Source organism: Ranitomeya imitator, chromosome 2, assembly GCF_032444005.1.
Source record: "Ranitomeya imitator isolate aRanImi1 chromosome 2, aRanImi1.pri, whole genome shotgun sequence".
Taxonomy (NCBI): Eukaryota; Metazoa; Chordata; class Amphibia; order Anura; family Dendrobatidae; genus Ranitomeya; species Ranitomeya imitator.
The window spans coordinates 22271635-22343723 of NC_091283.1; the positions used below are offsets into that span (position 1 = coordinate 22271635).

Sequence of the window (72089 nt, forward strand, 5' to 3'; positions counted from 1 at the left end):
CATACATTACATTACTGATCCTGAGTTACCTCCTGTATTATACCCCAGAGCTGCACTCACTATTCTGCTGGTGCAGTCACTGTGTATATTACATTACTGATCCTGAGTTACCTCCTGTATTATACTCCAGAGCTGCACTCACTATTCTGCTGGTGCAGTCACTGTGTACATACATTACTGATCCTGAGTTACATCCTGTATTATACTCCAGAGCTGCACTCACTATTCTGCTGTTGCAGTCACTGTGTACATACATTACATTACTGATCGTGAGTTACATCCTGTATTATACCCCAGAGCTGCACTCACTATTCTGCTGGTGCAGTCACTGTGTACATACATTACATTACTGATCCTGAGTTATATCCTGTATTATACCCCAGAGCTGCACTCACTATTCTGCTGGTGCAGTCACTGTGTACATTACATTAATGATCCTGAGTTACATTCTGTATTATACTCCAGAGCTGCACTCACTATTCTGCTGGTGCAGTCACTGTGTACATACATTACATTACTGATCCCGAGTTACATCCTGTATTATACCCCAGAGCTGCACTCACTATTCTGCTGGTGCAGTTACTGTGTACATACATTACATTACTGATCCTGAGTTACATCCTGTATTATACCCCAGAGCTGCACTCACTATTCTGCTGGTGCAGTCACTGTGTACATATATTACATTACTGATCCTGAGTTACATCCTGTATTATACTCCAGAGCTGCACTCACTATTCTGCTGGTGCAGTCACTGTGTACATACATTACATTACTGATCCTGAGTTACCTCCTGTATTATACCCCAGAGCTGCACTCACTATTCTGCTGGTGCAGTCACTGTGTACATACATTACATTACTGATCCTGAGTTACCTCCTGTATTATACCCCAGAGCTGCACTCACTATTCTGCTGGTGCAGTCACTGTGTACATACATTACATTACTGATCCTGAGTTACCTCCTGTATTATACCGCAGAGCTGCACTCACTATTCTGCTGGTGCAGTCATTGTGTACATACCTTACTGATCCTGAGTTACATCCTGTATTATACCCCAGAGCTGCACTCACTATTCTGCTGGTGCAGTCACTGTGTACATACATTACTGATCCTGAGTTACCTCCTGTATTATACTCCAGAGCTGCACTCACTATTCTGCTGGTGCAGTCATTGTGTACATACATTACATTACTGATCCTGAGTTACATCCTGTATTATACTCCAGAGCTGCACTCACTATTCTGCTGGTGCAGTCACTGTGTACATACATTACATTACTGATCCTGAGTTACATCCTGTATTATACCCCAGAGCTGCACTCACTATTCTGCTGGTGCAGTCACTGTGTACATACATTACATTACTGATCCTGAGTTACCCTCTGTATTATACTCCAGAGCTGCACTCACTATTCTGCTGGTGCAGTCATTGTGTACATACATTACATTACTGATCCTGAGTTATATCCTGTATTATACCCCAGAGCTGCACTCACTATTCTGCTGGTGCAGTCATTGTGTACATACATTACTGATCCTGAGTTACCCTCTGTATTATACTCCAGAGCTGCGCTCGTCCCGTACCGTTACTTTCCGCATTCTGCGCTGACGTCAGACTCATTAGTTAAGAGGAACTTTTTCACGTTGACAGTTCACCATAATAGCGTTTAATTGTGAGAAGAGACGGGAACAATGGCGGCTGAATGTCACGCGCTCCGTTCACACTGGGAATCAGGGACATGTGCTAACAAAGGTTTTGAAAGTTCTTTTGAAATGTGGCGGCTGCTGAGCGCAGATAAGGCGAAAGGTTTGGGGATTCGCTATCAGGAATTTCAAGGTTTTTTCCTCCATCTGCTTTTTCACATTAACTGGTAATTATCCAGAAAGGCGGATAATAGCGGCGCGGTGACAGACGCTGACAAAGGTTTCCCTAAGATATGGAAATTGTCAGTGATCGGAAGGTGCAGCCGAGCCCTTTCTACAGCACAATTATCTGTGTCACTTTCATTCTCTTTCTTCGTGGTGGCGGTGCCGTCCCTCACACGCCACCGTCTTATCGGAGGCGCTGCACATTCGCTCCAGGACCACGGACTAAAAGAGTGTGAAAATCGCCACGTTTAGGTAGTGATTGCTGACTGCTGCTCGCCGGACGCCAGTTTTTCAGAAACTTGGCAAAAATAAAACAGTAATGCTCCTTATATACAGAGACGCTCTAAAGACGCACCCCATATACAAGATCGCTGCAGATTGGGTGGTGACTGGAGCAACTTCGGGTCACATAAAATAAAGTTTATGACTTTAGCCTGATGATTCAGGGGCGCGCAGACTGTACTTGCAGCTATGTAGGGCATATTGGCAAAGGGCCAATCTATAGCAGCACTTCAGCTGTGACACTACAACTCCCAACATGCCCCGGCAGCTGAATAATGCTGACCCCTATCAGGAGATGAAGGCTGCAGTCAGTGCTCCTGCCAGGTGCCATTACACTACAGTCATGCATGGTTAATGTCCCAGAGGACCCTCGCACAGCTGCGGAGAGCTGCAAATATCCAGGGGACACCCCAATGTACCTGTCATGGGCGCATCTGGTGAGGTGGATTCTTTAAGCCATAGGTCGGAGTCAGCAGCACGGCCCAGATGGGAAGATGCAGCAGAAATGGACCGCAAGAGGATCAGCAAGGACCACAAGAGGATGGTGTGCAGGACAGGAGGCGAGCAAGCGAAGATGGGAGCAGGAGATGCTGCTATAAAGCAATCACACTCAGGAACAGCAGAGATGGATGTGCAATCAGTTTTCTTGCAGCAGAGACATAGTTAACCACAGGAATAACAGACACATATAAATAGTGCAAGAAAACAGATTGCGTACATACAACCCCTGGCAAAAATTATGGAATCGCCGGCCTTGGAGGATGTTCATTCAGTTGTTCAATTTTGTAGAAAAAAAAAGCCGATCACAGACATGGCACAAAACTAAAGTCATTTCAAATGGAAACGTTCTGGCTTTAAGAAACGCTAAAAGAAATCAAGAGCAAAAAATGTGGTAGTCAGTAATGGTTACTTTTTTGTAACCAAGTATAGGGGAAAAATTATGGAATCATGAAAAACAAACAAAAAACAAACCCCTCCAGCACATCACTAGTATTTTGTTGCACCACCTCTGGCTTTTATTACAGCTTGCAGTCTCTGAGGCCTGGACTTACTGAGGGTCACACAGGACTCTTCATCAATCTGCCTCCATCTTTCTCTGATTGCTGTTGCTGATCAGCTTTGCAGGTTGGATTCTTGTCATCGACCATTTTCTGCAACTTCCACCAAAGATTATCAATTGGATTGAGATCCGGACTATTTGCAGCCATGACATTGACCTTGTGTCTTTTTTCAAGAAATGTTTGCACAGTTTTTGCTCTATGGCAGGATGCATTATCATCTTGAAGAATAATTTCATCATCCCCAAACATCCTTTCAATTGATGGGATAAGAAAAGTGTCCAAAATATCCACATAAACTTCTGCATTTATTGAAGATGTAATGACAGCCGTCTCCCCGGTGCCTTTACCTGACATGCGGCCCCATATCACCAATGACTGTGGAGATTTGCATGTTCTCTTCAGGCAGTCATCTTTATAAATCTCATTGGAACAGCACCAAACAAAAGTTCCAGCATCATCACCTTGCCCAATGCAGATTCGCGATTCATCACTGAATATGACTTTCATCCAGTCATCCACAGTTCACGATTGCTTTTCCTTAGCCCATTGTAACCTTGTTTTTTTCTGTTTAGGTGTTAATGATGGCTTTCATTTAGCTTTTCTGTATGTAAATCCCATTTCCTTTAGGCAGTTTCTTATAGTTCGGTCCCAGACGTTGACTCCAGTTTCCTCTAATTCGTTCCTCATTTGTTTTGTTGGGCATTTCCTGTTTAGGAGACATTGCTTTAAGTTTCCAGTCTTGATGCTTTGATGTCTTCCTTGGTCTACAAGTATGTTTGCCTTTAACAACCTCCCCATGTTGTTTGTATTTGGTCCAGATTTTAGACACAGCTGACTGTGAACAACCAACATCTTTTGCAACATTGCGTGATGATTTACCCTCTTTTAAGAGTTTAATAATCCTCAGTTTCAAGTGACATCTCTCGTGTTGGAGCCATGATTCATGTCAGTCCACTTGGTGCAGCAGCTCTCCAAGGTGTGATCACAGAATAACGAGCAGATCTAATTTGACGCAGGTGTTAGTTTTGGACATGAAAATTTAGAGGGTGATTGCATAATTTTTTCCTCAGAATTGAGTGATTCCATTATTTTTACTGACTACCACATTTTTTGTTCTTGATTTATTTTAGTGTTTCTTAAAGCCAGAAAGTTGCCATCTGAAATCACTTTAGTTTTGTGCCATGTCTGTGATCTGCTTTTTTCTACTAAATTAAACAACTGAATGAATGAACATCCTCCAAGGCCGGTGATTCAGAGCTGAGAAAACTATAGCAACAGGATTAACTGTACTAAGCTAGGAAGTCCTAGCTGGATGCTCACAATCAGGTAAGAGTTGCAGAGAAGAAAATTAACTACCCGGCTGGAGAAAAGTCTAAAGTAAAATGAGGCTAACACTTGCAAAACCACGGTGAAGTAAGGTGCTGCACTGTCCTGAATACTCAGGCACACATAGATACCGGAGACGGCCTTAAAAGTCATTGGGCAATCACATCAAAGATTCTTTCTGGTTACAACAGTAACCAGTGTGGACTAGTGCAGACATTGTCATAGGAAAGGGGAGCAAGGCTCGGGGCAGGAACTGAGACAGGAGAATAGTACAAGCCCCTCTCCCTTCTGCCCACCCTGCACAGTGCTGCTCATGTCAGACTGTGAGATGTATTTTAAAGGGTCGCTAATTCCTGAATTGCAAACTTTGTTGGAGACTGAAGTTCCTGGTATTAGTGCCAGAGGAATCCGAAAACTAAGATGGACAAAATGAGACCCACAATTATAGAGTGATCTGTGATGATGACCTTGGAAGATGATGACGCTGGAAAAGGATGAGAGTGACAACTTAGGAGGAGGTTGATGGAGTGACACAGCTATAGGGGTGCGGACATCGTGCCCGGTGGCACCTGGGTCCTGACACCTGGATCTCCTGAAGTCCCTTGGCCACCAGAAGTCCCCATGTACACGGTGGTATGGACAGTAATGACAGAAGGAACAATGGTGATATTATCGGTAATAGACACAGTATTGATGGGTGACAGGAGTGACGTTACTGATGGTGGATACAAAGGTGACAATGGTGACCATAGTCGTGACCATAGTGGAGGCAGTGGTGTCCATAGTGGTGAATATAGTGGTGACAGTGGTGACCATAGTCATGACAATGGTGACAGTGGTGACCATAGTTGTGATAGTGGTGACAGTGGTGACCATAGTCATGACAGTGGTGACCATAGTTGTGATAGTGGTGACAGTGGTGACCATAGTCGTGATAGTGGTGACCATAGTGGTGACAGTGGTGACCATAGTCGTGACAGTGGTGACAGTGGTTACCATAGTCGTGATAGTGGTGAATATAGTGGTGACAGTGGTGACCTGACCATAGTGGTGAATATAGTGGTGACAGTGGTGACCATAGTCATGACAATGGTGACAGTGGTGACCATAGTCATGATAGTGGTGACCATCGTGGAGGCAGTGGTTTCCATAGTGGTGAATATAGTGGTGACAGTGGTGACCATAGTCATGACAATGGTGACAGTGGTGACCATAGTTGTGATAGTGGTGACAGTGGTGACCATAGTCGTGACAGTGGTGACCATAGTCATGATAGTGGTGACAGGGGTGACCATAGTTGTGATAGTGGTGACCATAGTCGTGATAGTGGTGACCATAGTGGTGACAGTGGTGACCATAGTCGTGACAGTGGTGACAGTGGTTACCATAGTCGTGATAGTGGTGAATATAGTGGTGACAGTGGTGACCTGACCATAGTGGTGAATATAGTGGTGACCATAGTCGTGACAGTGGTGACCATAGTCATGATAGTGGTGACCATAGTAGTGATAGTGGTGACAGTGGTGACCATAGTCATGATAGTGATGACCATAGTGGTGAATATAGTGGTGACAGTGGTGACCATAGTTGTGAAAGTGGTGACCATAGTCGTGATAGTGATGACAGTGGTGACCATAGTCGTGATAGTGGTGACCATAGTCATGACAGTGGATTTCTCGGAAATACAGCCATCCTCCTCTGACCTAACCTGGAGGAGGGTGAGGGGTGTGGATGAGACCCTTTAATATCTCATACAGAAAAACTCATTGCTAAATCCAAGAGCTTGTAGATCTGTCACTTTCTGCGCCGAGTCCTGTGTAAACAGTCGCTCACAGTCTTAATCTGTACGAGATTTCTTTTTTATCCCTTTTTGATTCATGCTGTTTTTTCCTTTTATGAGTTTTTGCCTTTCATCTTCGTGTAGATTTTAAGCTCTGTACCTTTTTTCATATATTAAGTCTAAAATTGTAGAAGTTTGTTTCTTGTGGCTCTAAATGTACCAACAACCTGGAAGAGGGAAACTACAGCCTGGCAGTAAGGCTGCCGTCACACTATCAGTATTTGGTCAGTATTTTACATCAGTATTTGTAGCCAAAACCAGGAGTGGGTGATAAATACAGAAGTGGTGCACATGTTTCTATTATACTTTTCCTCTATTTGTTCCACTCCTGGTTTTGGCTACAAATACTGATGTAAAATACTGACCAAATACTGATGTAAAATACTGACCAAATACTGCTAGTGTGACGGCAGCCTTAACCTGCGTATGCGAGAGTACAAGAAAAGTACCTGTCTGGTGATTGGAAAAGCTGGGTGGCGGGTTTGCTGGTGTGTGACCCAGGGCAGGCGTCTCGCTGTCATATTAAATATGCAAATGGTGGCAGCAACAAGTGCGGAGTGGATGTGTGAACGGCCTGTGGGGGGCGCTGCGCTCATCGTCAGCCTATTGGGAGGTGTGAATGGTCAAATGAGTGTGAGAAGCCGAACCCTACAGCAGCAACCGAGGCAGCAGTGGTGGGCAAGACCTATCAGACATGGCGGGATTGGATACACTGCTCAGCAGCCAGTATCACACAGGAGAGGATTAGATACACAGCTCAGCAGCCAGTATCACACAAGAGAGGATTAGATACACAGCTCAGCAGCCAGTATCACACAGGACAGGATTAGATACACAGCTCAGCAGCCAGTATCACACAGGAGAGGATTAGATACACAGCTCAGCAGCCAGTATCACACAGGAGAGGATTAGATACACAGCTCAGCAGACAGTATCACACAGGAGAGGATTAGATACACGGCTCAGCAGACAGTATCACACAGGACAGGATTAGATACACAGCTCAGCAGCCAGTATCACACAGGAGAGGATTAGATACACGGCTCAGCAGACAGTATCACACAGGAGAGGATTAGATACACAGCTCAGCAGTCAGTATCACACAGGAGAGGATTAGATACACAGCTCAGCAGTCAGTATCACACAGGAGAGGATTAGATACGCAGCTCAGCAGTCAGTATCACACAGGAGAGGATTAGATACACAGCTCAGCAGACAGTATCACACACTACAGGATTAGATACACAGCTCAGCAGTCAGTATCACACAGGACAGGATTAGATACACAGCTCAGCAGACAGTATCACACAGAATAGGATTAGATACACAGCTCAGCAGCCAGTATCACACAGGACAGGATTAGATACACAGCTCAGCAGTCAGTATCACACAGAATAGGATTAGATACACAGCTCAGCAGACAGTATCACACAGGACAGGATTAGATACACAGCTCAGCAGACAGTATCACACAGAATAGGATTAGATACACAGCTCAGCAGCCAGTATCACACAGGACAGGATTAGATACACAGCTCAGCAGTCAGTATCACACAGAATAGGATTAGATACACAGCTCAGCAGACAGTATCACACAGGACAGGATTAGATACACAGCTCAGCAGACAGTATCACACAGGATAGGATTCGATACATGGCTTAGCAGACAGTATCACACAGGAGTGGATTAGATACACGGCTCATCAGTCTGTATCACACACTACAGGATTAGATACACGGCTCAGCAGACAGTATCACACAGGAGAGGATTAGATACACAGCTCAGCAGACAGTATCACACAGGACAGGATTAGATACACAGCTCAGCAGCCAGTATCACACAGGACAGGATTAGATACACAGCTCAGCAGTCAGTATCACACAGGAGAGGATTAGATACACGGCTCAGCAGTCAGTATCACACAGGAGAGGATTAGATACGCAGCTCAGCAGTCAGTATCACACAGGAGAGGATTAGATACACAGCTCAGCAGACAGTATCACACACTACAGGATTAGATACACGGCTCAGCAGACAGTATCACACAGGAGAGGATTAGATACACGGCTCAGCAGTCAGTATCACACAGGAGAGGATTAGATACACAGCTCAGCAGTCAGTATCACACAGGAGAGGATTAGATACATAGCTCAGCAGTCAGTATCACACAGGAGAGGATTAGATACACAGCTCAGCAATCAGTATCACACAGGAGAGGATTAGATACACAGCTCAGCAGACAGTATCACACAGGAGAGGATTAGATACACAGCTCAGCAGTCAGTATCACACAGGAGAGGATTAGATACATAGCTCAGCAGTCAGTATCACACAGGAGAGGATTAGATACACGGCTCAGCAGTCAGTATCACACAGGAGAGGATTAGATACACAGCTCAGCAGACAGTATCACACAGGAGAGGATTAGATACACGACTCAGCAGACGGTATCACACAGGAGAGGATTAGATACACGGCTCAGCAGACAGTATCACACAGGATAGGATTAGATACACGGCTCAGCAGCCAGTATCACACCTGACTTAGATACATGGCTCAGCAGTCAGTATCACACAGGATGGGATTAGATACACAGCTCAGCAGTCAGTATCACACAGGAGAGGATTAGATACACGGCTCAGCAGACAGTATCACACAGGAGAGGATTAGATACACAGCTCAGCAGTCAGTATCACACAGGAGAGGATTAGATACACGGCTCAGCAGGCAGTATCACACAGGAGAGGATTAGATACACGGCTCAGCAGTCAGTATCACACAGGAGAGGATTAGATACAGCTTAGATACATGACATGTTGTCAGTGGTGCAGCCTCCGGCTCTGGGCCTACGGTCAGATCAGTGCCATGAGCCCCTTGAGTTCAGGGCAGGAGACCCTGTTCCTTCCCGCCTCGTGATGTATTTCTGGAGATCTCGTCAGTCACAATATTTCTCAGCAGATGATCGGCGGCTGCTCGCGGTGACACGGATCATTATAGCCGCGTCTGATCGCTGAATTATTGGCTTTAATTAGCAATTACCGGGTGATAGATCTGATCTGCGATGTGACATCGAGGGGAAGTTCGTCTTCTTTAGTGACAATCGCTCCGTTTGTGCAGAATCCGTCCCTGTAATAACAATGTGCGGGAAAATGAGGCAGCAGATTTAACCCCACAGATCCCTCTCCCCGAGGCCTCATCAGTAGTGATGAGCGAATATACTCGTTACTCGAGATTTCCAGAGCACGCTCGGGGGTCCGCCGAGTATTTGTTAGTGCTTGGAGATTTAGGTTTCATCATCGAGTCAGCTGAATGATTTACAGCTACTAGCCAGGCTGAGTACATGTGGGGGTTGCCTGGTTCCTAGGGAATCCCCACATGTAATCAAGCTGTCTATTAGCTGTAAATCATCCAGCTGCCGCAAAGAAAACTAAATGTCCGAGCGCTAAAAAATACTCGGAGGACCCCCGAGCGTGCTCGAGAAATCTCGAGTAACGAGTATATTCGCTCATCACTACTCATCAGTAATGGCCGCCATAGGTGAGAACGTACAGCTCTGTTCATCCTGAGCCACCTGATTCAGGAATAGAATTCCACGACCACAGTGGGGACTGACACAACCTACAGGGCCATGAGTCATTAGTGCATTTGAACCTATTTTTTTTGTCCCATTTTTCCTGCTTTGAGGCCGTTTTTTTATTTTGTGCCAAATTCTTCTTTTAAGTTCTGCTGGTTCTGAACTTTTTTTTCTACTTGTTCGGTTTTTTTTTTCCGATTATTTGCAACTTTTTAAAAAGTCGCAAAACCAGACATTTTTGCACTAATGCGAGCCACATTTTAACGGACCGTGCGACTATTTTGTTGCACACAGGTAAAAGACAAAATTTAAAAAAAAAATAATTTCTGATTTTTGTACAAAATTCATGAACCTGCTCGCCGTAAGAAGAATCTGACGTTAAAATGTCAACGAATAATACAAGGCAAAAAAGAAAAGAACGAAAAGTGACATAGAAGAAACCGCAGACGAGGAATCAGGGCTGTAACCTACATATCATTTGTGGGTTCTTTAGCCCCTGGTTCTTGTCTGGCGGTATTCGTGGTATTCGTGGCGCACGTGGTTTGAGTCATTTTGCACAGTCAGTAATCTTTTTTTCTTTTACCATGTTTTTTGCGCCTTTTTAATAGCAAAAATTACATGAACCTTTAAAAAGTTGCAAGTTCCATTGCAATAGTATCTAAGTTACCCACCTAGGGCCGCGCAGCGCACACTCAAGGCCCGGTTCATCATTTGCAATTTTATGTCGCTTTTCTTACTCCTTGACTTTTTTGCACCACGTTCTTCCAAAATGGCTCGGACGGGTCAAGAATTTTGTTCAAAATCAGAAATTCTTTTAACTTTTTTTTTTGCAACTTTTTAGCACAAAAGCGCTAAAACGTCAAAACATTTGTGCAAAAATCTCTGCTGTGCATATCATTCCTTCATCACTCCAGGGACGGAACGGGAGCACATTTACACCCAAAAAATGTGCAACTTTTTAAAAAGTTGCAATTGTTAATATTTGCCTGAAAGATCCGGAAACCCCCAAATGGTGCCCCCACAATGGTGACCTTAAAAACAAACACAGGTGGTCACATATCAAACAGACTTTAAAAAAGGAATAAGGCACAAATGCCATAAGGAATTGCGCCCCATGTTCCATTTTTTGCTCTGGATCCCTCTTCCTTCATGCGAGGACCCCCGCTAACTATCATGGCACCCGATGTACTTTTTATCGTTCTCAGGTCAGATCTGATTATTACAACTTTTTATTGGAAACATTTTCAGGAAAGTCGAGCAGCAGATGTCACACGCAGGAATATATCACAATGGAGCATGTGCGCCCCCAGCGGGGGAGGAGGGTCCCTTATTATTGCATGCAGCGAAGACCACAAGATGAGGGTCTGCGGCTATATGTCCATCTCTATAGATTCTCCATTCAATTTACTTCTCCTCTACATGGAGACTGCGGCTGATACAATGGAACAGGATCCCGGAGAGGAGCACCAGGGGGGCCCCGGCCACAACGAACATGAAGGACCACCCATAGTAGACGTGAAGGTGGGCGTCCGGCGGGCAGCTCTGGCTTCTCTCCAATAAGATGTATTTCTCCAGGTCAGCAGCAAACTCCTTCCACAGGGCGAAGAGGGCGATGAGGAGGACGAGCAGCACCCCTGAAAGGAGAAGACAGGAGTGTCAATGACCCCAATACAGATCTGTGCAGTTATCATCCTTGTAGTGCACCGCAGGAGTTGTAGTGATCAGAGAGTAGTCATCATCTGCCCAGACACTTTATATACTGTATAATAATCACTTGTACTGCTGCTTGGTGTCACGTCTCATACTCCATTCACCTCCAGAGCTGCACTTTTGATTCTTACATTGTTACAACACCCTCCCGAAGAAGCAGTGCGAAACGCGCGTCGGGGCAGAGGGACGCCGGGGCATACACCCATGTGGCTGACTTTAAGGTAATTTCACTACCCTAGTCCAAGATCTAATGCTTGATATAGACAATCATGTGCCATATTAGAGGATGAGTGTAGTCTACCTCTGAATAGTATAGACACTATGAGCACACTCTGAATAGATGATTTTCTTATCACATGTTATTATGTACATATGGTATACTTCTCATTGGTGTATTTATTATGCCGGTATGTTATGTCGGCTGTTGTGAATTCTGTGGCCAAGCTCCCTCCTGTGGTCGTGAGTGGTACTGGGGCTGGTTCTGTCTATAAGCTTCCTTTGGTGGATGAGAGTGGTACTGCGGCTTCTGAGTTTCCTTCCTCAGGTGATGAGGTTAAGTCGTTAGGTGCTGCTCTATTTAACTCCACCTGGTGCTTTGATCCTGGCCTCCAGTCAATGTTCTAGTATTGGTCTTGCTTCCTCCTGGATCGTTCCTGTGGCCTCTCTATCCTGCATAAGCTAAGTTCTGCTTGTGTTATTTTTGTTTGCTATATTTTCTGTCCAGCTTGCTATATTGGTTTTTCTTGCTTGCTGGAAGCTCTGAGACGCAGAGGGAGCACCTCCGTACCGTTAGTCGGTGCGGAGGGTCTTTTTGCCCCTCTGCGTGGTTTGTAGGTTTTTGTGTTGACCGCAAAGCTATCTTTCCTATCCTCGGTCTATTCAGTAAGTCGGGCCTCACTTTGCTAAATCTATTTAATCTCTGTGTTTGTATTTCATCTTTACTCACAGTCATTATATGTGGGGGGCTGCCTTTTCCTTTGGGGAATTTCTCTGAGGCAAGGTAGGCTTATTTTTCTTTCTTCAGGGCTAGTTAGTTTCTCAGGCTGTGCCGAGTTGCATAGGAAGCGTTAGGCGCAATCCACGGCTACCTCTAGTGTGGTGTGTTAGGATTAGGCATTGCGGTCAGCAGAGTTTCCACGTCTCAGAGCTCGTCCTATGTTTTTGGTAAATGTCAGGTCACCTTGTGTGCTCTGAACTTCAAGGTCCATTGTGGTTCTTAATTACCTGTTACTAACAGTCGGCCCACTATTTGGGTGTAGCCTATGGTTTTTTTTGTCCCTCGCTTACAAGGTCTAGCACCTTCCTCCTTTAGTATTTATACTCTGTTTTTATATTACATAGTAACATAGTAACATAGTTAGTAAGGCCGAAAAAAGACATTTGTCCATCCAGTTCAGCCTATATTCCATCATAATAAATACCCAGATCTACGTCCTTCTACAGAACCTAATAATTGTATGATACAATATTGTTCTGCTCCAGGAAGACATCCAGGCCTCTCTTGAACCCCTCGACTGAGTTCGCCATCACCACCTCCTCAGGCAAGCAATTCCAGATTCTCACTGCCCTAACAGTAAAGAATCCTCTTCTATGTTGGTGGAAAAACCTTCTCTCCTCCAGACGCAAAGAATGCCCCCTTGTGCCCGTCACCTTCCTTGGTATAAACAGATCCTCAGCGAGATATTTGTATTGTCCCCTTATATACTTATACATGGTTATTAGATCGCCCCTCAGTCGTCTTTTTTCTAGACTAAATAATCCTAATTTCGCTAATCTATCTGGGTATTGTAGTTCTCCCATCCCCTTTATTAATTTTGTTGCCCTCCTTTGTACTCTCTCTAGTTCCATTATATCCTTCCTGAGCACCGGTGCCCAAAACTGGACACAGTACTCCATGTGCGGTCTAACTAGGGATTTGTACAGAGGCAGTATAATGCTCTCATCATGTGTATCCAGACCTCTTTTAATGCACCCCATGATCCTGTTTGCCTTGGCAGCTGCTGCCTGGCACTGGCTGCTCCAGGTAAGTTTATCATTAACTAGGATCCCCAAGTCCTTCTCCCTGTCAGATTTACCCAGTGGTTTCCCGTTCAGTGTGTAATGGTGATATTGATTCCCTCTTCCCATGTGTATAACCTTACATTTATCATTGTTAAACCTCATCTGCCACCTTTCAGCCCAAGTTTCCAAGTTATCCAGATCCATCTGTAGCAGAATACTATCTTCTCTTGTATTAACTGCTTTACATAGTTTTGTATCATCTGCAAATATCGATATTTTACTGTGTAAACCTTCTACCAGATCATTAATGAATATGTTGAAGAGAACAGGTCCCAATACTGACCCCTGCGGTACCCCACTGGTCACAGCTACCCAGTTAGAGACTATACCATTTATAACCACCCTCTGCTTTCTATCACTAAGCCAGTTACTAACCCATTTACACACATTTTCCCCCAGACCAAGCATTCTCATTTTGTGTACCAACCTCTTGTGCGGCACGGTATCAAACGCTTTGGAAAAATCGAGATATACCACGTCCAATGACTCACCGTCGTCCAGCCTATAGCTTACCTCTTCATAAAAACTGATTAGATTGGTTTGACAGGAGCGATTTCTCATAAACCCATGCTGATATGGAGTTAAACAGTTATTCTCATTGAGATAATCCAGAATAACATCCCTCAGAAACCCTTCAAATATTTTACCAACAATAGAGGTTAGACTTACTGGCCTATAATTTCCAGGTTCACTTTTATTAGTACTCTTTAATAAATTGTCAGTTTTTGCCAGTACCATGGTCTAGGTCACCTTATTTTCATACCATGTGATCAAGCCTTATGTGATATAGCTACTGTTGTGGTACTAAGTCCCCCAGTTGGGGAGGACATTGATAATATTGAGCAAATCATTGTGAATATATATTGTTACAACACCTCAAGCTTACCCCTTCCCAAACTGAACTGTTGCATCCAGAGAAGGGTATAACCCATGAAGGTCTGCTGTTCCCTCAGTTGTATTCTTTAGTCATATTCAGACACATTATGTCTTATACTCCATTCACCTTCAGAGCTTCATTCATAATTGTGCATTTCACTAATTGAGAGTGAATGGAATATATTATAGTTACATAGTTATTAAGGTTGAAGGAAGACTATAAGTCCATCTAGTTCAACCCATAGCCTAACCTAACAGGCCCTAACATGTTGATCCAGAGGAAGGCAAAAAAAACCCATACTTTACCAACAGTGTAGTTCAGTCTTGGGCTTTAAAGGTCCTTACAGAGGACAGAAATGTTTCCTTGGTCTAAATGTCACAGTTCTCCTGAATCCGGCATTGTTTTTCTTTTGATTCTGTGTCTCTCTGTTCTGGAGATATGGCCTCTTCCTCCCTATATATAAAAGTGGTCTTTGAAGCCAAGGGGGTGTGGTCATTAAGAAGATGCCAATAGAAAAGCGTTTAGGACCACACACCCCTGACTGCAAAGACTAAACTTACTTAGAGGGAAGTAGGGTCAATATGGTGGAGTGGAGCAGGAATAAATGAAACAAACAAAAAATGGAACACAACCTGTCATAGAAAAATTAAAATCCGTAAGGCTAGGTTCATATTGCGTTAATGGGTTAACGCTAACGGACTGCATTGCACGGCGAAAATGTCGCAATTAACGCCGTGCAGCGGATCCGTTAGCGCACCCATTGACAGCAATGTGATTTTTAGCTGAATAATAATAATAATAATCTTTATTTATATAGCGCCAACATATTCCGCAGCGCTTTACAGTTTAACAGTTTCAAACACAAAAGTCATAAGTAACAACGTTAACAATACAATAATTAAAGCAAAATAAGACGACCCAGCTCGTGAGAGCTTACAATCTACAATGAGGTGGGGGAGATACAAAGTACAGGTGTGTATTTACAATGATGTATTTACAATCATGGTCCAGCCATCTTCAGGGGTTGGGGAATAGATGGGGATAGTGAATGGGCTACACACACACAAACATAACATAACTTTGATTAGTGAACGTGATAGGCCGCTCTGAACAAATGTGTTTTGAGCGAGCGCCTAAAACTATGCAAATTATGGATGGTCCTAATATCTTGGGGTAGAGCATTCCAGAGGATTGGCGCAGCACGGGAGAAGTCTTGGAGTCGGGAGTGGGAGGTACGGATTAGTGCAGAGGTTAGCCGAAAGTCATTTGCAGAGCGCAGTGGTCTGTTAGGCTGATAGACAGAAATGAGGGAGGAGATGTAAGGGGGTGCCGCACTGTGGAGAGCTTTGTGGGTGAGAACAAGTACTTTGAATTATATCCTGTAATGAATGGGTAGCCAGTGTAACGACTGGCGAAGAGCGGACGCGTCCGAGTAACGATTAGCCAGATGGACGACCCTGGCTGCTGCATTAAGGATGGACTGGAGAGGGGAAAGTCGAGTGAGGGGGAGGCCAATTAATAGAGCGTTACAGTAGTCCAGGCGGGAGTGGATCAGGGCGACCGTGAGGGTTTTAGCTGTCTCCATGGTGAGAAAAGGGCGGATTCTAGAGATGTTTTTTAGGTGTAAGCGGCACGAGCGGGCAAGAGATTGTATATGGGAGGTGAAGGAAAGATCGGAGTCAAACATAACACCCAGACAGCGCGCCTGCTGCCGGGGTGTTATTATGGTGCCACCCACGGAGAGGGAAATGTCAGATTTAGGGAGGTTAGTAGATGGTGGGAGCAGAAGAAGTTCAGTTTTGGAGAGGTTGAGTTTCAGATAGAGAGCGGACATGATGTTGGAGACTGCGGACAGACAGTCAGTGGCATTCTGTAGTACAGCGGGGGTAAGGTCAGGGGATGACGTATATAGTTGTGTGTCGTCGGCATAAAGATGGTACTGAAAGCCAAATCTGCTGATGGTCTGTCCAATTGGGGCCGTGAAGCGTGAAGCGCATTGCTAGAGCATGCCATTTTCGGCACGCGCTAGCGATGTGCCGTTCTTTTGTGACGGAGCAAGCAGCGTCCGAGGTGCGTCCGAGGCCCGTTCCTCGCTAGTGCAGATCGTGGATCTGCGCTAGCGGAGAGGGAGACCGCCGACCCTATAGAAACATTGCGTTAGCGCAATCCGCTAGCGCTATGCGCTTAACGGATTGCCCTAACGCAATGTGAACCTAGCCTAAGACATCTCCTGAAGGGAGAAAGAGCTAATACTTCAAACTCTATTTGAAGTAAGACCTGAAATTGAACAAATGAGGAAGAGAGGAAACTAGTCATAGCTAGGGAGAGAAAAACAAATTGAAACAACCTTTGAAGCAGCGACCCCTATGCAGCTGCGCCCTTTCTTTCGAAAAAGGGTAATTAAGGAAAATCCTAATGGCTAGCAGATGTGAGGACGATCTTAGCTTGACACACAAAAATGCAGAGAAGGGAAAATTTACGAACGACCAGTAGAGATAAGAACCCCAGCTAAAAATAAAACATAAAATCCTTTGTCCACCTTATAGAAATTATGAAGTGAGGTTTTATGAACTGCATTGATATAATAGATTGGAAAGTCATATTTTCAGAAACTTGATGAAATAGTGAACGCAATGCATGGTTTCGCGTTTCTGGGCAATGGCCGGGGTTCCGCCAAATGAATATCAGCCAGATAGATAACAATGTCTATGTCATGTGTCATATCTATGATATCTCCCGCCAGGGACCTTTAGAGGTGAAGATATTGTAAAAGTTGGGAATATCAAAATTTTTTAAGACTAAGACACATCCTATAGTTCTTTGAAGACCAGCCCTGTTTTGATTTACCAGGGGGGAGGCATGTGGGTGTAACCCGTGGTAATAAAAAGCCAAAGCCAATTATGATCCTTGTTCAATGCCTGGAAGATACATTGCTGTGTAGGACTGATCCACGGTTCACTGGACTTCTTCCCTCCATAAATCTGAGCCATTTCAGCGACCAGGTTTAGTCATTTTCTTTTGTTATTCCTTTTTATTTAATATTGTTTATATCGTATTTTGTTCCAATTTTTTATCATCTTCCATATTTTTTACAAAAACTGCCTATATTTCTGGATTAAAAATGCAGAAGGTCTGTTCCTCTTGCTCTGTATACCGCAACCCTGAAGCCATACAATCGACCTGTGTAAACGATTGGTGGTGGTAGCTAGTAGTTTTCCTTGGGTTATTCTGGAGTTGGCAGTGAGGGTATGTGCACACGTATTTTTGAGGGCTGCTGATTTTTCCGCAGCGGATTTCATAAATCCGCAGGTAAAAGGCACTGCGTTTTACCTGCGGATTTACCGCTTTTTTATGTGGAATTTGTGCGGATTCCACCTGCGGTTTTACACCTGTGGATTCCTATTATAGAGCAGGTGTAAACCGCTGCGGAATCTGCACAAAGAATTGACATGCTGCGGAATGTAAACCGCAGCTTTTCCGTGCGTTTTTTTTTTTTTTTCAGCAGCATGGGCACTGCGGATTGCGTTTTCCATAGGTATTGTACATTGTATTGTAAATGCATGAAAAGCTGCTGCGGACCCGCAGCGGCGGATCCACAGTAAAATCCGCAACGTGTGCACATAGCCTGACTGTACAGGGGCATATATATATATATATATATATATATATATATATATATTTCATGTGCTGGAATCAGAGGTGTATTTACTATACGGTCACTGAGTTTCCTAATAACTGACTTGGTAGCGAAAGCAGCTGTCGCATCGTCCATCAATTGTTGGCCAATTTCATATTGTCCTGATGATTGGACGCAGCGGAGTTGCATTTCCCCAACACAACCCCAGATTCAGGAGAAGAGCGACGTCCCCATAAGGAACAATATTTTACATTTCTGGTAAGTGACCGGTGAACGCAGCTCTGGATGTAACTGGAGGATACGACAAGACCTGAAGAAACAGAAGAATTGTGAATACAGCTCATGAGTATAATAAAGCTAGATGTAACCCCGGATCAGTAATGCCTTGGTTAATGATTTACATTGTTGTCAGGTCAGCAGAGAGGCCCCATAAAGTTTGTGCCCCCTACGTCTCGGCTACGGTACACTCAGAGCTTGTAGCCAGAATTCGTCCTCTGTAAACGTTTTATCTACAGAGCGGAAAATCAGTAAAGTGATGTCGTCTGGCCTCCGTCCAGCGGGACGCTGCCAAATTAAACCGTCCCCTCCTGCGATAAGGGAGCGCTAATTCATTAGGACGCTGCTCATCTGATGGTTTTCCAATACCCGGAGATTGTTCATCACTTCGGACAAGGACTAATAGAAGCTTCTCATTTCCCTCTGGGCTCATTCTATTAAAGGGACGTCTGCTCCGGGGGATGTACAGAGGACAACGTATTCCGTTCACTGGGGGGTTTACTGTATATTGGGGTGTTCACTGCTATTCGGTAACGTTCCAACCTGAAGTCACATAATGACATCTGATATATCATCCAGTCACTAGATGGGCATGTCCTGAAGGAAATGCATGGTGCTTGGACAGCGCTGCCAGCCTTACAGCAGTGATCAGCACACGTAAGAAAAGAGGTGCAGAATTTATGGCACAAAATCCACATCTCCCAGCAGAATCCGCAGCCAAGGATTTGCCGCGGTTTTTATGCAGAATTGCTGCGGATTTTGTGCGCATTTTGCCACTGCGGATTTTTAACATGGAGGGGTGCAGATCCGCACAAAAGAAGTGACATGCCCTTCTTTGAAATCCGCAGCAATTCCGCACTGATTTTTCCGCACCGTCTGCACATCTTTTTTTTTTTTTTTCCCCATTAACTAACATTCATCACAGTGCGGATCTGCAGCGTTTCTGTGCGGTAAAATCTGCTGCGGATCCGCAGCAAATCTGCATGGTGTGCACATAGCCTAAGAAGGTAAAGTTAGAATATGAATGTTGTGTATAGCGATGGCACAACCTGGGATGGGTTGTATATGCAGCCAATGAGAGTGATGTAGTGACGTCAGCATCATATAATATTGGGTGCAGGCTAAAGGACCTGTGTGATGTCACCACCATTTGCTTCAAGGGGACGCTGGGACCCACAATGATGAAATGAACGGGGTCCGGACACTTGTGAAGAACAGGCAGACTGTCCTAGGCAGAGTCTGTATGTAAGAAATTGTAGTCTATGTGTCCACTGTGTCACTGATTTTTGCAGTCATGTAGAGACCCCGTTCAGGCGGCGTTTCGAAGCCCTCGGTGGGGACAGGTGTGCTATGTATTTTTGGAGTTGATCCGATTTGTAGTTGTTTTTTTTTTAAATCGCATTTTAAACAAAAATGTTCCCATAGGAATTATTGCCGACCTTTCCATGACCCCCAACTGACATGGATTGAAGCCACAGCGCAGGTGCTTCTTGGTAGCCACTTTAGCACATTCGGCACCTCGGTAGCCGCTTCGGCCACTTGATAGCCACTTTGGCACATTCGACACCTCGGTAGCCACTTGGTAGCCACTTTGGCACATTCAGTACCTCGGTAGCCACTTTTGCCACTTGATAGCCACTTTGGCACATTCGGTACCTCGGTAGCCGCTTCGGCCACTTGATAGCCACTTTGGCACATTCAGTACCTCGGTAGCCACTTTGGCCACTTGGTAGCCACTTTGGCCACTTTAGCACATTCGGCACCTCGGTAGCCACTTTTGCCACTTGATAGCCACTTTGGCACATTCGGCACCTCGGTAGCCACTTTGGCCACTCGGTAGCCACATTGGCCACTTGGTAGCCACTTTGGCCACTCGGTAGCCACATTGGCCACTTGGTAGCCACTTTGGCACATTTGGCAGCTCTGTAGCCACATTGGCACATTCGCCCCCTCGGTAGTCACGAGTCAGAGTCACGAGTCAGAATCACGAGTCAGAGTCACATTATTCTGATGTTTGACTTTGATAAATGATCATGTCCTAAAATGGACACCGTACATTTGCATAGCTGTCATCTTTGTAAGGTCAGTGCACCTGCGCTGTGGCTTCAATCCATGTCAGTTGGGGGTCATGTAAAGGTCGCCATTAATTTCTATGGGAAAATGTTTGCTAAAAATGCAATTTTTTTTTTTTTTTTTAAAAACTACAAATCGGATCGACTCCAAAAATACAATGCACACCTGTCCCCACCGAGGGCTTCGAAACGCCTGTGGAATGTGTGATTGGGCATATCGCCAGGATCATGGGACATCACGAGGTGTCAGCATTGGACCTGGGGAGGGGACAACAGGTGTTATTAGATGACGTGAGCAGCTACTACTACAAGTTTAGTCTAATCTCTATCTAAATGACGCGTATGTAAAATACTTTGTATTTTAATTCTTTAACCCTTTCCAACATTGGGTGTAATAGTACGCTGATGCCGGACTCCCACTGTTTGGCGCAGGCTCCGGCACTTAGCCCGCACCTTTCAGAGCACGATAGCTGATCTATACAGCTGACATACGCCCGCAACACATCACAATCCACTCGCGGCTGTTACTAGTTAAATGCCACGCTCAATCTCTGACAGCGGCGTTTAACTTGCGCTTACCGGAAACGCGTCGCTAATCCCGCCCATCAGTAACCCCGTCACATGACGCGGGTCACCGATGGGTCGTCATGACAACCAGAGGTTTCCAGCAGACCTTTATGATTGTCATTGCCAGATTACTATGAGCGCCGACCTCCGGGTGAGCATTTCTGCTACACACAGGCGATCTGATCATCGCCTCCATGTAGCAGAGCCGATCGGACAACTGCAGCTTCTAGCCTCCCATGGACACTATTGAAGCATGCCAAAAGTAAAAAAAAAAAAAGTTATTAAAAATATTTTAAAAAAGAAACAAAATATAACAGTTCAAATCGCCCCCCTTTCGCACCATTCAAAATAAAACAATAAAAAAAAAATCAAACTAGACCTTATAGCAGCGGCAGAAACCTCTGCTACAATGTATCAGTCTGGGCAGGACAGAGCACAACACTGATACATTGTGTCCGCTTCTCAGCCAGGACAGCTATGGGCAGGATTACTGCCTCTGAAGGGAGCAAGAGTCTTCATTCACTGACAGCAAGGTGAGATCTTGAAAATGGGGAGGAATAGAAACAAAAATTCTAGTAGAAGTTGTAGAACTTTTCATTTCTGAATCTAATTGAACCTGATATTTCAGGGCCGGGTTGTGTGTGCAGTGCGGGGGTCTGACTATTGCCGAGCTGTGGCGGTCTCTGCTAGGTGCCGGATTAGCAGACTGCTGGGATTAGATGGATTCCTGTAGCTCAATGCCACTCTGAACATGAAGGTCCTTTACTCTCCTGCGCACATGGCGGCAGGGACAGTGCGGCGGCGGCTGGTTTGGGGCATTTCTTCCTGTGCTGATTTCTCGGTTTTGCTCTTGGATTGTTCTTTCCCGTCAGACATGAGGTTTGGCAATCGTGGAATCATCGCCTCTAATTACCTGACTTGGCATCTTACCTGCAGTGATGAGGAATCCGCCTCCCACCCTATAGAGCCCAGCCGCAGCAAAGGGAACTGCACAGACCAGCAGAAGCCCCCCAACCACACTGGCGGCCACTGCGAGGATGATGAACGCCGTCCAGAAGCCTCTGTACACTGCAAGGAAAACCGCACAGATTAATCCCTGGTCTACCTGTGAGCGTCAACTACACATAATACACATTATACAGACTACACACAATAAATATGGTGCAAACTATACATAGTGCACACACTACACATAATACACACATTACACTCATAGTATACACATTATACACACTACACGCAATATATATGGTGCAAACTATACATAGTGCACACACTACACTCATAGCATACACATTACACTCATAGTATACACATTATACACACTACACACAATATATATGGTGCAAACTATACATAGTGCACACACTACACATAATACACACATTTCACTCACTGTATACGCATTATACACACTACACACAATATATATGGTGCAAACTATACATAGTGCACACACTACACATAATACACATACTACACACAATATATATGGTGCAAACTATACATAGTGCACACACTACACATAATACACACATTACACTCACTGTATATGCATTATACACACTACACACAATATATATGGTGCAAACTATACATAGTGCACACACTACACATAATACACACATTACACTCACAGTATACACATTATACACACTACACACAATATATATGGTGCAAACTATACATAGTGCACACACTACACATACACACATTACACTCACAGTATACACATTATACACACTACACACAATATATATGGTGAAAACTATACATAGTGCACACACTACACATAATACACACATTACACTCACAGTATACGCATTATACACACTACACACAATATATATGGTGCAAACTATACATAGTGCACACACTACACATAATACACACATTACACTCACTGTATATGCATTATACACACTACACACAATATATATGGTGCAAACTATACATAGTGCACACACTACACATAATACACACATTACACTCATAGTATACACATAATACACACTACACACAATATACAGTGGGGCAAAAAAGTATTTAGTCAGTCAGCAATAGTGCAAGTTCCACGACTTAAAAAGATGAGCGGCGTCTGTAATTTACATCATAGGTAGACCTCAACTATGGGAGACAAACTGAGAAAAAAAAATCCAGAAAATCACATTGTCTGTTTTTTTATCATTTTTTTTTGCATATTATGGTGGAAAATAAGTATTTGGTCAGAAACAAAATTTCATCTCAATACTTTGTAATATATCCTTTGTTGGCAATGACAGAGGTCAAACGTTTTCTGTAAGTCTTCACAAGGTTGCCACACACTGTTGTTGGTATGTTGGCCCATTCCTCCATGCAGATCTCCTCTAGAGCAGTGATGTTTTTGGCTTTTCGCTTGGCAACACGGACTTTCAACTCCCTCCAAAGGTTTTCTATAGGGTTGAGATCTGGAGACTGGCTAGGCCACTCCAGGACCTTGAAATGCTTCTTACGAAGCCACTCCTTCGTTGCCCTGGCGGTGTGCTTTGGATCATTGTCATGTTGAAAGACCCAGCCACGTTTCATCTTCAATGCCCTTGCTGATGGAAGGAGGTTTGCACTCAAAATCTCGCGATACATGGCCCCATTCATTCTTTCATGTACCCGGATCAGTCGTCCTGGCCCCTTTGCAGAGAAACAGCCCGAAAGCATGATATTTCCACCACCATGCTTTACAGTAGGTATGGTGTTTGATGGATGCAACTCAGTATTCTTTTTCCTCCAAACACGACAAGTTGTGTTTCTACCAAACAGTTCCAGTTTGGTTTCATCAGACCATAGGACATTCTCCCAAAACTCCTCTGGATCATCCAAATGCTCTCTAGCAAACTTCAGACGGGCCCGGGCATGTACTGGCTTAAGCAGTGGGACACGTCTGGCACTGCAGGATCTGAGTCCATGGTGGCGTAGTGTGTTACTTATGGTGGACCTTGTTACATTGGTCCCAGCTCTCTGCAGTTCATTCACTAGGTCCCCCCGCGTGGTTCTGGGATTTTTGCTCACCGTTCTTGTGATCATTCTGACCCCACGGGGTGGGATTTTGCGTGGAGCCCCAGATCGAGGGAGATTATCAGTGGTCTTGTATGTCTTCCATTTTCTAATTATTGCTCCCACTGTTGATTTCTTCACTCCAAGCTGGTTGGCTATTGCAGATTCAGTCTTCCCAGCCTGGTGCAGGGCTACAATTTTGTTTCTGGTGTCCTTTGACAGCTCTTTGGTCTTCACCATAGTGGAGTTTGGAGTCAGACTGTTTGAGGGTGTGCACAGGTGTCTTTTTATACTGATAACAAGTTTAAACAGGTGCCATTACTACAGGTAATGAGTGGAGGAAAGAGGAGACTCTTAAAGAAGAAGTTACAGGTCTGTGAGAGCCAGAAATCTTGATTGTTTGTTTCTGACCAAATACTTATTTTCCACCATAATATGCAAATAAAATGTTAAAAAAACAGACAATGTGATTTTCTGGATTTTTTTTTCTCAGTTTGTCTCCCATAGTTGAGGTCTACCTATGATGTAAATTACAGACGCCTCTCATCTTTTTAAGTGGTGGAACTTGCACTATTGCTGACTGACTAAATACTTTTTTGCCCCACTGTATATGGTGCAAACTATACATAGTGCACACACTACACTCATAGTATACACATACTACACACAATATATATGGTGCAAACTATACATAGTGCACACACTACGCATAATACACACATTACACTCACAGTATACGCATTATACACACTACACACAATATACAAGGTGCAAACTATACATTGTGCACACACTACACATAATACACACATTACACTCATAGTGTACACATTATACACACTACACAAATTACACACATAATAAATATAGCACACACTACACATAGTGCACACATATCACACAACTAGTATATACAGTACCTGTCACACATTGTGCAGCATGTGTATAGTGTGTGCTCTGTGTGTAGATTGTACTATTTATAATATGTATAGTTTGTGTACTGTTTGTGCACTATGGATATAGTGTACTGTATATACTATGTGCAGTATGTGTGCAGTTTGTGCACTTAGTATATATAGTACACACTACACATGGTATAAATAGAATAAGCTACACATTGTGCACACAGTACACAAACACTAAACATAGTACACACTAGTACACAATGGTATACACATATTACACAAACTATACACATAGTATACACACTACACATAATCCACACTAAACATTTATACACTAGACATAGTATAGAAGCTACACATAGTATATACTACGATTACTACACACTCTGCGCGTACAATACACACTATAAATACCATACGCAGTGCACACACTCCATACACTGCACACAGCACACATATCACACACTGCAGATTCTGCACACATTACACATACTACACATACTACCCACACTGCACGCAATACACATTTTACACGCACTCCACATCACACACTGCAGATTCTGCACACATTACACATACTCCACACTGTGGACTATAACCACTACACATCCTGCACATATTACGCAGGTGATTGAGTGTTCTGCTGACAACTATCTGCTGTGTATGGCCAAGGGTGTAACTATAGTGGGTGCAGCCCGGGCCCTGGAGCGTAGGGGCCCATAAGGTCTCTTTGGTTCATATGAAGAACCAATACTATTAGAGATTCATGATAGTTGGGGGCTTTGTTGGTGATTTTACATTGGGGTCCACAAGCTTCCGGTTACTCTGCTGTCGATTTTGCTAGAGCCATCCTCTGCCGAGCCTGGAAAAGCTGATAACAGAGAGCAATGCATCGTACTGACTTGTCCTACAGCCATCCTCTGCCGAGCCTGGAAAAGCTGATAACAGAGAGCAATGCATCGTACTGACTTGTCCTACAGCCATCCTCTGCCCAGCCTGGAAAAGCTGATAACAGAGAGCAATGCATCGTACTGACTTGCCCTACAGCCATCCTCTGCCCAGCCTGGAAAAGCTGATAACAGAGAGCAATGCATCGTACTGACTTGTCCTACAGCCATCCTCTGCCGAGCCTGGAAAAGCTGATAACAGAGAGCAATGCATCGCACTGACTTGTCCTACAGCCATCCTCTGCCGAGCCTGGAAAAGCTGATAACAGAGAGCAATGCACCGTACTGACTTGTCCTACAGCCATCCTCTGCCGAGCCTGGAAAAGCTGATAACAGAGAGCAATGCATCGTACTGACTTGTCCTACAGCCATCCTCTGCCGAGCCTGGAAAAGCTGATAACAGAGAGCAATGCATCGTACTGACTTGTCCTACAGCCATCCTCTGCCGAGCCTGGAAAAGCTGATAACAGAGAGCAATGCATCGTACTGACTTGTCCTACAGCCATCCTCTGCCGAGCCTGGAAAAGCTGATAACAGAGAGCAATGCATCGCACTGACTTGTCCTACAGCCATCCTCTGCTTAGTGTGATGTGGCTGATAACAGGGGACAATAGATTGCATCCACCTGTCCTGCTGTCAGCCCCTTCTCTTTGTGATTTAATGTATTGGGTGTCAGGTAGCGGGTCTCCCAAATTGCTTCATGTGACCCAGAGTTTTGTGGGCGCCTGCACTGGGTGTAACTCTGACCCTCAGGCACTGCATTGTACCGGGATTGGTCCTGGAAATATTGCCTTTTGAGGAAAAAAAATTTTTTATGTTTCTCAGTATTTTCTGAGATGTTGAGCGCCCCCTGCTGGAAACAAATGAAAGAAATTGATAGCTGATTCAACCAATCAGGACGCAGCCGACAGAGCACCCTGCCCCCAGCGGTAATGACCGGAGCAGCACGACCCCAGCAATTACAGGGGGATCTCCAACACCAGCGCTAAAATAATTACCGCCATATTCTGCACATAATTGTCTCATTAGGAGATGAAGAAAAGTCATTTATTTGCTGGGAGAAGATGAGGGGTCAGCAGGAGTCAGTAATGCAGCAGATATAGGGAGGTGGGCGCTGCTGGGAAGACATTCAGGGGGGCAGGAAATTAGGATGAAGGAAAACCGTGCGATTAAAGAGGATTTCCCCCCGGAGAGAAGCCCACGGGCGATCACCTATGTGTGAGAATGAGTGACTATGAAGACCTAAGCCGGAAAGTGAAGGAGCTGGGAGCGCAGGTCGTCTTCTCATCCATCCTCCCAGTGGACGGACACGGACCAAAGAGACTGAACAGGATTCTACAGGTGAACAACTGGCTACGTCGATGGTGCCGAGAGCAACGTTTTGGGTTTCTTGACCATGGAGTGAATTACCTGAATGATGGACTCCTTGCTAGAGATGGGTTGATCTTACGATAACAAGAAAACACATATTTGGTAGACACCTCGCTACACTCATCAGCAGAGCTTTACACTAGAGCAATATGGGATGGGAAAAATACAGCCGGGAAGAAATATGTGGCTCCTGAATTCTCTTGAGAACCTGATATTAGAAGTGGAAATTGAAAAAAAAACCAAGAAACTCTGAATGAAAGTAGAGGAGCCGACCACAAACTAAATGTGTCTATACAAATGCATGGAGCAACAGTGTAGCTACAAGAGGGGCCCCGCTCTCTTAGGGTCCCACCCGGAGTTACGCTACTGTAACACTCTGTTGCAGAGCAGGGAAGCTGTCACCTGGCCACTATGGGGCCCATGAGTGAGGGGAGGCCGATGCTAGCACCTGGCCCCCCACCTGTCATCGCAAGTTCAACTGGATGCCGATACAGTTGAAAGCAATGATGAGAGAGAGAGCGACAAGAAGAACAGAAAGGACACTATTGTAGATGTTAACTATAGGCCACCTGGACAAACTGAAGATATGGATGAACTCATTTTACATCATATGGCTTTGTTCCAAAAAGTGATCATGTCACACACAGTGAAGGGAGACTAAGTGCAACATGAAGGGATAAGGGAGAGTGGGGAGGAGTAGTAACCCCTAAACAGATCTAACATCACCCTGTCTGCCCTATCGTCCCTATATAGGTTCCGCACCTATCGCCGAGCAGGATGCCTAATTCTTCCTGACTCTGGCGATAAGCCCTGCATCAAGGGGACACTTAGCTTGAGTAGACTCAGAGAGAAACACAGATGTCCTCCAAACACCAGAGAGGAAGATAGCTGACTGCTATAGCTGCAAGCCGCAACACGACACTGGAAATACAACCAGTGGCAAAAAATTATGTAATCACCGGCCTTGGAGGATGTTCATTCAGTTGTTTATTTTTTTTTTTTATAGAAAAAGCAGATCACAGACATGGCACAAAACTACAGTCATTTCAAATGACAACTTTCTAATAAACACTAAAAGAAATCAAGAACAAAAAATGATGTAGTCAGTAATGGTTACTTTGGTTACTTTTTTAGAACAAGCAGAGGGGAAAAATTATGGACTCACTCAATTATGTGGGAAAAAAATATGTAATCGTGAAAAACAAACAAAAAAACACTCCAACACATCACTAGTACTTTGTTGCACCACCTCTGGCTTTTATTACAGCTTGCAGTCTCTGAGGCCTGGACTTAATGAGTGTCACACAGAACTCTTCATCAACCTGGCTCCAACTTTCTCCGATTATTGTCCCCAGATCTGCTTTGCAGGTTGGATTCTTGTCATGGACCATTTTCTTCAACTTCCACCAAAAGATTTTCTATTGGATTGAGATCCGGACTATTTGCAGCCATGACATTGACTTTCTGTCTTTTTTCAAGGAATGTTTGCACAGTTTTTGCTCTATGGCAGGAGGCATTATCATCTTGAGAAATGATTTCATCATCCCCAAACATCCTTTCAACTGATGGGATAAGAAAAGTGTCCAAAATATCAACATAAACTTGTGCATTTATTGATGATGTAATAACAGCCGTCTCCCCAGTGCCTTTACCTGACATGTAGCCTCATATCATCAATGACTGTGGAAATTTGCATGTTCTCTTCAGGCAGTCATCTTTATAAATCTCATTGGAACGGCACCAAACAAAAGTTCCAGCATCATCACCTTGCCCAATGCAGATTCGTGATTCATCACTGAATATTACTTTCATCCAGTCATCCACAGTCCACGATTGATTTTCCTTAGCCCATTGTAACCTTGTTTTTTCTGTTTAGGTGTTAATGATGGCTTTCATTTAGCTTTTTTGTCTGTAAATCCCATTTCCTTTAGGCGGTTTCTTACAGATCGGTCACAGACGTTGATTCCAGTTTCCTCCCATTCGTTCCTCATTTGTTTTGTTGTGCATTTCCTGTTTTGGAGACATATTGCTTTAAGTTTCTGGTCTTGACGCTTTGAAGTCTTCCTCGGTCTACCAGTATGTTTGCCTTTAACAATCTTCCCATGTTTGTATTTGGTCCAGATTTTAGACACAGCTGATTGTGACCAACCAACATTTTTTGCATCGTTGCGTGATGATTTACCCTCTTTTAACAGTTTGATAATCCTCTCCTTTGTTTCAATTGACATCTCTCGTGTTGGAGCCATGATTCATGTCAGTCCACTCGGTGCAGCAGCTCTCCAAGGTGTGATCACTCCTATTTAGATGCAGACTAACGAGCAGATCTAATTTGATGCAGGTGTTTATTTCGGGAATTGAAATTTAGCATAATAAAAACACAGCAAAAACTTAAGTTCACACAGGGCGTTTTTGCTGCCTTTTTATGCTAATTTTCAGCTGCTTTTTACAATACCAGCAAATCCTATGAGATTTCAGAAATCTCATGCACACACATTGGTTTTTTGTTTGATCAGTATTTTGTGCTTTGCTGCGTTTTTTGAACATAGAGCATGTCACTTCTTTCAGCGTTTTTCCTGCGTTTTTTCACCCATTTACTTGAATGGGGGTTGAAAAAAACGCAGCAAAAACGCATGTATTATTATTTGCTGCGTTTTTGCTGATGAAATTCAAGGACAAATTGCAGAACCGCTAGCCAAAATCTTTGAAAAATTCAAGAGAACAGGAGAAGTCCCAGAAGATTGGAGAAGGGCAAATGTTGTCCCTTTCTTCAAAAAAGAAAAGAAGACGAAGCCAGGAAATTACAGGCCAGTGAGTCTTACCTCTATACTAGGAAAGATCTGTGAACAAATTATTAAACAGCATGTATGTAAGTACTTAGATAAGACTTCAGTAATTAACCAGAGCCAGCATGGGTTTGTAGCAAACAAGTCATGCCAGACTAATCTAATGTCCTTTTACGATGGAATCACTGACTGGGTGGATCAGAGAAATGCGGTAGATATAGTATATCTCGACTTCAGCAAAGCATTTGATAAAGTATTTCATACTATCCTTATTGAAAAAAATGACTAAGTATGGGATTGACAAATCTATGGTTAGGTGGATTCATAACTGGCTCAATGATCATACTCAAAAAGTGGTGATAAATGGTTGCATATCCAATTGAAAGAGTGTTTCAGGTGGGTACCACAAGGCTCTGTCCTGGCCCCAGTGTTGTTCAACGTTTTTATAAACGATCTAGATAAAGGAACTGAAGGTAAACTAATCAAAATGGCAGACGATGCAAAGCTAGGAGGGATAACGAACACTAGAGAAGAAAGAGAAAGGATTCAGAAGGATCTAGAGAAGCATGAACAATGGGTAGCGAGTCTAGCGACTAATAGAATGATATTTAACAGGGAGAAATGCAAGATTCTACATCTGGGCAAGAAAAATGAAAATTACACCTGCAGAATGGGAGGAATAGAACTAAGCAACAGCTCGTGTGAAAAAGAGTTGGGTATACTAACAGATAATAGATCACAGACTGCACATGAGTCAACAGTGTGATGCAGCAGCAAAAAAAGGCAAACACAGTTCTAGGATGTATTAAGAGAAGTATAGAGTCTAGATCACATGAAGTAATGGTCCCCTCTACTCCTCCTTGGTCAGACCTCATCTGGAATACTGGGTCCAGTTCTGGGCACATTTTTAAAAAGACATTGAAAAACTGGAGCAAGTTCAGGGAAGAGCCACCAGAATGGTGAGCGGACTGCAAAGTATGTCCTACGAGGAACAGTTAAATGGTCTGGGAATGTTTAGCTTGCAAAAAAGAACGCTAAGAGGACTTAATAGCTGTCTACAAATATCTGAAGGGCTGTCACAGTGTAGCGGGATCATCATTACTCTCATTTGCAAATGGAGACATGAGAAGCAATGGAATAAAACTGAAAGGGAGAAGATACAGATCAGATATTAATAAAAACTTTTTGACAGTGAGGGTGATCAATGAGTGGAACAGGCGGCCACGGTGGTGAGTTCTGCTTCAATGAAAGTCTTCAAACAGAGGCTGGACAGACATCTGGCTGAGATTTTTTAGTGACTCCTGCATTGAGCAGAGGGTTGGACACGATGACCATGGAGGTCCCTTCCAACTCTAGGATTCTATGATCGCAGAGATCAATTTTACAATAAGATTGTACAATAAATTCATATATGAGGGTCTTATAGCGGGACAATCACTTTTTTTGGTGGGTGATGTTCTGGGCTTGTCTGCTACTTACCTGCTGTGGGGTCATAAGATGGATGAGGGACGGGTCCAGGTGCTATCGGCATGGGGAACAGGTACCCCTGGATGCAGTGTTTGGGGTGCGCTTGACTGGCTGGAGAGACAGTTTAGAACATTTTGCATTAGGGGGGACAATGGGTGCCCTGGGAAACCAGAGAAGACTCACACCCCCCTCCCCAGGCCTGGTGGCGCACGCCGTGTTACCCACATTACTGCAAATAATTGCAATCTTTTTTGGAATTTTTTAAAATCTTGTGATTTCCATCTAACCAACAAATCACAATATGGCACAAACAGCTCTAAGTTCAGGCTCAGTTGGTTAATAAATCTGACCCATAGCAGACAGGATGTTATTGTGGAGTAAAGGTGTAAAAAGATGTATAAATGTGGGCAAGCTCTGCTATTAGTATAGTCACCGGGCCACCAGGGGTTAATAATAAGGCCCCGTCCCAACCAAATACAAACCAGGCAGCACCCTCAAGCCTCTGTATATGGTGACCCACCCCTCCAGCCTCTGTATATGGTGACCCACCTCTCCGGCCTCTGTATATAGTGACCCACCTCTCCGGCCTCTGTATATGGTGACCCACCCCTCCAGCCTCTGTATATAGTGACCCACCTCTCCGGCCTCTGTATATAGTGACCCACCTCTCCGGCCTCTGTATATGGTGACCCACCTCTCCGGCCTCTGTATATAGTGACCCACCTCTCCAGCCTCTGTATATGTGACCCACCTCTCCAGCCTCTGTATATGTGACCCACCTCTCCGGCCTCTGTATATGGTGACCCACCCCTCCAGCCTCTGTATATGGTGACCCACCTCTCCGGCCTCTGTATATAGTGACCCACCCCTCCAGCCTCTGTATATAGTGACCCACCTCTCCAGCCTCTGTATATGTGACCCACCCCTCCAGCCTCTGTATATAGTCACCCACCCCTCCAGCCTCTGTATATAGTGACCCACCCCTCCAGCCTCTGTATATGTAACCCACCCCTCATCCTCTGTATATAGTGACCCACCCCTCCAGCCTCTGTATATGTAACCCACCCCTCATCCTCTGTATATAGTGACCCACCCCTCCAGCCTCTGTATATGTGACCCACTCCTCCAGCCTCTGTATATGTGACCCACTCCTCCGGCCTCTGTATATGTGACCCACCCCTCCAGCCTCTGTATATGTGACCCACCCCTCCAGCCTCTGTATATGTAACCCACCCCTCATCCTCTGTATATAGTGACCCACCCCTCCAGCCTCTGTATATAGTGACCCACCTCTCCAGCCTCTGTATATGTAACCCACCCCTCATCCTCTGTATATAGTGACCCACCCCTCCAGCCTCTGTATATGTGACCCACTCCTCCAGCCTCTGTATATGTGACCCACTCCTCCGGCCTCTGTATATGTGACCCACCCCTCCAGCCTCTGTATATGTGACCCACCCCTCCAGCCTCTGTATATGTAACCCACCCCTCATCCTCTGTATATAGTGACCCACCCCTCCAGCCTCTGTATATGTGACCCACTCCTCCGGCCTCTGTATATGTGACCCACCCCTCCAGCCTCTGTATATAGTGACCCACCCCTCCACCCTCTGTATATGTGACCCACCCCTCCGGCCTCTGTATATGTGACCCACCACTCCACCCTCTGTATATAGTGACCCACCACTCCAGCCTCTGTATATAGTGACCCACCCCTCCAGCCTCTGTATATAGTGACCCACCCCTCCAGCCTCTGTATATAGTCATCCACCCCTCCAGCCTCTGTATATAGTCACCCACCCCTCCAGCCTCTGTATATAGTGACTCACCCCTCCAGCCTCTGTATATAGTGACCCACCCCTCCAGCCTCTGTATATAGTGACCCACCCCTCCAGCCTCTGTATATAGTCACCCACCCCTCCAGCCTCTGTATATAGTGACCCACCCCTCCAGCCTCTGTATATAGTCATCCACCCCTCCAGCCTCTGTATATAGTCACCCACCCCTCCAGCCTCTGTATATAGTGACCCACCCCTCCAGCCTCTGTATATAGTCATCCACCCCTCCAGCCTCTGTATATAGTGACCCACCACTCCACCCTCTGTATATAGTGACCCACCCCTCCGGACTCTGTATATAGTGACCCACCCCTCCAGCCTCTGTATATAGTGACCCACCCCTCCAGCCTCTGTATATAGTGACCCACCCCTCCGGACTCTGTATATAGTGACCCACCCCTCCGGACTCTGTATATAGTGACCCACCCCTCCAGCCTCTGTATATAGTGACCCACCCCTCCAGCCTCTGTATATAGTCACCCACCCCTCCAGCCTCTGTATATAGTGACCCACCCCTCCAGCCTCTGTATATAGTCATCCACCCCTCCAGCCTCTGTATATAGTGACCCACCCCTCCAGCCTCTGTATATAGTCACCCACCCCTCCAGCCTCTGTATATAGTCATCCACCCCTCCAGCCTCTGTATATAGTGACCCACCCCTCCAGCCTCTGTATATAGTCACCCACCCCTCCAGCCTCTGTATATAGTGACCCACCCCTCCAGCCTCTGTATATAGTCACCCACCCCTCCAGCCTCTGTATATAGTGACTCACCCCTCCAGCTTCTGTATATAGTGACCCACCCCTCCAGCTTCTGTATATAGTGACCCACCCCTCCAGCCTCTGTATATAGTGACCCACCCCTCCAGCCTCTGTATATAGTGACCCACCCCTCCAGCCTCTGTATATAGTGACTCACCCCTCCGGCCTCTGTATATAGTGACTCACCCCTCCAGCCTCTGTATATAGTGACTCACCCCTCCAGCCTCTGTATATAGTGACCCACCCCTCCGGCCTCTGTATATAGTGACTCACCCCTCCAGCTTCTGTATATAGTGACCCACCCCTCCAGCCTCTGTATATAGTGACCCACCCCTCCGGCCTCTGTATATAGTGACTCACCCCTCCAGCTTCTGTATATAGTGACCCACCCCTCCGGCCTCTGTATATAGTGACTCACCCCTCCAGCTTCTGTATATAGTGACCCACCCCTCCGGCCTCTGTATATAGTGACTCACCCCTCCAGCTTCTGTATATAGTGACCCACCCCTCCAGCCTCTGTATATAGTGACCCACCCCTCCGGCCTCTGTATATAGTGACTCACCCCTCCAGCTTCTGTATATAGTGACCCACCCCTCCAGCTTCTGTATATAGTGACCCACCCCTCCAGCCTCTGTATATAGTGACCCACCCCTCCAGCCTCTGTATATAGTGACCCACCCCTCCAGCTTCTGTATATAGTGACCCACCCCTCCAGCTTCTGTATATAGTGACCCACCCCTCCAGCCTCTGTATATAGTGACCCACCCCTCCAGCTTCTGTATATAGTGACCCACCCCTCCAGCCTCTGTATATAGTGACTCACCCCTCCAGCTTCTGTATATAGTGACCCACCCCTCCAGCTTCTGTATATAGTGACTCACCCCTCCAGCCTCTGTATATAGTGACCCACCCCTCCAGCTTCTGTATATAGTGACCCACCCCTCCAGCCTCTGTATATAGTGACCCACCCCTCCGGCCTCTGTATATAGTGACTCACCCCTCCAGCTTCTGTATATAGTGACCCACCCCTCCAGCTTCTGTATATAGTGACTCACCCCTCCAGCTTCTGTATATAGTGACCCACCCCTCCAGCTTCTGTATATAGTGACCCACCCCTCCGGCCTCTGTATATAGTGACTCACCCCTCCAGCTTCTGTATATAGTGACTCACCCCTCCAGCTTCTGTATATAGTGACCCACCCCTCCAGCCTCTGTATATAGTGACCCACCCCTCCAGCCTCTGTATATAGTGACCCACCCCTCCGGCCTCTGTATATAGTGACTCACCCCTCCAGCTTCTGTATATAGTGACTCACCCCTCCAGCTTCTGTATATAGTGACCCACCCCTCCAGCTTCTGTATATAGTGACCCACCCCTCCAGCCTCTGTATATAGTGACCCACCCCTCCAGCCTCTGTATATAGTGACCCACCCCTCCAGCCTCTGTATATAGTGACCCACCCCTCCAGCCTCTGTATATAGTGACTCACCCCTCCAGCCTCTGTATATAGTGACTCACCCCTCCGTCCTCGGTATATGTGATCGTCCCCTCCTGCCTCTGTATAAGATGTCGACCCCTCCAGCTTCTATAAAGGCCAGAGCAGGGATATTCCATGTTACCAGGTGCCAGGAGGGGTCGCTGATGACAATGAGAAGAGCTTTTGTGAATGGACTGGATTACAGATGACACAACTTTACTCACTGAACCAGAAGTTCCAGATTGTCTCCTGGAAATCTTCCCCATTGAACCAACATCTCCAAAAGAAACCCTCATGGTGAAAGTACAGGGGTGCGGCCGGGGTGGGGGGCACATCTGTGCTGTTCTGCAATCAGAGATAGAGAGAGAGTCAGCTGCCATCATCCACCACTGTTCCTCATCTGTCCTGGCTCCAGCGCCGGTCCATCTATCTGCTACTATGTGATTCCTGGAGCTAACCACTTGACCAACCCAGCTCTGCTATTACTGGGCTCTGCAGCAGCTATATCACGCATGCCTCATGACAAAACCCCCTCTGCCGCTCTACAGTGCTGTCTGCACACTCGGCTCTGCTATTCGGCTCTGCTATTCCAGCTCTGCTCATCCACGTACCATCCGGCACCTCCACCTGATGCATCACCGTCTCCGCTCTGCTCACCTTGACCTATGACTTACCCGATCCACATCGTCAAGTGCGACCATAACACCATCATCATCACCATCAGTTATGGGCTCGTGCATTTGTCATAGAAGCTCTGCTTTGTTATAAAGTGTGGAGACATCAGATGCCAATGATTGAACAGACACCGACACCAGCTGCATAACAGAATGGCAACATCTGCAGCATTGGGGTGATACATACAGTGGATACGGAAAGTATTAGACCCCTTTAAATGTTTCACTCTTTGTTTCATTGCAGCCATTTGGTAAATTCAGAAAAGTACATTTTTTTCTCATTAATGTGCACTCTGCACCCCATTTTAACTGAACAAAAACAGAAATGTAGAAATTTTTGCAAATTTACTAAAAAAGAAAAACTGAACTATCACATGGTCATAAGTCTTCAGCCCCTTTGCTCAGTATTGAGTAGAAGCCCCTTTTGAGCTCGTACAGCCAGGAGTCTTCTTGTGAATGATGCAACAAGTTTTTCACCCCTGGATTTGGGGATCCTCGGCCATTCTTCCTTGCAGATCCTCTCCACTTCCGTCAGGTTGGATGGTGAACGCTGGTGGACGCCATTTTCAGGTCTCTCCAGAGATGCTCCATTGGGTTTAGGTCAGGGCTCTGGCTGGGCCGGTCAGGAATGGTCACAGAGTTGTTCTGAAGCCACTCCTTTGTTATTTTAGCTGTGGGCTTAGGGTCATTGTGTTGGAAGGTGAACCTTCAGCCAAGTCTAAGGTCCAGAGCACTCTGGAAGAGGTTTTCATCCAGGATATCTCTGTACTTGGCCGCATTCATGTTTCCTTCAATGAAAACCAGTCGTCCTGTCCCTGCAGCTGAAAACACCCCCATAGTATGATGCTGCCACCACCATGCTTCACTGTAGGGATTGTATTGGGCAGGTGATGAGCAGTGACTGGTTTTCTCCACACATACCGCTTAGAATTATCACCAAAAAGTTCTATCTTCATCTCATCAGACCAGAGAATCTTATTTCTCATACTCTGGGAGTCCTTCATGTGTTTTATAGCAAACTCTATGCGGCTTTCATATGTCTTGCACTGAGGAGAGGCTTCCGTCGGACCACTCTGCCATAAAGGCCCGACTGGTGGAGGGCTGCAGGGATAGGTGACTTTGTGGAACTTTCTCCCATCTCCTTGCTGCATCTCTGGAGCTCAGCCACAGTGATCTTCGGGTTCTTCTTTATCTCTCACCGAGGCTCTTCTCCCATGATTGCTCAGTTTGGCTGGACGGCCAGGTCTAGGAAGACTTCTGGTGGTCCCAAACTTCCATTTAAGGATTATGGAGACCACTGTGTTCTTAGGAACCTTGAGTCCTGCAGAAATTCTGTTGTAACCTTGGCCAGATCTGTGCCTTGCCACAATTCTGTCTCTGAGCTCCTTGGCCAGTTCCTTTGGCCTCATGATTCTCATTTGGTCTGACATGCACTGTGAGCTGTGAGGTCTTATACAGACAGGTGTGCGCCGCTCCAAATCAAGTCCTATCAGATTAATTACACACAACCGGACTCCAATGAAGGAGTAGAACCATCTCAAGGAGGATCACAAGGAAATGGACAACATGTGACTTACATATGAGTGTCTGAGCAAAGGGTCTGAATACTTATGACCATGTGATATTTCAGTTTTACTTTTCTAAAAGATTTGCAAAAATTTCTATATTTCTGTTTATTCAGTCAAGATGGGGTGCACAGTGTATATTAATGAGAAAACAAAATCAACTTTTTTGAATTAACCAAATGGCTGCAATGTAACAAAGAGTGAAAAATTTAAAGGGGTCTGAATACTTTCTGCACCCACTGTAACTGAGAACAGAGAAGCCCCCGGAGGTGGATGTGGGGGGCACATACTTTCTACACATATTAATGTCTATGGATGTAGATGAGGACAGAGAAGCCCCTGGAGGTGGATGTGGGGGGCACATACTTTCTCCATATTAATGTCTATGGATGTAGATGAGGACAGAGAAGCCCCCGGAGGAGGATGTGGGGGGCTCATATTGTCTCCATATTAATGTCTATAGATGAGGACAGAGAAGCCCCCGGAGGAGGATGTGGGGGGGCACATACTTTCTCCATATTAATGTCTATGGATGTAGATGAGGACAGAGAAGCCCCCGGAGGTGGATGTGGGGGGCACATACTTTCTCCATATTAATGTCTATGGATGTAGATGAGGACAGAGAAGCCCCCGGAGGTGGATGTGGGGGGCACATACTTTCTCCATATTAATGTCTATGGATGTAGATGAGGACAGAGAAGCCCCTGGAGGAGGATGTGGGGGGCACATACTTTCCTCCATATTAATGTCTATGGATGTAGATGAGGACAGAGAAGCCCCTGGAGGAGGATGTAGGGGGCACATACTTTCTCCATATTAATGTCTATGGATGTAGATGAGGACACAGAAGCCACCGGAGGTGGATGTGGGGGGCACATACTTTCTCCATATTAATGTCTATGGATGTAGATGAGGACAGAGAAGCCCCCGGAGGAGGATGTGGGGGGCACATACTTTCTCCATATTAATGTCTATGGATGTAGATGAGGACAGAGAAGCCCCCGGAGGAGGATGTGGGGGGCACATACTTTCTCCATATTAATGTCTATGGATGTAGATGAGGACAGAGAAGCCCCCGGAGGTGGATATGAGGGGCACATACTGTCTCCATATTAATGTCTATGGATGTAGATGAAGACAGAGAAGCCCCCGGAGGTGGATGTGGGGGGCACATACTGTCTCCATATTAATGTCTATGGATGTAGATGAGGACAGAGAAGCCCCCGGAGGAGGATGTGGGGGGCACATACTTTCTCCATATTAATGTCTATGGATGTAGATGAGGACAGAGAAGCCCCCGGAGGAGGAAGTGGGGGGCACATACTGTCTCCATATTAATGTCTATGGATGTAGATGAGGACAGAGAAGCCCCCGGAGGAGGATGTGGGGGGCACATACTTTCCTCCATATTAATGTCTATGGATGTAGATGAGGACACAGAAGCCCCCGGAGGTGGATGTGGGGGGCACATACTTTCTCCATGTTAATGTCTATGGATGTAGATGAGGACAGAGAAGCCCCCGGAGGAGGATGTGGGGGGCACATACTTTCTCCATATTAATGTCTATGGATGTAGATGAGGACAGAGAAGCCCCCGGAGGTGGATATGAGGGGCACATACTGTCTCCATATTAATGTCTATGGATGTAGATGAAGACAGAGAAGCCCCCGGAGGTGGATGTGGGGGGCACATACTGTCTCCATATTAATGTCTATGGATGTAGATGAGGACAGAGAAGCCCCCGGAGGAGGATGTGGGGGCACATACTTTCTCCATATTAATGTCTATGGATGTAGATGAGGACAGAGAAGCCCCCGGAGGAGGATGTGGGGGGCACATACTGTCTCCATATTAATGTCTATGGATGTAGATGAGGACAGAGAAGCCCCCAGATGAGGATGTGGGGGGCACATACTTTCTCCATATTAATGTCTATGGATGTAGATGAGGACAGAGAAGCCCCCGGAGGAGGATGTGGGGGGCACATACTTTCTCCATATTAATGTCTATGGATGTAGATGAGGACAGAGAAGCCCCCGGAGGTGGATGTGGGGGGCACATACTTTCTCCATATTAATGTCTATGGATGTAGATGAGGACAGAGAAGCCCCCGGAGGAGGATGTGGGGGGCACATATTTTCTCCATATTAATGTCTATGGATGTAGATGAGGACAAAGAAGCCCCCGGTGGTGGATGTGGGGGGCACATACTTTCTCCATATTAATGTCTATGGATGTAGATGAGGACAGAGAAGCCCCCAGATGAGGATGTGGGGGACACATACTTTCTCCATATTAATGTCTATGGATGTAGATGAGGACAGAGAAGCCCCCGGAGGAGGATGTGGGGGGCACATACTTTCTCCATATTAATGTCTATGGATGTAGATGAGGACAGAGAAGCCCCCGGAGGTGGATGTGGGGGGCACATACTGTCTCCATATTAATGTATATGGATGTAGATGAGGACAGAGAAGCCCCCGGAGGAGGATGTGGGGGGGCACATACTTTCTCCATATTAGTGTATATAGATGTAGATGAGGACAGAGAAGCCCCCGGAGGAGGATGTGGGGGGCACATACTTTCTCCATATTAATGTCTATGGATGTAGATGAGAACAGAGAAGCCCCTGGAGGTGGATGTGGGGGGCACATACTGTCTCCATATTAATGTCTATGGATGTAGATGAGGACAGAGAAGCCCCTGGAGGTGGATGTGGGGGGCACATACTGTCTCCATATTAATGTCTATGGATGTAGATGAGGACAGAGAAGCCCCCGGAGGAGGATGTGGGGGGCACATACTTTCTCCATATTAATGTCTATGGATGTAGATGAGGACAGAGAAGCCCCCGGAGGAGGATGTGGGGGGCACATACTTTCTCCATATTAATGTCTATGGATGTAGATGAGGACAGAGAAGCCCCCGGAGGAGGATGTGGGGGGCACATACTTTCTCCATATTAATGTCTATGGATGTAGATGAGGACAGAGAAGCCCCCGGAGGTGGATGTGGGGGGCACATACTTTCTCCATATTAATGTCTATGGATGTAGATGAGGACAGTGAAGCCCCCGGAGGAGGATGTGGGGGGCACATACTGTCTCCATATTAATGTCTATGGATGTAGATGAGGACAGAGAAGCCCCCAGATGAGGATGTGGGGGACACATACTTTCTCCATATTAATGTCTATGGATGTAGATGAGGACAGAGAAGCCCCCGGAGGAGGATGTGGGGGGCACATACTTTCTCCATATTAATGTCTATGGATGTAGATGAGGACAGAGAAGCCCCTGGAGGTGGATGTGGGGGGCACATACTTTCTCCATATTAATGTCTATGGATGTAGATGAGGACAGAGAAGCCCCCGGAGGAGGATGTGGGGGGCACATACTTTCTCCATATTAATGTCTATGGATGTAGATGAGGACAGAGAAGCCCCCGGAGGTGGATGTGGGGGGCACATACTTTCTCCATATTAATGTCTATGGATGTAGATGAGGACAGTGAAGCCCCCGGAGGAGGATGTGGGGGGCACATACTGTCTCCATATTAATGTCTATGGATGTAGATGAGGACAGAGAAGCCCCCAGATGAGGATGTGGGGGACACATACTTTCTCCATATTAATGTCTATGGATGTAGATGAGGACAGAGAAGCCCCCGGAGGAGGATGTGGGGGGCACATACTTTCTCCATATTAATGTCTATGGATGTAGATGAGGACAGAGAAGCCCCCGGAGGTGGATGTGGGGGGCACATACTTTCTCCATATTAGTGTATATAGATGTAGATGAGGACAGAGAAGCCCCCGGAGGAGGATGTGGGGGGCACATACTTTCTCCATATTAATGTCTATGGATGTAGATGAGGACAGAGAAGCCCCTGGAGGTGGATGTGGGGGGCACATACTGTCTCCATATTAATGTCTATGGATGTAGATGAGGACAGAGAAGCCCCCGGAGGAGGATGTGGGGGGCACATACTTTCTCCATATTAATGTCTATGGATGTAGATGAGGACAGAGAAGCCCCTGGAGGTGGATGTGGGGGGCACATACTGTCTCCATATTAATGTCTATGGATGTAGATGAGGACAGAGAAGCCCCCGGAGGAGGATGTGGGGGGCACATACTTTCTCCATATTAATGTCTATGGATGTAGATGAGGACAGAGAAGCCCCTGGAGGAGGATGTGGGGGGCACATACTTTCTCCATATTAATGTCTATGGATGTAGATGAGGACAGAGAAGCCCCCAGATGAGGATGTGGGGGGCACATACTTTCTCCATATTAATGTCTATGGATGTAGATGAGGACAGAGAAGCCCCCGGAGGAGGATGTGGGGGGCACATACTGTCTCCATATTAATGTCTATGGATGTAGATGAGGACAGAGAAGCCCCCAGAGGAGGATGTGGGGGGCACATACTTTCTCCATATTAATGTCTATGGATGTAGATGAGGACAGAGAAGCCCCCGGAGGAGGATGTGGGGGGCACATACTGTCTCCATATTAATGTCTATGGATGTAGATGAGGACAGAGAAGCCCCCGGAGGAGGATGTGGGGGGCACATACTTTCTCCATATTAATGTCTATGGATGTAGATGAGGACAGAGAAGCCCCCGGAGGTGGATGTGAGGGGCACATACTGTCTCCATATTAATGTCTATGGATGTAGATGAGGACAGAGAAGCCCCCGGAGGTGGATGTGGGGGGCACATACTGTCTCCATATTAATGTCTATGGATGTAGATGAGGACAGAGAAGCCCCCAGAGGAGGATGTGGGGGGCACATACTTTCTCCATATTAATGTCTATGGATGTAGATGAGGACAGAGAAGCCCCCGGAGGTGGATGTGGGGGGCACATACTTTCTCCATATTAATGTCTATGGATGTAGATGAGGACAGAGAAGCCCCCGGAGGAGGATGTGGGGGGCACATACTGTCTCCATATTAATGTCTATGGATGTAGATGAGGACAGAGAAGCCCCCAGATGAGGATGTGGGGGGCACATACTTTCCTCCATATTAATGTCTATGGATGTAGATGAGGACAGTGAAGCCCCCGGAGGTGGATGTGGGGGGCACATACTATCTCCATATTAATGTCTATGGATGTAGATGAGGACAGAGAAGCCCCCGGAGGAGGATGTGGGGGGCACATACTTTCTCCATATTAATGTCTATGGATGTAGATGAGGACAGAGAAGCCCCCGGAGGAGGATGTGGGGGGCACATACTTTCTCCATATTAATGTCTATGGATGTAGATGAGGACAGAGAAGCCCCCGGAGGTGGATGTGGGGGGCACATACTGTCTCCATATTAATGTATATGGATGTAGATGAGGACAGAGAAGCCCCCGGAGGTGGATGTGGGGGGCACATACTTTCTCCATATTAATGTCTATGGATGTAGATGAGGACAGAGAAGCCCCCAGAGGAGGATGTGGGGGGCACATACTTTCTCCATATTAGTGTATATAGATGTAGATGAGGACAGAGAAGCCCCCGGAGGAGGATGTGGGGGGGCACATACTGTCTCCATATTAATGTCTATGGATGTAGATGAGGACAGAGAAGCCCCCGGAGGTGGATGTGGGGGGCACATACTTTCTCCATATTAATGTCTATGGACGTAGATGAGGACAGAGAAGCCCCCGGAGGAGGATGTGGGGGGCACATACTTTCTCCATATTAACGTCTATGGATGTAGATGAGGACAGAGAAGCCCCTGGAGGTGGATGTGGGGGGCACATACTTTTCTCCATATTAATGTCTATGGATGTAGATGAGGACAGAGAAGCCCCTGGAGGTGGATGTGGGGGGCACATACTTTCTCCATATTAATGTATATGGATGTAGATGAGGACAGAGAAGCCCCCGGAGGTGGATGTGGGGGGCACATACTGTCTCCATATTAATGTCTATGGATGTAGATGAGGACAGAGAAGCCCCCAGATGAGGATGTGGGGGGCACATACTGTCTCCATATTAATGTCTATGGATGTAGATGAGGACAGAGAAGCCCCCGGAGGAGGATGTGGGGGGCACATACTGTCTCCATATTAATGTCTATGGATGTAGATGAGGACAGTGAAGCCCCCGGAGGTGGATGTGGGGGGCACATACTTTCTCCATATTAATGTCTATGGATGTAAATGAGGACAGAGAAGCCCCCGGAGGAGGATGTAGGGGGCACATACTTTCTCCATATTAATGTCTATAGATGTAGATGAGGACAGTGAAGCCCCCGGAGGTGGATGTGGGGGGCACATACTTTCTCCATATTAATGTCTATGGATGTAAATGAGGACAGAGAAGCCCCCAGATGAGGATGTGGGGGGCACATACTGTCTCCATATTAATGTCTATAGATGTAGATGAGGACAGTGAAGCCCCTGGAGGTGGATGTGGGGGCACATACTTTCTCCATATTAATGTCTATAGATGTAGATGAGGACAGTGAAGCCCCCGGAGGTGGATGTGGGGGGCACATACTTTCTCCATATTAATGTCTATAGATGTAGATGAGGACAGTGAAGCCCCTGGAGGAGGATGTGGGGGGCAAATACTTTCTCCATATTAATGTCTATGGATGTAGATGAGGACAGAGAAGCCCCCGGAGGAGGATGTGGGGGGCACATACTTTCTCCATATTAATGTCTATGGATGTAGATGAGGACAGAGAAGCCCCCGGAGGTGGATGTGGGGGGCACATACTTTCTCCATATTAATGTCTATGGATGTAGATGAGGACAGAGAAGCCCCCGGAGAAGGATGTGGGGGGCACATACTGTCTCCATATTAATGTCTATGGATGTAGATGAGGACAGTGAAGCCCCCGGAGGTGGATGTGGGGGGCACATACTTTCTCCATATTAATGTCTATAGATGTAGATGAGGACAGAGAAGCCCCCGGAAAAGGATGTGGGGGGCACATACTGTCTCCATATTAATGTCTATGGATGTAGATGATGATAGAGAAGCCCCCGGAGGTGGATGTGGGGGGCACATACTTTCTCCATATTAATGTCTATGGATGTAGATGAGGACAGTGAAGCCCCCGGAGGAGGATGTGGGGGGCACATACTTTCTCCATATTAATGTCTATGGATGTAGATGGGGACAGAGAAGCCCCCAGAGGAGGATGTGGGGGGCACATACTTTCTCCATATTAATGTCTATGGATGTAGATGAGGACAGAGAAGCCCCCAGAGGAGGATGTGGGGGGCACATACTTTCTCCATATTAATGTCTATGGATGTAGATGGGGACAGAGAAGCCCCCAGAGGAGGATGTGGGGGGCACATACTTTCTCCATATTAATGTCTATGGATGTAGATGAGGACAGAGAAGCCCCCGGAGGTGGATGTGGGGGGCACATACTTTCCTCCATATTAATGTCTATGGATGTAGATGAGGACAGAGAAGCCCCCGGAGGTGGATGTGGGGAGCACATACTTTCTCCATATTAATGTCTATGGATGTAGATGAGGACAGTGAAGCCCCCGGAGGAGGATGTGGGGGGCACATACTATCTCCATATTAATGTCTAGGGATGTAGATGAGGACAGAGAAGCCCCCGGAGGTGGATGTGGGGGGCACATACTTTCTCCATATTAATGTCTATGGATGTAGATGAGGACAGAGAAGCCCCCGGAGGAGGATGTGGGGGGCACATACTTTCCTCCATATTAATGTCTATGGATGTAGATAAGGACAGAGAAGCTCCCGGAGGAGGATGTGGGGGGCACATACTGTCTCCATATTAATGTCTATGGATGTAGATGAGGACATAGAAGCCCCCGGAGGTGGATGGGGGGGGCACATACTTTCTCCATATTAATATCTATGAATGTAGATGAGGACAGAGAAGCCCCCGGAGGTGGATGTGGGGGGCACATACTTTTCTCCATATTAATGTCTATGGATGTAGATGAAAGATAGAGAAGCCCCCGGAGGTGGATGTGGGGGGCACATACTTTCTCCATATTAATGTCTATGGATGTAGATGAGGACAGAGAAGCCCCCGGAGGAGGATGTGGGGGCACATACTTTCTCCATATTAATGTCTATGGATGTAGATGAGGACAGTGAAGCCCCCGGAGGTGGATGTGGGGGGCACATACTTTTCTCCATATTAATGTCTATGGATGTAGATGAGGACAGTGAAGCCCCCGGAGGTGGATGTGGGGGGCACATACTTTCTCCATATTAATGTATATGGATGTAGATGAGGACACAGAAGCCCCCGGAGGTGGATGTGGGGGGCACATACTTTCTCCATATTAATGTCTATGGATGTAGATGAGGACAGTGAAGCCCCCGGAGGTGGATGTGGGGGGCACATACTTTCTCCATATTAATGTATATGGATGTAGATGAGGACACAGAAGCCCCCGGAGGTGGATGTGGGGGGCACATACTTTCTCCATATTAATGTCTATGGATGTAGATGAGGACACAGAAGCCCCCGGAGGTGGATGTGGGGGGCACATACTTTCTCCATATTAATGTCTATGGATGTAGATGAGGACAGTGAAGCCCCCGGAGGTGGATGTGGGGGGCACATACTTTCTCCATATTAATGTATATGGATGTAGATGAGGACACAGAAGCCCCCGGAGGTGGATGTGGGGGGCACATACTTTCTCCATATTAATGTCTATAGATGTAGATGAGGACAGAGAAGCCCCCGGAGGTGGATGTGGGGGGCACATACTTTCTCCATATTAATATATATGGATGTAGATGAAGACACAGAAGCCCCCGGAGGTGGATGTGGGGGGCACATACTTTCTCCATATTAATGTCTATGGATGTAGATGAGGACAGTGAAGCCCCCGGAGGTGGATGTGGGGGGCACATACTTTCTCCATATTAATGTATATGGATGTAGATGAGGACACAGAAGCCCCCGGAGGTGGATGTGGGGGGCACATACTTTCTCCATATTAATGTCTATGGATGTAGATGAGGACAGTGAAGCCCCCGGAGGTGGATGTGGGGGGCACATACTTTCCTCCATATTAATGTCTATGGATGTAGATGAGGACAGAGAAGCCCCCGGAGGAGGATGTGGGGGGCACATACTTTCTCCATATTAATGTCTATGGATGTAGATGAGGACAGAGAAGCCCCCGGAGGTGGATGTGGGGGGCACATACTGTCTCCATATTAATGTCTATGGATGTAGATGAGGACAGTGAAGCCCCCGGAGGTGGATGTGGGGGGCACATACTTTTCTCCATATTAATGTCTATGGATGTAGATGAGGACAGTGAAAACCCCGGAGGTGGATGTGGGGGGCACATACTTTCTCCATATTAATGTATATGGATGTAGATGAGGACACAGAAGCCCCCGGAGGTGGATGTGGGGGGCACATACTTTCTCCATATTAATGTCTATGGATGTAGATGAGGACAGTGAAGCCCCCGGAGGTGGATGTGGGGGGCACATACTTTCTCCATATTAATGTATATGGATGTAGATGAGGACACAGAAGCCCCCGGAGGTGGATGTGGGGGGCACATACTTTCTCCATATTAATGTCTATGGATGTAGATGAGGACAGAGAAGCCCCCGGAGGAGGATGTGGGGGGCACATACTTTCCTCCATATTAATGTCTATGGATGTAGATGAGGACAGTGAAGCCCCCGGAGGAGGATGTGGGGGGCACATACTTTCTCCATATTAATGTCTATGGATGTAGATGAGGACACAGAAGCCCCCGGAGGTGGATGTGGGGGGCACATACTTTCTCCATATTAATGTCTATGGATGTAGATGAGGACAGTGAAGCCCCCGGAGGTGGATGTGGGGGGCACATACTTTCTCCATATTAATGTATATGGATGTAGATGAGGACACAGAAGCCCCCGGAGGTGGATGTGGGGGGCACATACTTTCTCCATATTAATGTCTATGGATGTAGATGAGGACAGAGAAGCCCCCGGAGGTGGATGTGGGGGGCACATACTTTCTCCATATTAATGTCTATGGATGTAGATGAGGACAGTGAAGCCCCCGGAGGTGGATGTGGGGGGCACATACTTTCTCCATATTAATGTATATGGATGTAGATGAGGACAGAGAAGCCCCCGGAGGTGGATGTGGGGGGCACATACTTTCTCCATATTAATATCTATGGATGTAGATGAGGACAGAGAAGCCCCCGGAGGAGGATGTGGGGGGCACATACTTTCTCCATATTAATATCTATGGATGTAGATGAGGACAGAGAAGCCCCCGGAGGAGGATGTGGGGGGCACATACTTTCTCCATATTAATGTCTATAGATGTAGATGAGGACAGTGAAGCCCCCGGAGGTGGATGTGGGGGGCACATACTTTTCTCCATATTAATGTCTATGGATGTAGATGAGGACAGTGAAGCCCCCGGAGGTGGATGTGGGGGGCACATACTTTTCTCCATATTAATGTCTATGGATGTAGATGAGGACAGAGAAGCCCCCGGAGGTGGATGTGGGGGGCACATACTTTCTCCATATTAATGTATATGGATGTAGATGAGGACACAGAAGCCCCCGGAGGTGGATGTGGGGGGCACATACTTTCTCCATATTAATGTCTATGGATGTAGATGAGGACACAGAAGCCCCCGGAGGTGGATGTGGGGGGCACATACTTTCTCCATATTAATGTATATGGATGTAGATGAGGACACAGAAGCCCCCGGAGGTGGATGTGGGGGGCACATACTTTCCTCCATATTAATGTCTATGGATGTAGATGAGGACAGAGAAGCCCCCGGAGGTGGATGTGGGGGGCACATACTTTCTCCATATTAATGTCTATGGATGTAGATGAGGACAGTGAAGCCCCCGGAGGTGGATGTGGGGGGCACATACTTTCCTCCATATTAATGTCTATGGATGTAGATGAGGACAGAGAAGCCCCCGGAGGAGGATGTGGGGGGCACATACTTTCTCCATATTAATGTCTATGGATGTAGATGAGGACAGAGAAGCCCCCGGAGGTGGATGTGGGGGGCACATACTGTCTCCATATTAATGTCTATGGATGTAGATGAGGACAGTGAAGCCCCCGGAGGTGGATGTGGGGGGCACATACTTTTCTCCATATTAATGTCTATGGATGTAGATGAGGACAGTGAAGCCCCCGGAGGTGGATGTGGGGGGCACATACTTTCTCCATATTAATGTATATGGATGTAGATGAGGACACAGAAGCCCCCGGAGGTGGATGTGGGGGGCACATACTTTCTCCATATTAATGTCTATGGATGTAGATGAGGACAGTGAAGCCCCCGGAGGTGGATGTGGGGGGCACATACTTTCTCCATATTAATGTATATGGATGTAGATGAGGACACAGAAGCCCCCGGAGGTGGATGTGGGGGGCACATACTTTCTCCATATTAATGTCTATGGATGTAGATGAGGACAGAGAAGCCCCCGGAGGTGGATGTGGGGGGCACATACTGTCTCCATATTAATGTCTATGGATTTAGATGAGGACAGAGAAGCCCCCGGAAGTTGATGTGGGGGGCACATACTTTTCTCCATATTAATGTCTATGGATGTAGATGAGGACAGAGAAGCCCCCGGAGGTGGATGTGGGGGGCACATACTTTCTCCATATTAATGTCTATGGATGTAGATGAGGACAGAGAAGCCCCCGGAAGTTGATGTGGGGGGCACATACTTTCTCCATATTAATGTCTATGGATGTAGATGAGGACAGTGAAGCCCCCGGAGGTGGATGTGGGGGGCACATACTTTCCTCCATATTAATGTCTATGGATGTAGATGAGGACAGAGAAGCCCCCGGAGGTGGATGTGGGGGGCACATACTTTCTCCATATTAATGTCTATGGATGTAGATGAGGACAGAGAAGCCCCCGGAGGTGGATGTGGGGGGCACATACTGTCTCCATATTAATGTCTATGGATGTAGATGAGGACAGAGAAGCCCCTGGAGGAGGATGTGGGGGGCACATACTGTCTCCATATTAATGTCTATGGATGTAGATGAGGACAGAGAAGCCCCCGGAGGAGGATGTGGGGGGCACATACTTTCCTCCATATTAATGTCTATGGATGTAGATAAGGACAGAGAAGCCCCCGGAGGTGGATGTGGGGGGCACATACTTTCCTCCATATTAATGTCTATGGATGTAGATAAGGACAGAGAAGCCCCCGGAGGTGGATGTGGGGGGCACATACTTTCTCCATATTAATGTCTATGGATGTAGATGAGGACAGAGAAGCCCCCGGAGGAGGATGTGGGGGGCACATACTTTCTCTATATTAATGTCTATGGATGTAGATGAGGACAGAGAAGCCCCCGGAGGTGCATGTGGGGGGCACATACTTTCTCTATATTAATGTCTATGGATGTAGATGAGGACAGTGAAGCCCCCGGATGTGGATGTGGGGGGCACATACTTTCTCCATATTAATGTATATGGATGTAGATGAGGACACAGAAGCCCCCGGAGGTGGATGTGGGGGGCACATACTTTCTCCATATTAATGTCTATGGATGTAGATGAGGACAGTGAAGCCCCCGGAGGTGGATGTGGGGGGCACATACTTTCTCCATATTAATGTATATGGATGTAGATGAGGACACAGAAGCCCCCGGAGGTGGATGTGGGGGGCACATACTTTCTCCATATTAATGTCTATGGATGTAGATGAGGACAGAGAAGCCCCCGGAGGTGGATGTGGGGGGCACATACTGTCTCCATATTAATGTCTATGGATTTAGATGAGGACAGAGAAGCCCCCGGAAGTTGATGTGGGGGGCACATACTTTTCTCCATATTAATGTCTATGGATGTAGATGAGGACAGAGAAGCCCCCGGAGGTGGATGTGGGGGGCACATACTTTCTCCATATTAATGTCTATGGATGTAGATGAGGACAGAGAAGCCCCCGGAAGTTGATGTGGGGGGCACATACTTTCTCCATATTAATGTCTATGGATGTAGATGAGGACAGTGAAGCCCCCGGAGGTGGATGTGGGGGGCACATACTTTCCTCCATATTAATGTCTATGGATGTAGATGAGGACAGAGAAGCCCCCGGAGGTGGATGTGGGGGGCACATACTTTCTCCATATTAATGTCTATGGATGTAGATGAGGACAGAGAAGCCCCCGGAGGTGGATGTGGGGGGCACATACTGTCTCCATATTAATGTCTATGGATGCAGATGAGGACAGAGAAGCCCCTGGAGGAGGATGTGGGGGGCACATACTGTCTCCATATTAATGTCTATGGATGTAGATGAGGACAGAGAAGCCCCCGGAGGAGGATGTGGGGGGCACATACTTTCCTCCATATTAATGTCTATGGATGTAGATAAGGACAGAGAAGCCCCCGGAGGTGGATGTGGGGGGCACATACTTTCCTCCATATTAATGTCTATGGATGTAGATAAGGACAGAGAAGCCCCCGGAGGTGGATGTGGGGGGCACATACTTTCTCCATATTAATGTCTATGGATTTAGATGAGGATAGAGAAGCCCCCGGAGGTGGATGTGGGGGGCACATACTTTCTCTATATTAATGTCTATGGATGTAGATGAGGATAGAGAAGCCCCCGGAGGTGGATGTGGGGGGCACATACTTTCTCCATATTAATGTCTATGGATGTAGATGAGGATAGAGAAGCCCCCGGAGGTGGATGTGGGGGGCACATACTTTCTCCATATTAATGTCTATGGATGTAGATGAGGACAGAGAAGCCCCCGGAGGTGGATGTGGGGGGCACATACTTTCTCCATATTAATGTCTATGGATGTAGATGAGGACAGAGAAGCCCCCGGAGGAGGATGTGGGGGGCACATACTTTTCTCTATATTAATGTCTATGAATGTAGATGAGGACAGAGAAGCCCCCGGAGGAGGATGTGGGGGGCACATACTGTCTCCATATTAATGTCTATGGATGTAGATGAGGACAGAGAAGTCCCCGGAGGTGGATGTGGGGGGCACATACTTTTCTCTATATTAATGTCTATGGATGTAGATGAGGACAGAGAAGCCCCCAGAGGAGGATGTGGGGGGCACATACTTTCCTCCATATTAATGTCTATGGATGTAGATGAGGACAGAGAAGCCCTCGGAGGAGGATGTGGGGGGCACATACTTTCTCCATATTAATGTCTATGGATGTAGATGAGGACAGTGAAGCCCCCGGAGGAGGATGTGGGGGGCACATACTTTCTCCATATTAATGTCTATGGATGTAGATGAGGACAGAGAAGCCCCCGGAGGTGGATGTGGGGGGCACATACTTTCTCCATATTAATGTCTATGGATGTAGATGAGGACAGAGAAGCCCCCGGAGGAGGAAGTGGGGGGCACATACTGTCTCCATATTAATGTCTATGGATGTAGATGAGGACAGAGAAGCCCCCGGAGGAGGAAGTGGGGGGCACATACTGTCTCCATATTAATGTCTATGGATGTAGATGAGGACAGAGAAGCCCCCGGAGGAGGATGTGGGGGGCACATACTTTCCTCCATATTAATGTCTATGGATGTAGATGAGGACAGAGAAGCCCCCGGAGGAGGATGTGGGGGGCACATACTTTCTCCATATTAATGTCTATGGATGTAGATGAGGACAGAGAAGCCCCCGGAGGTGGATGTGGGGGGCACATACTTTCTCCATATTAATGTCTATGGATGTAGATGAGGACAGAGAAGCCCCCGGAGGAGGATGTGGGGGGCACATACTTTCTCCATATTATTGTCTATGGATATAGATGAGGACAGAGAAGCCCCCGGAGGAGGATGTGGGGGGCACATACTTTCTCCATATTAATGTCTATAGATGTAGATGAGGACAGAGAAGCCCCCGGAGGTGGATGTGGGGGGCACATACTTTCTCCATATTAATGTCTAGGGATGTAGATGAGGACAGAGAAGCCCCGGGAGGTGGATGTGGGGGGCACATACTTTCTCCATATTAATGTCTATGGATGTAGATGAGGACAGAGGAGCCCCCGGAGGTGGATGTGGGGGGCACATACTTTCTCCATATTAATGTCTATGGATGTAGATGAGGACAGTGAAGCCCCCGGAGGAGGATGTGGGGGGCACATACTTTCTCCATATTAATGTCTATGGATGTAGATGAGGACAGAGAAGCCCCCGGAGGTGGATGTGGGGGGCACATACTTTCTCCATATTAATGTCTATGGATGTAGATGAGGACAGAGAAGCCCCCGGAGGAGGAAGTGGGGGGCACATACTGTCTCCATATTAATGTCTATGGATGTAGATGAGGACAGAGAAGCCCCCGGAGGAGGAAGTGGGGGGCACATACTGTCTCCATATTAATGTCTATGGATGTAGATGAGGACAGAGAAGCCCCCGGAGGTGGATGTGGGGGGCACATACTTTTCTCCATATTAATGTCTATGGATGTAGATGAGGACAGAGAAGCCCCCGGAGGTGGATGTGAGGGGCACATACTTTTCTCCATATTAATGTCTATGGATGTAGATGAGGACAGAGAAGCCCCCGGAGGAGGATGTGGGGGGCACATACTTTCTCCATATTAATGTCTATGGATGTAGATGAGGACAGAGAAGCCCCCGGAGGAGGATGAGGGGGGCACATACTTTCTCCATATTAATGTCTATGGATGTAGATGAGGACAGAGAAGCCCCCGGAGGAGGATGTGGGGGGCACATACTTTCCTCCATATTAATGTCTATGGATGTAGATGAGGACAGAGAAGCCCCCGGAGGAGGATGTGGGGGGCACATACTTTCTCCATATTAATGTCTATGGATGTAGATGAGGACAGAGAAGCCCCCGGAGGAGGATGTGGGGGGCACATACTTTCTCCATATTAATGTCTATAGATGTAGATGAGGACAGAGAAGCCCCCGGAGGTGGATGTGGGGGGCACATACTTTCTCCATATTAATCTCTATGGATGTAGATGAGGACAGTGAAGCCCCCGGAGGAGGATGTGGGGGGCACATACTTTCTTCATATTAATGTCTATGGATGTAGATGAGGACAGAGAAGCCCCCGGAGGTGGATGTGGGGGGCACATACTTTCTCCATATTAATGTCTATGGATGTAGATGAGGACAGAGAAGCCCCTGGAGGTGGATGTGTGTATATTATACTATATATTGTATATTACATGGATATTGTATATTTCATTTATGTTGTATATTACATGTACGTTGTATATTATACTGTGTTGTATATTACATGATGTACAGTGGGGCAAAAAAGTATTTAGTCAGTCAGCAATAGTGCAAGTTCCACCACTTAAAAAGATGAGAGGCGTCTGTAATTTACATCATAGGTAGACCTCAACTATGGGAGACAAACTGAGAAAAAAAATCCAGAAAATCACATTGTCTGTTTTTTTATCATTTTTTTTTTATGGTGGAAAATAAGTATTTGGTCAGAAACAAACAATCAAGATTTCTGGCTCTCACAGACCTGTAACTTCTTCTTTAAGAGTCTCCTCTTTCCTCCACTCATTACCTGTAGTAATGGCACCTGTTTAAACTTGTTATCAGTATAAAAAGACACCTGTGCACACCCTCAAACAGTCTGACTCCAAACTCCACTATGGTGAAGACCAAAGAGCTGTCAAAGGACACCAGAAACAAAATTGTAGCCCTGCACCAGGCTGGGAAGACTGAATCTGCAATAGCCAACCAGCTTGGAGTGAAGAAATCAACAGTGGGAGCAATAATTAGAAAATGGAAGACATACAAGACCACTGATAATCTCCCTCGATCTGGGGCTCCACGCAAAATCCCACCCCGTGGGGTCAGAATGATCACAAGAACGGGGAGCAAAAATCCCAGAACCACGCGGGGGGACCTAGTGAATGAACTGCAGAGAGCTGGGACCAATGTAACAAGGCCTACCATAAGTAACACACTACGCCACCATGGACTCAGATCCTGCAGTGCCAGACGTGTCCCACTGCTTAAGCCAGTACATGTCCGGGCCTGTCTGAAGTTTGCTAGAGAGCATTTGGATGATCCAGAGGAGTTTTGGGAGAATGTCCTATGGTCTGATGAAACCAAACTGGAACTGTTTGGTAGAAACACAACTTGTCGTGTTTGGAGGAAAAAGAATACTGAGTTGCATCCATCAAACACCATACCTACTGTAAAGCATGGTGGTGGAAACATCATGCTTTGGGGCTGTTTCTCTGCAAAGGGGCCAGGACGACTGATCCGGGTACATGAAAGAATGAATGGGGCCATGTATCGTGAGATTTTGAGTGCAAACCTCCTTCCATCAGCAAGGGCATTGAAGATGAAACGTGGCTGGGTCTTTCAACATGACAATGATCCAAAGCACACCGCCAGGGCAACGAAGGAGTGGCTTCGTAAGAAACATTTCAAGGTCCTGGAGAGGCCTAGCCAGTCTCCAGATCTCAACCCTATAGAAAACCTTTGGAGGGAGTTGAAAGTCCGTGTTGCCAAGCGAAAAGCCAAAAACATCACTGCTCTAGAGGAGATCTGCATGGAGGAATGGGCCAACATACCAACAACAGTGTGTGGCAACCTTGTGAAGACTTACAGAAAACGTTTGACCTCTGTCATTGCCAACAAAGGATATATTACAAAGTATTGAGATGAAATTTTGTTTCTGACCAAATACTTATTTTCCACCATAATATGCAAATAAAATGTTAAAAAAACAGACAATGTGATTTTCTGGATTTTTTTTTCTCAGTTTGTCTCCCATAGTTGAGGTCTACCTATGATGTAAATTACAGACGCCTCTCATCTTTTTAAGTGGTGGAACTTGCACTATTGCTGACTGACTAAATACTTTTTTGCCCCACTGTATATTGTACTGTATGTTGTACATTATGTGTTGTATATTATTCTGTATGTTATTTATTGTATGTTGACAACACCTGTAACACCCGGGATCTGCAGCATTGTTACCTGCGCCAGAGACGAGAGGCCGCCGCTCACCCCGCAGTTCTCCGTCGCCAGGAGCCAATAGTCCGATGCGAATGCAACAAGGAACAGAAGGACCCCGAAGCCTCCAACCAAGCCTGCAACCAGGGAAGCGGCTCCGACCCTCATCCTGACCAGCCCTGCTCCAACTGTGCACACAGAGCAGCTGAGCCATGGAGCGGTGGGATTATCAGGGCGGTGCGGGCCCACCAGGGATATTTTAGGATGGGACGTTTCATCCCTTAAACACTGGTTTGGGTTTCACTGAGAAGCGGCGCAGAATCCTATTTAAAGCTGATGACCTTACAGCACAGAACAGTTGTGGTCTGGAGAGGACACATAGCTGCACGGAGGAGGATGGAAGGCACAGAACAGGCCCACCCATCCACAGACTACAGGGGACATGCTGCAGAGACCTGCACCGCGCGGGAGGAGACATGCTGCAGAGTCCTGCACCGCGCTGGAGGAGACATGCTGCAGAGTCCTGCACCGCAAGGTTGGAGACATGCTGCAGAGTCCTGCACCGCGCTGGAGGAGACATGCTGCAGAGTCCTGCACCGCGCGGGAGGAGACATGCTGCAGTCCTGCACCGCGCTGGAGGAGACATGCTGCAGTCCTGCACCGCACGGGAGAAGAGACATGCTGCAGAGTCCTGCACCGCACGGGAGGAGACATGCTGCCGAGTCCTGCACCGCACGGGAGGAGACATGCTGCCGAGTCCTGCACCGCGCTGGAGGAGACATGCTGCAGAGTCCTGCACCGCAAGGGAGGAGACATGCTGCAGAGTCCTGCACGCAAGGGAGGAGACATGCTGCAGAGTCCTGCACCGCAAGGGAGGAGACATGCTGCAGAGTCCTGCACGCAAGGGAGGAGACATGCTGCAGAGTACTGCACCGCGCGGGAGAAGACATGCTGCAGAGTCCTGCACCGTGCGGGAGGAGACATGTTGCAGAGTCCTGCACCGCACGGGAGGAGACATGCTGCAGAGTCCTGCACCGCGCAGGAGAAGACATGCTGCAGAGTCCTACACCGCGCTGGAGGAGACATGCTGCAGAGTCCTGCACCGCGCGGGAGGAGACATGCTGCAGAGTCCTGCACCGCGCGGGAGGAGACATGCTGCAGAGTCCTGCACCGCGCAGGAGAAGACATGCTGCAGAGTCCTGCACCGCGCGGGAGAAGACATGCTGCAGAGTCCTGCACCGTGCGGGAGGAGACATGCTGCAGAGTCCTGCACCGCGCAGGAGAAGACATGCTGCAGAGTCCTGCACCGTGCGGGAGAAGACATGCTGCAGAGTCCTGCACCGCACGGGAGGAGAGACATGCTGCAGAGTCCTGCACCGCGCCGGAGAAGACATGCTGGTCAAAGTGGCAGGAAGAAGGTCCAGACTTATAGAGGTGTAATGGTCGTGTCTAACGGTACAGTTAGGTCCATATATATTTGGACAGAGATAACATTTTTCTAATTTTGGTTATAGACATTACCACAATGAATTTTAAACAAAACAATTCAGATGCAGTTGAAGTTTAGACTTTCAGCTTTCATTTGAGGGCATCCACATCAAAATTAGAAGGGTTTAGGAATTTCAGCTCCCTAACATGTGCCACCCCTGTTTTTAAAGGGATGAAAAGTAATTGGACAGATTCAAAATTTTAAATAAAATGTTCATTTCTAGTACTTGGTTGAAAACCCTTTGTTGGCAATGACTGCCTGAAGTCTTTAACTCGTGGACATCACCAGACGCGATGTTTCCTCCTTTTTGATGCTCTGCCAGGCCTTCACTGCGGTGGTTTTCAGTTGCTGTTTGTTTGTGGCCTTTCTGTCTGAAGTTTAGTCTTTAAAGGGCACCTGTCACCCCGAAAATTGCGGGTGAGGTAAGCCCACCGGCATCAGGGGCTTATCTACAGCATTCTGTAATGCTGTAGATAAGCCCCCGATGTTACCTGAAAGAGGAGAAAAAGAGGTTAGATTATACTCACCCAGGGGCGGTCCCGCTGCTGGTCAGGTCGGATGGGCGTCTCTGGTCCGCTGCGGCGCCTCCCATCTTCTTTCCATGACGTCCTCTTCTGATCTTCAGCCACGGCTCCGGCACAGGCGTACTTTGTCTGTCCTGTTGAGGGCACAACAAAGTACTGCAGTGCGCAGGCGCCGGAAAGGTCAGAGAGGCTCGGCGCCTGCGCACTGCAGTACTTTGTTGTGCCCTCAACAGGACAGACAAAGTACGCCTGCGCCGGAGCCGTGGCTGAAGATCAGAAGAGGACGTCATGGAAAGAAGATGGGAGGCGCCGCAGCGGACCAGAGACGCCCATCCGACCTGACCAGCAGCGGGACCGCCCCTGGGTAAGTATAATCTAATGTCTTTTTCTCCTCTTTCAGGTAACATCGGGGGCTTATCTACAGCATTACAGAATGCTGTAGATAAGCCCCTGATGCCGGTGGGCTTACCTCACCCGCGATTTTCGGGGTGACAGGTTCCCTTTAACAAGTGAAATGCTGCTCAATTGGGTTGAGATCAGGTGACTGACTTGGCCATTCCAGAATATTCCACTTCTTTGCTTTAATAGACTCCTGGGTTGCTTTGGCTTTATGTTTTGGGTAATTGTCCATCTGTATTATGTAGTTTGGCTGGATCTGAGCACACAGTATGGCGGCTCTGAAGACCTCAGAATTCATTCAGCTGCTTCTGTCCTGTGTCACATCATCAATAAACACTAGTGACCCAGTGCCACTGGCAGCCATGCATGCCCGCGCCATCACACTGCCTCCGCCATGTTTTACAGATGATGTGGTATGCTTTGGATCATGAGCTTGACCACGCCTTCGCCATACTTTTCTCTTTCCATCATTCTGGTAGAGGTTGATCTTGGTTTCATCTGTCCATAGAATGTTCTTCCAGAACTGTGCGGCTTTTTTAGATGTTTTTCAGCCTTTTTCTTCTTGATGCTTATGAGTGGCTGCACCGTGCAGTGAACCCTCTGTATTTCCTTTCATGCAGTCTTCTCTTTATGGTAGATTTGGATATTGATACGCCGACCTCCTGGAGAGTGTTGGTCACTTGGTCGGCTGTTGTGAAGGGGTTTCTCTTCATCATGGAGATTATTCTGCGATCATCCACCACTGTTGTCTTCCGTGGGAGCCCAAGTCTTTTTGCATTGATGAGATCACCAGTGCTTTCTTTCTTTCTCAGGATGGACCAAACTGTAGATTTTGCCACTCCTAATACTGTAGCAATTTCTCGGATGGGTTTTTTCTGTTTTCGCAGCTTAACCCCTTAGCGACCGCCGATACGCCTTTTAACGGCGGCCGCTAAGGGTACTTAAACCACAGCGCCGTTGATTAACGGCGCTGTGGAAAAAGTCCATAGCGCCCACCAGAGGCCGATTTTCTCCAGGGTCTCGGCTGCCGAGGGTAGCCGAGACCCCAGAGAACATGATTCGGGTTTTTTTTAACCCACCCCGCATTTGCGATCGTCGGTAATTAACCGTTTACCGGCGATCGCAAAAAAAAAAAAAAGCGATCTCTTTTTAATTTCTCTGTCCTCCGATGTGATCGCACATCGGAGGACAGAGAAAAGGGGTCCCAGGTGGCCCCCCAATACTCACCTAGCTCCCCCGATGCTCCTCGTGTCTCCCGGTGAGCGCCGCCATCTTCAAAATGGCGGGCGCATGCACAGTGCGCCCGCCGGCCGGCACCGGGAGAATCTTTGGGGTCTCGGCTGCCGGGGGTAGCCGAGACCCCAAAGAGCACGATCGGGGTCGGTATTACCGACCCCTGTTTTGCGATCGCCGGTAATTAACTGTTTACCGGCGACCGCAAAAAAAAAAAAAAAAGAAAAAAAAAAGTAAAGTGTAATTCTCTGTCCTCTGATGTGATCGCACATGAGAGGACAGAGAAATAGGGGGATTCGGGGACCCTAGCATACTCACCTAGGTCCCTGGATCCTCTTGCTGCTCCTCCTGGCCGCCGGCAGCAGAACATGGCGGACGCATGCCCAGTGCGCCCGCCATCTGTCTCCATCTGCCGGCCGGCAGGAGAACAGCAGTTGGGGCTAAAATTAGGGGTAGGGTTAGGGTTAGGGGTAGGGTTAGGGGTAGGGTTAGGGGTAGGGTTAGGTTAGGGTTAGGTTAGGGGTAGAGTTAGGGGTAGGGTTAGGTTAGGGTTAGGGGTAGGGTTAGGTTAGGGGTAGGGTTAGGGGTAGGGGTAGGGTTAGGTTAGGGGTAGGGTTAGATTAGGGTTAGGGGTAGGGTTAGGGGTAGGGTTAGGTTAGGGGTAGGGTTAGGTTAGGGTTAGGTTAGGGGTAGGGTTAGGTTAGGGGTAGGGCTAGGGTTGGGGCTAAATTTAGGGTTAGGGTTGGGGCTAAATTTAGGGTTAGGGTTGGGGCTAAAGTTAGGGTTAGGCTTCTTTCACACTTACGTCGGTACGGGGCCGTCGCAATGCGTCGGCCCGACATACCGACGCACGTTGTGAAAATTGTGCACAACGTGGGCAGCAGCTGTAGTTTTTCAACACATCCGCTGCCCAATCTATGTCCTGGGGAGGAGGGGGCGGAGTTACGGCCACGCATGCGCGGTCAGAAATGGCGGATGCGACGTACAAAAAAACGTTTCATTGAACGTTTTTTTGTGCCGACGCTCCGCCAAAACACAACTGATCCAGTGCACGACGGACGCGACGTGTGGCCATCCGTCACGATCCGTCGGCAATACAAGTCTATGGGCAAAAAACGCATCCTGCGGGCACATTTGCAGGATCCGTTTCTTGTCCAAAACGACGGATTGCGACGGAATGCCAAACGACGCAAGTGTGAAAGTAGCCCTAGGGCTAGGGTTAGGGTTGGGGCTAAAGTTAGGGCTAGGGTTGGGGCTAAAGTTAGGGTTAGAGCTGGGATTAGGGTTAGGGTTTGGATTAGGGTTCGTATTAGGGTTAGGGTTGGCATTAGGGTTACGCTTGGGATTAGGGTTAGGTTTGGGATTAGGGTTAAGGTTAGGGTTGTGATTAGGGGTGTATTGGGATTAGGGTTAGGTTTGAGGTTAGGGTTGAGATTAGGATTAGGGGTGTGTTGGATTTAGGGTTTTGATTAGGGTTATGGTTAGGGTTGACATTAGGGTTGTTTTGGGGTAAGGGTTGTGATTATGGTTAGGGTTAGTGATTAGGATTATGGATGAGGTTGGGATTAGGGTTAGGGGTGTGTTGGGGTTAGGGTTGGAGCTAGAATTGGGGGGTTTCCACTGTTTAGGTACATCAGGGGGTCTCCAAACACGACAGCCAATTTTGCGCTCAAAAAGTCAAATGGTGCTCCCTCCCTTCTGAGCTCTGCCGTGCGCCCAAACAGTGGGTTACCCCCACATATGGGGCATCAGCGTACTCGGGATAAATTGGACAACAACTTCTGGGGTCCAATTTCTCTTGTTACCCTTGTGAAAATAAAAACTTGGGGGCTACAAAATCTTTTTTGTGAAAAAAAAAATATTTTTTATTTTCACGACTCTGCATTCTAAACTTCTGTGAAGCACTTGGGCATTCAAAGTTCTCACCACACATCTAGATAAGTTCCTTGGGGGGTCTAGTTTCCAAAATGGGGTCACTTGTGGGGGGTTACTACAGTTTAGGTACATCAGGGGCTCTGCAATCGCAACATAATGCCCACAGACCATTCTATCAAAGTCTGCATTCCAAAACGGCGCTCCTTCCCTTCCGAGCTCTGCCGTGCGCCCAAACAGTGGTTTACCCCCACATATGGGGTACCAGCATACTCAGGACAAATTGGACAACAACTTTTGGGGTCCAGTTTCTCTTGTTACCCTTGTGAAAATAAAAATTTGGTGGCTAAAAAATCTTTTTTGTGGAAAAAAAAAATATTTTTTATTTTCACGGCTCTGCATTATAAACTTCTGTGAAGCACTTGGGCATTCAAGGTTCTCACCACACATCTAGATAAGTTCCATGGGGGGTCTAGTTTCCAAAATGGGGTCACTTGTGGGGGATTCCTACTGTTTAGGCACATCAGGGGCTCTCCAAACGCGACATGGCGTCCGATCTCAATTCCAGCCAATTCTACATTGAAAAAGTAAAACGGCACTCTTTCTCTTCCAAGCTCTGCGGTGCGCCCAAACAGTGGTTTACCCCCATATATTGGGTATCGACGTACTCAGGAGAAATTGCACAACAACTTTTGTGGTCTAATTTCTCCTGTTACCCTTGTGAAAATAAAAATTTGTGGGCAAAAAGATCATTTTTGTAGAAAAAATGCAATTTTTTTTTTCACGGCTCTACGTTATAAACTTCTGTGAAGCACATGGGGGTTCAAAGTGCTCGCCACACATCTAGATAAGTTCCTTAAGGGGTCTAGTTTCCAAAATGGTGTCACTTGTGGGGAGTTTCCACTGTTTAGGTACATCAGGGGCTCTCTAAATGTGACATGGTGTCCGATCTCAATTCCAGCCAATTCTGCATTGAAAAAGTCAAACGGCGCTCCTTCACTTCTAAGTTCTGCGGTGCGCCCTAACAGTGGTTTACCCCCACATATGGGGTATTGGCGTATTCAGGAGAAATTGCATAACAAAATTTATGGTTACATTTCTGTTTTTACACTTGTGAAAATAAAAAAAATGGTTCTGAATTAAGATGTTTGCAAAAAAAAGTTAAATGTTCATTTTTTCCTTCCACATTGTTTCAGTTCCTGTGAAGCACGTAAAGGGTTAATAAACTTCTTGAATGTGGTTTTGAGAACCTTGAGGGGTGTAGTTTTTAGAATGGTGTCACACTTCATTATTTTCTATCATATAGACCCCTCAAAATGACTTCAAATGTGATGTGGTCCCTAAAAAAAAATGGTGTTGTAAAAATGAGAAATTGCTGGTCAACTTTTAACCCTTATAACTCCCTAACAAAAAAAAATTTTGTTTCCAAAATTGTGCTGATGTAAAGTAGACATGTGGGAAATGTTATTTATTAACTATTTTTTATGACATATCTCTCTGATTTAAGGGCATAAAAATACAAAGTTTGAAAATTGCAAAATTTTAAAAATTTTCGCCATATTTCCGTTTTTTTCATAAATAATCGCAAGTAATATCGAAGAAATGTTACCACTAACATGAAGTACAATATGTCACGAAAAAACAATCTCAGAATCAGCGGGATCCGTTGAAGCGTTCCAGAGTTATAACCTCATAAAGTGACAGTGGTCAGAATTGCAAAAATTGGCCTGGTCATTAAGTACCAAATTGGCTCTGTCACTAAGGGGTTAAGGATGGCTTGTTTCACCTGCATGGAGAGCTCCTTTACCGCATGTTTACTTCACAGCAAAACCTTCCACATGTAAGAACCACACCTCAAATCAACTCCAGGCCTTATATCTCCTTAATTGAGAATGACATAATGAAGGGATTGCCCACACCTGTCCATGAAATAGCCTTGGAGTCAATTGTCCAATTACTTTTGGTCCCTTTAAAAACAGGGTGGCACATGTTAAGGAGCTGAAACTTCTAAACCCTTCATCCAATTTTAATGTGGATACCCTCAAATGAAAGCTGAAAGTCTGAACTTCAACTGCATCTGAATTGTTTTGTTTAAAATTCATTGTGGTAATGTCTATGTCTATAACCAAAATTAGAAAAATGTTGTCTCTGTCCAAATATATATGGACCTAACTGTATGTGCACACGTTGCGGATTCTCTGCGGATCCGCAGCGTTTTTTGCAGTGCAGAAACACTGCAGATCCGCAATTGATTTACAGTACAATGTAAATCAATGAGAAAAAAAAAATGCTGTGCACACTTTGCGGAAAATCCGCTGCAGAAACGCTGCAGTTTAAAAGAAGTAGCATGTAACTTCTTTTTTGTGATTCTGCAGCGTTTTTGTACCCATTCCATTATAGAAAACCGCAGGGGTAAAAAACGCAGCAAATCCGGAAGAAAAACGCAGCAAAAACGAACAAAAAATGCTGCGAAACCGCACAAAAAACGCGACAAATCCACAGGTGCGTTTTCTGCCAGGAGTGGCAGAATCCGCACCAGAAATTCCTAAGCCTAATCCGGCTAATGGTTGTTGTAACACGTGACTCCACTTTCTGAAAAATCAAAAATGAAGAAATCTGGGCTGCAGCTGATTTCAGACTTTCTCTTTCTGCAACGTTGATTGGGTGCCCGCATCACGTGTCACAACAACCACATGGAAGCCCGGGGAGATGAATTACCAACATCGTGGGAAGGAAGCCAGCACAGGAGATGAGTATCAGTTCAAATGTACAATAACATAACTACTATAATACTGCTCCTATGTACAAGAATATAACTACTATAATACTGCCCCTATGTACAAGAATATAACTACTATAATACTGCTCCTATGTACAAGTATATAACTACTATAATACTGCTCCTATATACAAGAATATAACTACTATAATACTGCCCCTATGTACAAGAATATAACTACTATAATACTGCTCCTATATACAAGAATATAACTACTATAATACTGCCCCTATGTACAAGAATATAACTACTATAATACTGCCCCTATGTACAAGAATATAACTACTATAATACTGCTCCTATATACAAGAATATAACTACTATAACACTGCCCCTATGTACAAGAATATAACTACTATAATACTGGCCCCTATGTACAAGAATATAACTACTATAATACTGTCCCCTATGTACAAGAATATAACTACTATAACACTGCCCCTATGTACAAGAATATAACTACTATAATACTGGCCCCTATGTACAAGAATATAACTACTATAATACTGTCCCCTATGTACAAGAATATAACTACTATAATACCGCTCCTATGTACAAGAATATAACTACTATAATACTGCCCCCTATGTACAAGAATAAAACTACTATAAGGGTATGTGCACACGCTGCGGATTTTGCTGCGGATCCGCAGCGTTTCTGCAGCTGCGGGTTCGCAGCAGTTTCCCATGCATTTACAGTACATTGTAAACCTATGGGAAACGCAATCCGCAGTGCACATGCTGAGGAAAAACACGCGCGGAAACGCAGCGGTTTACATTCCGCAGCATGACAATTCTTTGTGCGGATTCCGCAGCGGTTTTACACCTGCCCCATACTAGAAAACCGCAGGTGTAAAACCGCAGTGGAAACCGCACAAAAACCGCGAAAAATCCGCAGTAAAAAAGCAGTGCTTTTGCACTGCGGATTTATTAAATTCGCTGCGGAAAAATCCGCAGTGGGCCTCTTCTACATGTGCACATAGCCTAATACTGCCTCATAGCTGTGAGGATGTGTCTTAGCAGTTCTCCTCATGTCTGGACCCCGGGAGGGGCCACCCTGGGTGGGAAGCTCCCCAACAAGGCCCAGGCTTCTCGGCCTACACTGGGAGAAAGCTCCCAGGCTTCTTCTAATGGGGATACACATCCCAGAGACACCATTAAGCAATGTAAAACAAGCCAAAGCTCCACTGCTGCCATGAAGGAAGAAAGCAGAGTGAGGCTATGTTCACACGGTGCGGTTTTTGCTGCGGATCCGCAGCGGATTTGACGCTGCGGATCCGCATCAGTTTTCCATGTGGTGTACAGTACAATGGAACCCTATGGAAAACAAAACCCGCTGTGCACATGATCCTGAATTTCCCTTAAAAACCGTGCGGAAACACTGCGGAAAAAAAGAAGTACCATGTCAATTCTTTCTGCGGATTCCGCAGCGGTTTTCAGCCTGCACCAATAGGAAAGTGCAGTTGAAAACCCGCAGAGGAATCCGCAGAAGTAACCGCATGAAAATCCGCAGTGAAAACCGCATTGATTTTGCACTGCGGATTTTCAAAAACAGCCGCGGAAAAATCTGCAGGGAAATCAGGAACGTGTGAACATACCCTGAATGTGAGTAAAGCTATGGAAGATACACCAGCACCAGTATCAACAAGGAAACCTGAGGTAAAAGTGTCAGTAAGTAAATAAATGCAGCAAAGCACAAGGTTCAGTGATTCCCCAAAGGAGTTTTCTGTCAGAGAAGGTGAAGCAGACGCCATTACTGACTCAGGTGTGCAGCTCACTCCTCCACACAGGCAGAGCCGGACATCTCTGGAGAGGCAGACATGACAGGAAAACCTGCAGCTGCGCGACATGGTGACCGGTATGGTGCGCTCCAGACGCACAAGGCCGCAGGTGGGTGGCAGCAGTAAAAGTGCTGTGGAGCCCAGAGCCAGTGGTGACACCAGGGTCGGCTCCAGGTTTTCGTGAGCCCTGGGTGAAAAAGTCTCAGTGGGCCCCTTTAAAACATACCACAATTCATGATGCACAGATACGGCAGATAAATATAGGTACAGTACAATGCCAAAGATTTCACTTCTTACATTACATGAGTGATAACTATTGTACATTCTACAATAGCTCAGAAACCGGACAGTATAGTCCTCCATACAGAATAATGAGCCCCATACAGAATATCAGCCCCATATATTGCCCCAGTGTAATCAGCTCCATACAGTTTGAGCCCAATATAACGCTCCATACAGTATAATGAGCCCCATAAATTGCTCCACACAGAATGGGCCCCATATAATGCTCCAGTATATGATGAGCCCCATGTATTGCTCCATCTACTATATAATTGTCTAAGGGTCACTTCCGTCTTTCTGTCTGTCCTTCTTTCTGTCACGGATATTCATTGGTCGCAGCCTCTGTCTGTCATGGAAATCCAAGTCGCTGATTGGTCGTGGCAAAACAGCCACGACCAATCAGCGACGGGCACAGTCCGGAAGAAAATGGCCGCTCCTTACTCCCCGCAGTCAGTGCCCGGCGCCTGCATACTCCCCTCCGGTCACCGCTTACACAGGGTTAACGCCGGCAGTAACAGACTCTGTTATGCTGTGGGTAACGCACTCCGTTACCGCTGCTATTAACCCTGTTTGTCCCCAACTTTTTACTATTGATGCTGCCTATGCGGCATCAATAGTAAAAAAAATGTAATGTTAAAAATAATCAAAAAACCTGCTATTCTCACCCTCCGTTGTCTGCCGAGCCGCACGCGCCAGCCGCCATCTTCCGTTCCCGGCGATGCATTGCGAAATTACCCAGAAGACTTAGCGGTCTTGCGAGACCGCTAAGTCATCTGGGTAATTTCGCAATGCATCCTGGGAACAGAAGATGGCGACAGCCGCGCGCATATCGCCAAAGCTTCAGTGGATCCCAGGGGGTGAGTATATAACTATTTTTTATTTTACCGTATTTTCTGGTGTATAAGACGACTGGACATATAAGACGACCCCCAACTTTTCCATATAAAATATGGAATTTGGGATATACCCACCGTATAAGATGGGGGTCATCTTATACGCCCAGTCATCTTATATGGCGTGTGCGGTGCGTATGGTTCCCAGGGTCTGGAGGAGAGGAGACTCTCCTTCAGGCCCTGGGATTCATATTCATGCGACCGCTCACGTGACCGCGACGTCATCGAAGGTCCTTCACTCACTGCATTCTTAGGAACGGAGGCAGACGCTTGCAGCGCTGAGAGCCAGGGTCCGTCAGAGGGTGAGTATATCCATATTTTTTATTTTTATTCTTTATTTTTAACATGAATATGGATCCCAGGGCCTGAAGGAGAGTCTCCTCTCCTTCAGACCCTGGGAACCATCCAGGATCGCTCCCTGCAGCCGTACCCGGCGTATAAGACGACCCCTGACTTTTGGGACGATTTTTAGGGGTTAAAAAGTCGTCTTATACGCCGGAAAATACGGTAATTATTTTTTTTAACAGGGATATTGTGCCCACACTGCTGCATACTACGTGGGCTGTGTTATAAACCGCGTGGCTGCTATATACTACATAGGCAGTGTTATATACTATGTGGGCTGTGTGATATACTCTGTGGGCTGTGCAATATATTACGTGGCCACTGTTATATACTGCGTGGGCAGTGTTATACACTACGTGGCTGCTATATACTGCATGGGCTGTGCTATATATTATGTGGCCAGTGTTATATACTGCGTGGCCTGTGTTATATACTACGTCGCCTGTGTTATATACTGCGTGGCTGCTATATACTGCGTGGGCTGTGTTATATAGTACGTGGCTGTGTTATATACTGCGTGGCCACTGTTATATATTGCGTGGCCTGTGTTAATGCATCGGGTAGTCTACAACATGTATGTATATAGCAGCCACATAGTATATAGCACAGGCCACGTAGTATTTGTCTGCTATATACTACATGGCTCCTATATACTACATGGCCTGTGCTGTATACTATGTGGCTGCTATATACATACATAAATACATATTCTAGAATACCCGATGCGTTAGAATCGGGCCACCTTCTAGTATAATGAGGCCAAAAAAATGCTCCATACAGTATAATGAGGGGCCCATGGTACATTAATATAGGGGTGCATAGATATTTGGGGTGCGCACGGGCATAGGATTGGCGTATAGGGGTGTATATAGATATAGGGGGTGCATACAGACACGACAGGTGTACAGGGTTGAATTTAGATATATGCATTTAGATATATGGGAGTGCACACGAACACATAGGACAGGAGTATAGGGGTGCATAAAGATATAGGGTGCACACAGACACATAGGACAGGCATTGGGTGCATATAGATATATAGGGGTGCATACAGACAAATGACAGGCGTATAGGCATTTATATAGATATATAGGGGTGCACACAGACACAGGACAGGCATTTGGGTGCATACAGCTATATGGGGGTGCACATAGACAGGCATTTAGGGGTACATAAAGATATATAGGGGTTCTCACTATACCATGTCTGCTCCCACTTACAGGATCACACATGATACAGGGGTGCAGACAATTGGGGGTCGCAGCACATATACGGCGCTGTTTGGGGTCACTATTTACAGCAGCTATCAGTGACAACAGCGGCAGCGCAAGTTAGTAAGTGCTGGGTGCAGATAGCGCCCTGTGGTGGGGGGACTTACACACTGCCAGGTGCAAAAGGGGCAACAGCAGGGCTCTGAGCCCGGCGCAGCTCAACACTCCCATGCCGACCCCGGTACCTCCATCTGCTTCACGCGCCGGAGTGCAGACCGGGCATCCCCGGAGCCCTGCATTGCTTCCTTGTAAGAAGCCCCCAGCCACCGGGTGAGAAGAACGGCGGCGTTAGGTGTATGAGCCTGAGTTTCGCGGCTCTGTCCACACTGCCTGCAGCAGCCACAGCCTGGCATCAACTGCTCCTTCAGCCGCTGCCAGGCCCTCTGCCATCTTTCGGGATGCTCTATATCCGTCATTCAGCCTCCGTCTCACAGAGCGCACAGTCCCACTCGTATCTGTGCCGTCTCATGGAGAGCTCAGAGCCCGAGCTCAGTCTCACGGCGCGTCCACTGCGCATGCCGGTGTCCCTGACGGCGAGTGGGCCCCTCACCTGCTCAGGGCCCCGGCACTTGCCCAGGTGTGCCGGGTGCTGACGCCCGCTCTGGGTGACACCATAAAGTCATCTGAGGTAAAACCAAAGGAGACTTCTGCATTCAAACACCCAGAGCCATTGTCCAAGCCAAAACCTGAGAGGGAGACGGTGCGTGCTCCAGAACTGCAGCCGGCGGAGGAGATACCGGCCCTGGTGAACAAGATGGGGGAGCTACAGCAGCACAAACAAATGCTGCAAATGGAGACTGAGGTTTTCTATGAATTAAAGGCCGCTCATCCTGACAGGAAAGCCGTGTGTGACCAGAGACTTTACTCACTGGGTGTGGAGCCGGCAAATGTGGTCAGGGACATAGACTCTATCCTGGAGAGGATGGGGCCCCTGGCAGAGACCTACAGGGACATAGACTATCCTGGGGAGGATGGGGCCCCTGGCAGAGACCTACAGGGACATAGACTGTATCCTGGGGAGGATGGGGCCCCTGGCAGAGACCTACAGGGACATAGACTGTATCCTGGAGAGGATGGGTCCCCTGACAGAGACCTACAGGGACATAGACTGTATCCTGGGGAGGATGGGGCCCCTGGCAGAGACCTAAAGGGACATAGACTGTATCCTGGGGAGGATGGGGCCCCTGGCAGAGACCTACAGGGACATAGACTGTATCCTGGAGAGGATGGGTCCCCTGACAGAGACCTACAGGGACATAGACTGTATCCTGGGGAGGATGGGGCCCCTGGCAGAGACCTAAAGGGACATAGACTGTATCCTGGGGAGGACGGGGCCCCTGGCAGAGACCTACAGGGACATAGACTGTATCCTGGAGAGGATGGGGCCCCTGGCAGAGACCTACAGGGACATAGACTGTATCCTGGGGAGGATGGGGCCCCTGGCAGAGACCTACAGGGACATAGACTGTATCCTGGGGAGGATGGGGCCCCTGGCAGAGACCTACAGGGACATAGACTGTATCCTGGAGAGGATGGGGCCCCTGACAGAGACCTACAGGGACATAGACTGTATCCTGGGGAGGATGGGGCCCCTGGCAGAGACCTACAGGGACATAGACTGTATCCTGGGGAGGATGGGGCCCCTGACAGAGACCTACAGGGACATAGACTGTATCCTGGGGAGGACGGGACCCCTGGCAGAGACCTAGAGGGACATAGACTGTATCCTGGGGAGGACGGGGCCCCTGGGAGAGACCTACAGGGACATAGACTGTATCCTGGGGAGGATGGGGCCCCTGACAGAGACCTACAGGGACATAGACTGTATCCTGGGGAGGATGGGGCCCCTGGCAGAGACCTACAGGGACATAGACTGTATCCTGGGGAGGATGGGGCCCCTGACAGAGACCTACAGGGACATAGACTGTATCCTGGGGAGGATGGGGCCCCTGACAGATATCTACAGGGACATAGACTGTATCCTGGGAGGATGGGGCCCCTGACAGAGACCTACAGGGACATAGACTGTATCCTGGGGAGGATGGGGCCCCTGGCAGAGACCTACAGGGACATAGACTGTATCCTGGGGAGGATGGGGCCCCTGGCAGAGACCTACAGGGACATAGACTGTATCCTGGGGAGGATGGGGCCCCTGACAGAGACCTACAGGGACATAGACTGTATCCTGGGGAGGATGGGGCCCCTGACAGAGACCTACAGGGACATAGACTGTATCCTGGGGAGGATGGGGCCCCTGACAGAGACCTACAGGGACATAGACTGTATCCTGGGGAGGATGGGGCCCCTGACAGAGACCTACAGGGACATAGACTGTATCCTGGGGAGGATGGGGCCCCTGACAGAGACCTACAGGGACATAGACTGTATCCTGGGGAGGATGGGGCCCCTGACAGAGACCTACAGGGACATAGACTGTATCCTGGGGAGGATGGGGCCCCTGGCAGAGACCTACAGGGACATAGACTGTAACCTGGGGAGGATGGGGCCCCTGACAGAGACCTACAGGGACATAGACTGTATCCTGGAGAGGATGGGGCCCCTGACAGAGACCTACAGGGACATAGACTGTATCCTGGGGAGGATGGGGCCCCTGGCAGAGACCTACAGGGACATAGACTGTATCCTGGGGAGGATGGGGCCCCTGACAGAGACCTACAGGGACATAGACTGTATCCTGGGGAGGATGGGGCCCCTGACAGAGACCTACAGGGACATAGACTGTATCCTGGAGAGGATGGGGCCCCTGGCAGGGACCTACAGGGACATAGACTGTATCCTGGGGAGGATGGGGCCCCTGGCAGGGACCTACAGGGACATAGACTGTATCCTGGGGAGGATGGGGCCCCTGACAGAGACCTACAGGGACATAGACTGTATCCTGGAGAGGATGGGGCCCCTGGCAGGGACCTACAGGGACATAGACTGTATCCTGGGGAGGATGGGGCCCCTGGCAGGGACCTACAGGGACATAGACTGTATCCTGGGGAGGATGGGGCCCCTGACAGAGACCTACAGGGACATAGACTGTATCCTGGGGAGGATGGGGCCCCTGGCAGAGACCTACAGGGACATAGACTGTATCCTGGGGAGGATGGGGCCCCTGGCAGAGACCTACAGGGACATAGACTGTATCCTGGAGAGGATGGGGCCCCTGACAGAGACCTACAGGGACATAGACTGTATCCTGGGGAGGATGGGGCCCCTGGCAGAGACCTACAGGGACATAGACTGTATCCTGGGGAGGATGGGGCCCCTGGCAGAGACCTACAGGGACATAGACTGTAACCTGGGGAGGAT

The 72089-nt window shown here is 47.1% G+C and overlaps 1 protein-coding gene across 2 annotated transcripts; it reads right to left on the reverse strand.

Moving 5' to 3' along the window:
* Positions 1-11169: 11169 nt before the first annotated feature.
* On the reverse strand, positions 11170-56193 carry LOC138661440 (transmembrane protein 182-like). 2 transcript variants are annotated; one of them, XM_069746124.1, is made up of 6 exons: positions 55929-56088; positions 35960-36080; positions 31669-31767; positions 22087-22224; positions 14910-15057; positions 11454-11590 (listed from the first exon to the last, which is right to left on the reverse strand). In XM_069746124.1, the coding sequence occupies exons 1-5, from the start codon at positions 56070-56072 to the stop codon at positions 14945-14947; spliced, it is 615 nt and encodes a 204-aa protein (XP_069602225.1). In that variant the 5' UTR covers positions 56073-56088; the 3' UTR covers positions 11454-11590; positions 14910-14944. The 2 variants fall into 2 exon arrangements, with proteins under 2 accessions (XP_069602224.1, XP_069602225.1); XM_069746123.1 differs by lacking the exon at positions 14910-15057 and having other exon boundaries at positions 11170-11590; positions 55929-56193.
* Between the last annotated feature and the right edge of the window lie 15896 nt (positions 56194-72089).

Bases quoted from the DNA above. Each gene is read 5' to 3' on its own strand.
- LOC138661440 (XM_069746123.1), bottom strand. From the start codon at position 56,072: ATGAGGGTCGGAGCCGCTTCCCTGGTTGCAGGCTTGGTTGGAGGCTTC. The intron at 36,081-55,928 runs GTAACAATGCTG...CTCTGATTGCAG, and splicing joins GCCTCTCGTCTCTGGCGCAG to AACAGCACAGATGTGCCCCC. The intron at 31,768-35,959 runs GTGAGTAAAGTT...CTGTCTCTCCAG, and splicing joins AATCTGGAACTTCTGGTTCA to CCAGTCAAGCGCACCCCAAA.